We start from the raw sequence: 72,089 nt of genomic DNA on the forward strand, positions 1-72,089 counted from the left end.
ACAGTCGATCAACCGGGAGAGTGCCGCAATACTAGCGAAGTACCCATAAATCAAAACATACTGCCCCTTCTGAAATGTACACTCCCATCAAGCCATACAAAATAGTAATATCATTTACCTAGACATCGAAAACTGTCCATGCTGCCTAAGAATTTATGTCCTTCCCTTCAAAACTGAATTGTGACCTTGTACATGTAAATCCTATTCACGCACAACACCACATCGATTATGCCATCATGTGACAAGCATAAGAATTCTATTATCAACTCTGAGTCACTAGCAAATTACATACCTTATTAGTCAGAAACCTCGTTCTTGCTTCTTTCCAAGAGAAAATCATAACACACATCATGTTCCGTACACGGGTAGAAAATATCCGATTCAAACCATGGTAGAAAATATCATGAACACTTTGAAATGCATTTGCACATAACCAAGCTATCTGAACCGAATTCCTCTAACTTCACCAAGCCACACAGGCTGCCAAATCCGGGAGCATTGCCACGAAACACCTGGAGATACTAGCCACGTCATAAGTACACAAATAACTGATCATACCCATTACTGTGCTACCCCAACCTACTACCAAACGGTCCTATTTCTCCAAGTCCTTTCCAAATTGCCTTCCAATTGCTATTTTATTTCCTTGTTAGAACACTACTATCCTTAACTAAGACTTGTCCCACGAACTCTAGCATAGAATCACACCTCTCTAAGGCTTATAAGCCGCTGAATTCCCTTTTTATGTATCCCAAAGGTTCCACAACCAAAATGCTTACTCCGATGAGACCTTATGTGAACCTAAAACTGTTTCCTTCACCTTTTTTATACTGAAATGCATAATTCACAATGATATAAAATGCCACGAGTCTCGACACCATTCAATGCAACTCCCAGTTTTCTAGCCATATATATAAATCGTGAAAATTCCAAATCGCTACATATAAATCTTGAATCCATTAGAACAATTCTTGAGAGTCATCCACTATACTCAAATCTGGAATTAACCGACCAAACAGACCGAAACGACATGTGCCCCATTAGCACACCAACACCCAAGGGAAATAACGAGTAACCCACATTCCTATGCAACTGAGCAAATTCTCGCTCCATGTACACTACATTATTCGTGAATAAACACTCAATTATTTTATGGTCCTCCTATAACCATAGAGTGTAATACAACTTGTGTCCAGAAATCCCTTTACCCGAGTCATCCTCGATATCGACCTCTGCAAGTCATAACTGATTCACTAGTATACCCCAAACTGAAACTAATACGACACATAACTGTTCAATCAACTCGTCGATAGCAAACTCCCCCCACTTAGCCTCAATCTACAATTATATAAAATTAGAACCCGCAAGGATTTCTCCTTCACAATTACCAAGATATCGCACCGTTAACCCGCCAGACTTTTCAAAATCTTTTGTTAAGCTTCTCATAAACATTCTGAATCGCCAACCACAATCACACACATGACCTCCTACTGGGTATCAAGTAATATTCTTCGCAAAAGCTTCATCAACATCACGCCTCCGCTAGCTGCACACAGGAGATAACCCACATGTGGAATTCTTTACCGACATCTTCCAATGACACCGCACTGAGTGCAACGACCACTAAATCGTATATTCTCCTGAGTTCATGCTCGCCCACCATTTGTATAAGTCTGCACTTTCCCTATTGACATCAAATGTACGTCAACAATACCTTCCAAACTCAAGTCATATTGCACCTGACATGATAATTAGATCTTCACGCCTCTATTCATTTCAAACACACTCCTTTCTACCATATTCAATTTTCCTTTGAACACTAACCATCACTCCAAATAGAGTCTGCAGGCCGATTCACATACTAACATGATTCCAAACCATTCTACTCTTTCTCAAGGCGCATGATTACCCTACTAGTGAATTCATATGCTAATCTGCAACTCTTACTTTGGTTAAATCATCTCCTTTAAGAAACTTCTCAACCTCTGCTTCTCCTACATGACCTGCTAGTACTTCAACCACCGCGAAACACTTCCCTTCATGTATTCCCTCATACTTTGCTACCCAACCACTGCATCAAATGGAAATGTACCTCTGTTGCACCTGAACCAATAAAATGTTACCGATTCTAAGTCTCTTCGAAGATCATCTTTCTCGAGCCATCAACATCAAAATACCCATTCGCAACCACAATTACTACACAATCACTTACTCTTCTTGAGTCCAAACTCATTGACAAGACATGATAATTTAATTTGCCCCAAAATTTAAAAACGTGAAAGATCCTTCAAAACATTCATACTCGAGACTGTACGTTACATCAAAACGACCCCAATTCAAGCCTAATGAACTTTGAAATTTCTAATTTCTACAAATGACTCCGGAACCTATCAAATCACGTCCGATTGACCTCAAATTTTGAACACAAGTCATAAATAATATAACAGAGGTATTTCAATTTTCAGAATCGGATTCCGACCCCCATATCAAAAAGTCAACCCCCTGTCAAACTCCTCAAAAATTAAACTTTCGGCATTTCAAGAGTAATTCCTCTACGGACTTTCAAATAATACTTCGGACACGCTCCTAAACTCAAAATCACCATATAGAGCTACTGGAATCATCAAAATTCCAATCCGAGGTCAAATGCTAAAGAGTCAAATTTTGGTCAACCCTCCCAATTTAAAGTTTTAACAATAAAATTCTTTCTTCCAATTCGATTCCGAAATACCTGCAACCCAAAACCGACGATTCACACAAGTCAAAATACATCATGCAGAGCTATTCATGCCCTCAAACAACCGAGCGAAGTGCAAATGCTCAAAACGACCGGTCGGATCGTTATAACATCCATCCTCCAGTAGTCCACCGACATCATTATTCAGTCGGGCATGGGTTTCCAAAGAAGACATGGAAGCTAAAAGTGGATCAAATGTCACAAGAATTTCAAGCAACTCAGACTTTGATCCAAAAATTATTAAAAAAGAAAAGCAAGAAAGGAGCAATGGAGTACTCTGAGTCTGAGGAGGAGACTGATTCTGAATAGGCTATTTGAATGCTTTAAAGTTGAATATAGAGACATGTTTGATAGTTGGTTGAATTGTTATAAATGTTACTGTTTGTTTTGTAGTAAATATTGGATTTGGGATTGTTATATTAGGCTTTTGGATTGTTATATTAGGTTTTTGGTTAATTATTAGGTGTTTGATTGACTATTTTATTTGGCAGGTGGTGTAATTAAAAATACAGTATGATTCTGCGTAAAAATGTCCAGACTTGCGACTGAATTATTCACAAATTTCACCAGGAATTACCCAGATTTGCGACTGATTTAGTCACAAATTGAAATCTTCTAACAAAATTTAATTATGATTTGCGACTGAATCAATTGCACATGGAGAATTTTTGAAATTTTTTAATTAATTAATAATTCAATATTTACGATTGTTTCAGTCTCAATAATTAATTAAAAATTAATTTTATTTTTAATTTTACGACGGAATCGGTCGCAACTTTATATTTGTATTTATTTTTTTTATATTTCTGATCAGCGACTGAATCAACCGAAAGTGTGGAGCAGAACATAGTATGTTCCTATCGTATGGCTTACGGCGGCGGTGGCATTGCAATTAGTTATTATCTGGCGGCGGAGCTCGTCAAGATTTTGGATGGTTGCATTAATCGCTACCATTACTTGTACGCTTCTGATCAGAGGATTGGTGGTTGTATGGCTGAGATTGGAATTTCTTTCACGAATGAACTTGGTTTCCATGTATACGTGCATATCTTTTATAAATCCAAGATTTTTACTTTTGTACAACTACATCATTGTCATTTTAAAAATTATACTACTAACAGTATCACTAGTTATTTTTCTTTTGGGTAAATAATTTAGTATTCAATATCATCCTTTTTTAACCATGAGGACCAGCATATAGTATTAGATTAATTTTATAAAATACTTATATAAAATATCTAGTTTGATGAAATAACTATTGATTTATGTGCCCATAAATTCTCCCGACTATCACTGTTTAGAGAACCAAAAAGTTTTTCTTTGATTAGAATTTATCATATAATGTTTTCTAAAATTTTAAGTTATACTCCCTCCATCTCATGTTATGTTGGTCGATGTAGTTTGATTGGAGACAAACTGTAAATAAAATAAAAAAATTTATATTTCTGCAACTTTTGTCTAAATTGACACAAACATTTGTAGGACTAAACATTATGTCATTAAAGGTTAAATGAGAATTTTATCGTTATTTTTGGTAAAGAATAAAAAGAAAAATATACCACATAAAATGAAACTGAGTGAGTGATCATACTATTTTTTGATAGTTGTCAAATATGTATATTCATATGGCAGAAATATGTATTTTTTTAATAATAAATTAAGAAATATATGTCTGGAATCACATCCAATGTTGGACCCTTTAACCTTTGATATTCCAAACAACAAAATCCTTTTTAAACACACAATATATTTTGATGGAAACAAAAAATTAAAGTATGAATAAGTTCAGTAGCCTCTTGTTTCGTGTTCTTATTCATTGTAGAATGTAAGGAAAATAGCAATTACTACTATATATCTTATGTAGAAACTGAAAGATCTGTTTAATCTATTTGTTTAAGATGGATATAAATGAAAGCGCACTAGGGCTTTTGGCTGCTCATCCGGTGGCGCCGTTAGTGTCACTGCACCATTTGGACATGCTCCACCCGTTAATTCCATCAATGAGCCGAGTTGAGTCAGTCAAGAAGGTTATTGAAGCTTATAACAAGGATCCAAGTCGGGCAGTGCAACAGAGTTTGTGTTATGACCTAAAGAGAAATTGGTCAGTATCAGTGTCATGGGGTTACATAGTTCAATTATATCCATGGCTAATGAATGTCAAGGAGTTGGAGACTCCAATTCGGACGTTCAAGACTTTTCTAGGGTCAGAAGAGCCATTCACATTCAATACACGGCCAAACTATGTAGAACCGTGTAAGAAGCCTATAGAGTATTACTTGGATCAAGTTACTGACATTGGCAATGGTGAAACCTTGACTAGTTATAGTAACAAAATTGGTGATTCTAACAAGCAATGCGATAACCAACGTTATAAACCAGCTTTAGCAGTTCATATGGTTAATGTCACCGCGTCAATGTTATCTCCCAAAGTATGGAGACAGGTAAATTTCTATTTTCGATGTTTCATTTTATGTGAACCTATTTGTTTAAACTCGCGAAGTTTATGAAAGAAAAATATTTTAGAACTCAAGGTCTTTATAAGAGTACTTCCTTCGTCCAAAAAAAAAAAATGATATTTTTCGGATTTCGAGAGTCAAATGAGTTATGTTCTTTGACCACGCTTTTTTCATATATCTTTTAAATATTTTAGATTATTAATTATTGTGATTTATACTATTTTTTTTAATGTAATTTTCAATTATATAAATTTTACATAAAAAAACTTAAAGATTCTATGTCAGATCCCATAGTCAAAGTTAAGAAGTTTTACTCAAAGAAATTTGAAAAGTATATTTCTTTTTTGGATGGAGGGAGTACTATATATGCATTTTTGTAAGAACTAGAAAGTTTAAAGAGTAAAAATTTTTCCAAATATAGAAATGTGTTGTTCTTTTCGGAACAGATTAAAAAAAAATATAATCTTTATAAAATGAAACAAAGGTTATTTAATTTGATGGAATCTTTCTTATTAATTTTACTAACATAAGATTGATGAGTATATATGTACAAACTTTCCATATTTTATGAAAACAACAGGCACCACGACGGCAATGTTCCGAGGTAATCAATGATATTGGCAGCATCCTACATATCAGAATTAGAGGTTGCAATCAGTGGGAATCAGTAATGCCACCCTTTCACGACAAGTATGGAGAGTTTGCCTGCTTTCAAAGAAAGGTTCATCCAGTGATTAATAGGACAAGAAATTTAGAATTAGTATTTGAGAGATCAGCAAATTCAAACCCCTACCTGTTAACCAATTATACAGAAATGTCTGCTCCTAGATCCCCTCTGTTTTGACCTATGATTATCGTTTGTAAGCTATTTTACTTGGAGTTTTCGAAAATATTGATGGATGTGTGTCCGATCCTCCAAAATAGTAATCCGACACGGGTGCACCAGCTGTTTTGGAAAGTCCACGCAATATAGTTTGCAAATAGGTACGGGACTTGCATGTTGTTGCCTTGTCCATCCCAAGTGGTGTTCCAATTATCTTGTCTTCTACTATAGGAATCCATACTTGGACTACTCCATGTAATACCACATGTAGTCGGACTTTGCTATAACAACATCCTTATATAGCAATTATTCACTATAAAAGTCAATTTTTTCTCGGAACCAATATTTATATCATGTTATAACATATATATCCTCTATATAACAACACTTCACTATAGCGGTAAAAAATATCAGAACAAATGAGGTTGTTATAGAAAGGTTTGACCGTATAAAAGTGTATATGGTCGAAATAGATTTCGGCCTTCCTACGTTCGATCGAGTTCAAGTGGTAAGAAATCGGAGTGGGATTTTGGGAGTGAGATCCGAAGACAGTACTAACGAGCCTCGAGTCTGAAGGCTGCTTGAGGAGTCGGCTCGATAACCTTATCGAGCTCGTGACCAAATCGATCCGCAAGGCATTGCTTCGAGGTCGAAAATGCGCGACGCCCATCCCGAAGGTCGAACTTGAGCCAAGACCGAAGGGCTCGACCCAGTAACGAGTTCGAGCCAGTATCGAGCTCAGTGACAAGAGTCGTTGCAACTGCACCAAAAGAGAGAATCTTGGCGGGAATCGAGGAAGAGACAAATCATCGTGGCTCCTCCACTATATGTTTTTCTTTATTATTTTTTGTTATAAATAAAGTAATGACCCTCTACTATAAAAGGGGGATCCTTGTAAGCTATGGAGATACTGAATACACTAGAATAAAAGATATTTCCTTGTGCTTGTTTTACTTTAGTTTATTCATTCTTTCTGTTCATTATTCTCATTTTTCATAGTCAAGAATATTCGTATTGCTATCTCTCTATACGATTTGTATCAAAGGGTATCACGTATCCTTAGAACCATACATAAATTTAACGTTATCTGATTTTTCGAGTAAACAGTTTGGCGCCCACCGTGGGGCTAAGGATAACAGTGATTGTTTGACATAAATATGTAGTACACACCAATTTACAACTTCAAATTAGCAATGGCTTTACCTATCAACCACGAAGCCGGCCTTCAAGATGAAACCAACAACTTGGCACCCGGGGGCGGAAGGCCACTTGAAGATGGCACTGAGGCTCGAATCGAAGTACCCAAAATTCGAGCCGAAGTACCATTGAAAGTCAATTCATGAATAGCTTTGGAGGCGAATCAGCGTTCCGAACCGGAAAAAAGCATTCAGGGCGGTACTCGATCCGTAGCCCGAGACACCCATAACGCGGGAGAAATTGGAGCTAGCTTATGAATGATCTTCGAGATGCTACAAGCCCAACAAGTAGCGATAGCCCAGTTACAGAGCCAAACTCATATACAAAGCAGGCCGGATCCCAATCCGCTTCGAGAAATCACCCCTAAAACGAAGCCCGCCATAGTGAAATCAAACGAGGAAGAATCGGGGACCACTCCCAAAATTACTAAATTGCTCGAGGAACTCACAAAACGAGTCGAAGCCAATGACAAGAGAGTGAAAATGTATAATGCCAGGGTCGACCAAATCCCGGGGGCCCCACCAATGATAAAAGGGCTTTATTCGAAACAATTCATACAAAAGCCTTTTCCCTCGAGTGCGGCCCCAAAACCAATCCCCAGAAAATTTGGTATACCCGAAATTCCCAAATATAACGGTATGATCGATCCTAACGAACATGTCACCTCTTACACATGTTCCATCAAAGGTAACGATTTGGAAGACGATGAGATCGAATCTGTGTTGTTGAAAACGTTCTTGGAGACCCTCTCGAAGGGAGAAATGATCTGGTATCACAATTTACCGCCAAATTCCATCGATTCTTTTGCCATGTTAGTAGATTCGTTCGTTAAGGCACATGCTGGTGCCATAAAGGTTGCAACAAGGAAATCGGACCTCTTCAAAGTAAAGAAAAGGGGTAATGAAATGCTGAGGTAATTCGTATCCCGATTTCAAATGGAACGCATGGAATTGACACCGGTCACAGACGATTGGGCCGTACAAGATTTCACCCAAGGGTTGAACGAGCTAAGTTCGACAACATCACGTCAGCTGAAGAAACATTTGATAGAGTATCCAGCAATAACTTGGGAAGATATACATAACCGATATCAATCGAAAATTGGGGTCGAAGATGACCGGTTGGGAGCTCCGCATGGACCCGTGCATCAGAATAGGACCGTTACTAAAAACCAAAGGAGATCGACAGAGAACAAAGGTCGAACAGAGACCGATATCAACTGTATGTCGAAGATCGGATGAACAACGGTTCAACACGCAATACAGTTCGGAACAATCGAAGGATTGATTGAGGGCAAAATTCTCGGGGACTTATGAGTAAGAACAGCTTTGATAAATATGCCGATCCTATAGAAGCAACTCGGTTATCAGAGTATAACTTTAGCGTTGGTGCATCCGCCATCGTGTCGGCTATCGGACGCATCAAAGACACCAAGTGGCCTCGACCCATATAGACCGATCCTGCCCAAATGAATCCCAATCAAATGTGCGAATATCATGGCACCCATGGTCACAGAACGAAAGATTGCAGGCAACTAAGAGAGGAAGTAGCCCGCTTATTTAACAAAGGGCACCTTCGGGAATTTCTGAGTGATAGGGCGAAGAACCATTTTAAAAACAGGGATTTAGGCAAGCAAAAAGAGCAAGAAGAACCGCAGCACGTCATTCACATGATCATCGGCGGCGGCGATACCCCTCAGGGACCAATGCTTAAACGCACTAAAACATCGATTGTGAGGGAAAAATGATCTCGGACTCAAGATTATGCTCCCATAGGGACTTTGTCCTTCGATGATGAAGAAACAGAAGGAGTCATCCAACCTTAAAATGATGCACTAGTAGACCGTACTCATGAATAAAACTAAAGTTAAGCGTGTGTTAATCGATCTAGGTAGCTCGACCAACATCATCAGATTGAAGGTCGTAGAACAGTTTGCCCTGCAGGACCATGTCGTACCCGCAACTCTTGTTCTAAACAGATTCAATATGGTATGTGAAACCACCAAAGGCGAGATAATCCTACCAATAAACATGGCCGGAACCATCCAGGAAATGAAGTTTCACGTGATCGAAGGCGACATGAGGTACAACGGCCTTTTCGGAAGGCCATGGATCCACAATATGAGAGTTGTATCTTAGATCCTACACGAGGTCCTCAAATTCCTAACATCGAGATGTGTCAAAACAGTGTACGCAGAACAACCGGCCGCAAAAGAAATGTTCGCCGTTGAGGAAGCGAAATCAATATCCTTGCCTTCGCCGATAAAGGGATCGGGCTCAGAAGGAGAACAGGGCACCAAATAGCAATCATAGATGTCGGCTTCGACCGAGCCAGATAACCAGAAGATCGAAGAAGATGATGGTAAAAGGGTCCCTCCATATTTCATGATTCCCGATGACTCCGACGCCACCAAATCGACAATTTAAGAACTAGAGAAAATCACACTAATTGAGCACTGGCCCGAGGGAAAGGTATACTTAGGAACGAGGTTGAGCCCCGAACTAAGGAAGAAACTTGTTCAATTTCTTATCGATAACATTGATTGTTTTGCCTAGTCCCATTTAGATATAGCAGGGATCCCACCGGACATAACGATGCATTGGCTAAGCTTGGACCCTGGGTTCAGACCGGTGAAGCAAAAAAGAAGACCCCAGTCCAAGGAAAAGCACATATTCATAAAGGACGAGGTAACCAAACTTCTCAAAATAGGGTCCATTCAGGAGGTGAAATATCCCGAATGGTTAGCCAACGTAGTTGTAGTGCCTAAAAAGGGAACAAACATAGAATGTGTGTGGACTATAAGTATTTGAACAAAACATGCTCCAAAGATTCCTTTCCGCTGCCCAACATCGATCGCATGATCGATGCCATGGCCGGCCATGAGATCCTCACTTTTCTCGATGCCTATTTCGGGTATAATCAAATCCAGATGAACCCGGAGGACCAGGAAAAGACTTCATTTGTCACCAAATATGGAACGTATTGTTATAATGTGATTCCCTTCGGGCTAAAAAATGCAGGGGCTACTTACCAACGCCTAGTAAATAAAATGTTCGAAGAACAAATAGGTAAATCAATGGAAATTTATACTGACGACATGCTAGTTAATTCCCTGCGCGCAGAGGACCATTTGACCCATTTGCAGGAAACGTTCGAGATTTTGAGGAAATACAACATGAAGCTCAACTCCCGAAAAATGTGCTTTCGGGGTCAGTTCGGGCAAGTTCCTCGGCTTCATGGTGTCAAACCGGGGAATCGAGATTAACCCCGATAAAATCAAGACCATCGAAGACATCACCATTGTGGACATCGTGAAAGATGTACAAAGACTAACATGACGGATTGCCGCCTTAGGCCGGTTCATTTCGAGATCATCAGATCGAAGTCACAAATTTTTCTCTCTACTCAAAAAGAAGAACGATTTTGCTTGGACCCTATAATGCCAACAAGCATTGGAGGAACTAAAACGATATCTATCGAGCCCACCACTACTTCACACTCCAAAAATGGACGAAAAACTTTGCTTGTACTTGGCACTATCAAAAATTACCGTAAGCGGTGTCCTAATTCGAGAAGACCAAGGTACGTAATTTCCCGTTTGTTATATAAGTCGGACCTTAGGAGAAGCAAAAACTAGATATCCGCACCTAGAAAAATTGGCACATGCACTGATAAGCGCCTCTAGAAAGTTAAGACCGTACTTTCAATGTCACCCCATATGCGTATTAATCACTTACCTGCTTCATAATATTTTGCAGTAGGCCAAACTATCAGGCCGAGTGGCCAAATGGGCCGTCGAACTCAGTGGGTACGATATCGAATATCCACCCCGTACGGCCATCAAGTCTCAAATTTTAGCAGACTTCGTGGCCGATTTCACGCCAACCCTCGTACCCGAAGTCGAAAAAGAACTCCTGTTGAAATCGGGTACATCATCGGGAGTATGGATCCTTTTTACGGACGGGGCTTCGAACATGAAGGGGTCCGAGCTGGGCATAGTTTTGAAACCAGCCACGGGTAACACTATTAGGCAATCTATTAAAACTACCAAGTTAACTAACAACGAGGCCGAGTATGAAGCCATGATTGCAGGTCTCGAGCTAGCTAATAACTTGGGAGCATAAGTCATTGAAGCCAAATGTGATTCTTTGCTGGTGGTGAGTCAAATGAACAAAACCTTCGAAGTTCGATAAGCTAGAATGCAAAGGTATTTAGACAAACTACTTGTCACTTTGCACCATTTCAAACAATAGACTTTACGGCATGTTCCCCGAGAACAAAACAATTAAGCCGATGCACTTGCGAATTTGGGATCGTCAGTCGAGGAAGATGACTTGAGCTCGGGGACTATCGTCCAACTCTCGAGATCGGTAATTGAAGGAGGTCACGTAGAGATAAATTCTACAAGCTTAACCTGGGATTGGAGAAATAAGTATATTGAATACTTAAAGAGTGGAAAGCTCCCATCGGACCCTAAAGACTCTAGGGGCCTATGGACTAAAGTTGCTCGATTCAAGTTGGCTTCAGATGGAACGCTATATCGAAGGATATTTGATGGACCGCTGGCAGTATGCTTGGGTCCGGGAGGTACCGATTACATCCTACGGGAAGTACACTAGGGCACTTGTGGGAATCACTCCGGTGCCGATACATTAGTTCAAAAAATAATCAGAGCAGGGTATTATTGGACCGATATGGGCTAAGATGCGAAGGAATTTGTTCGTAAATGTTACAAATGTCAAAGTTTTGCGCCAATGATCCATCAACCCGAAGAGCAACTTCACTCAGTCCTATCCCCATGGCTATTCATGAAATGGGGAATGGATATCGTCAGCCCTCTGCCATCGACCCCAAGTAAAGCCAAATTCATTTTATTTATGACTGACTATTTTTCTAAATGGGTTGAAGCGCAGACGTTCGAGAAAATAAGAGATAAAGAAGTTATAGACTTTATTTGGGATCATATCATATGCCGATTCGGGATACCCGCCGAAATAGTATGTGACAATAGGAAACAATTCATTGGCAGCAAAGTAACAAAATTCCTCGAAGATCACAAAATAAGAAGGGTACTATCAACACCATACCACCCCAATAGGAATGGACAGGCCGAATCAACGAACAAAACTATCATTCAAAACCTAAAGAAGAGGTTGAACGACGCTAAAGGAAAATGGAGAGAAATCCTGCTCGAAGTCCTTTGGGCGTATCGGACAACGTCAAAATCCAGTACGGGGGCGACCCCATTCTCCTTAGTATATGGGTCTGAAACATTGATACCAGTCAAAGTCGGTGAACCTAGTACCAAATTTCTATTCACGATGGAAGAATCAAATAACGAGGTTATGAATACCAACCTCGAATTATCGGACGAAAGACGAGAAGCTGCTCTCGTCCGATTGGCCGCCCAAAAGCAGCGAATCGAAAGATATTATAATCGAAGGACCAAGCTCCACTATTTCAAGCCCGGGGACTTATTGTTTAGAAAAGTCACCATCAATACCCGAAATCCGAACGAAGGAAAACTAGGACCAAATTAGGAAGGACCATATCAGGTTCTCAAGAACGTCGGAAAGGGATCGTACATGCTCGGCATTATAAACGGCAAACAGCTATCAAGCAGTTGGAATGTGTCACATCTAAAACGATACTACTGCTAAGGTACAACCCTTCCATATTCATTTACATTTCAGAACTGACCCCTGCAGAAGTCCGAACAAGAGCTAAGATGGACCCTTCGCTTGAATGCACTGCAGTTTTTTTCCCTTAGACCGGTTTTATCCCAAATGAGTTTTTCGGCAAGATTTTTAATGAGGCAACCAATAATCGTGCTGCACTTACAACAAGTATCCAAGCCTCTGTACAATCGACCTCAAATACTGGGGGGCATTATCCCTCAAATATATCAAGTTCTGATACAAGAAAATTATTTCGCAAACAACGGGGTTCCAGTAGGAAACGTTGTAAGAGCCAAAATGGTCAAAACAAACCATACTCATGTAGTTGGCCCGAACCCAGACGCGAAACATGAACACATGTATAATGACTTGCAAAAAAAAAAGTCCTCCTCTTTACCGATATCTTATATCCAAGAAAACTTCCTCTATTTGGAGATTTATTATGCAATCAGAATTAGGATAAACACGACCATTATGCCCACGGGCTACATTACTTCGAGTTCGAATCATTCACTCGACGACTAAAGCCTACGGGCTACTTTTATTTCGAGTTCGAGCAAGCACTCACTCGACAATTATGCCCACGGGCTACATTACTTCGAGTTCGAATCATTCACTCGACGACTAAAGCCTATGGGCTACTTTTATTTTGAGCTCGAGCAAAAACTCACTCGACCATTACGCCCACGGGCTACATTACTTCGAGTTCGAATCATTCTCTTGACAACTAAGCCTACGGGCTACTTCTATTTTGAGTTCGAGCAAGCACTAACTCGACCATTACGCCCACGGGCTACATTACTTCGAGTTCGAATCATTCACTCGACGACTAAAGCCTATGAGCTAATTTTATTTCAAGTTCGAGCAAGCACTCATTCGACCATTACATCAACGGGCTACATTACTTTGAGTTCGAATCATTCACTCGACGACTAAAGCCTGTGAGCTATTTTTATTTCGAGCTCGAGCAAGCACTCACTCGACTATTACGCCCACGGGCTACATTACTTCGAGTTCGAATCATTCACTCGAGGACTAAGCCTATGTGCTACTTCTATTTTGAGTTCGAGCAAGCACTCACTAGACCATTACGCCCACATGCTACATTACTTCGAGTTTGAATCATTCACTCGACGACTAAAGCCTACGGGCTACTTTTATTTCGAGTTCAAGCAAGCACTTACTCAACCATTACACCCACGGGCTACATTAATTCGAGTTCGAATCATTCACTCGACGACTAAAGCCTACGGGTTACTTTTATTTTGAGTTCGAGCAAGCACTCACTCGACCATTATGCCCACGAGCTACATTACTTCGAGTTCGAATCATTCACTCATCGACTAAAGCCTACGGGCTACTTTTATTTCGAGTTCAAGCGAGCACTCACTCGATTATTACGCCTACAGGTTATATTTCTTCGAGTTCGAATCACTAAATCAACTAGTAAGACTAAGGGCTACATCACTTCGAGTCTGAAAAAACAATCAATCATAGAGATTACGAAGTCCAAATTTGATTAAATTGTTAAGATCCTTGTGAAAACATTTGTAAGACATGTATAAAGCCTTCACAAGTCGGCCACATTGTCTATATACAAACATTTCTACACGATTGATTACAAACGTAAAACATTAAGGACTAAGCTTCCTGATCATCCTCAGGGGCGTTTTCTTCTCTGTCAGGCTCTTCCCCCTCCTCGGATCCGCTCTTGCTACAGTCATCATCATCATCACCGCCATCAGAAGCCAAGGCTTCAGCTTCAGCTTCGAGCTCTTTAGCCTTTTTTATTTCTTCAGTAAAGTCGATACCTCGAGCGCGTATCTCCTCGAGGGTCTCCCTCCGAGACCTACATTTAGCAAGTTTGGCAACCCAATGTGCTCGAGTGTCGGCAGTATCCGCCGCCTCTCGTGCCTCCATATGATCAGCCTCGGCATCAGACTGATACACGACAATGGACTTATCCGCCAAGATTTTTGACGACTCAACTTTTGCCTTGGCCTCAGCAAGCCGAGCTTCAAGCTCCCCGATCCTCTTAGCTTGAGCCGAACCCTTTTGCTTGACGTTTCGAAGCTGAACATCGGCCGATAATAAGTTGGTCAAAATGGTCTCTTTTTCCGCAGCCAGGCGGTCGATAATCTCCTTTCACCGATTACATTCAGCTTTAATTTGATCAAATTCTTCCCGAAGTGACCCGATCTTTACAACCTTTTGTTGCAACTGAGACAGTGAAGGGTTAACTTCCACAGTTGAGTCAAACCTATACTTTAACAAAATGAGGCTCACCTGCTTATCAAGTTCGGCCTCTTCTTCATGAGCCTTAGCCAAATATGCTTGGAGGTCCTTTATAGCCTCGTCCTTTTGGCTGCAAAGAAGCCGCATGGCGTCTCTCTCCCCCGAGACCTTCTGAAGCTCGACCTCACACTGGCTAAGGTCGACTCGAAACCTACTAATGACCTGCACAGTAGGGAAAGAACACAAGTAAAGTTTGGAAAAGAACAAAGAAACCAAGTATAGTAAAATCATTACCCGAGTAATGAAACTTTGGGACTCTTATAGTAGAAGAGAAGCGTCACCAATATCGGAAGCATCATCTGCTCCAATAAAGCAATCCTAAAAGAGATCCCCTACACTAGAGCCTCCGCCCATATCGGGGGTCTTCAATTCTCGAGCTACCTTTAATGCCTCCTCAGAAAAGGTTGGAAGGGAAGGCGAATGAACCACTGTCATAGCCCCAAGCGAATCCCTCAGGGCGCTCCGATCAAGACTCGGGATCCCGGGGCCATCCCCGACTGGACAACCGCCATCGGCTCAGGAGCTTTGGTGACCTCGATAGTTCTCACAGATAGGATCACCAAAGACGAGGCACCGCCTTTTTCTTCTTATTATTTTTCTTCTTCTTCTTCTTCTTCTTCTTCTTCTTCTTCTTCTTCTTCTTCTTCTTCTTCTTCTTCTTCTTCTTCTTCTTCTTCTTCTTCTTCTTCTTTTTCTATCTTCTTCTCTCAGTCGCTGGACCGAGTCAATCGGAAGAGCAATTGCCTTCCTCCTCACCCTTCGAGTTTTGGGCTTGGGGTCCTCAGACCGAGAGGCACCTTTTCGCTTCTTATCTTTCCTCGATTTTGGGACCGGGTACTTGGTTTCTTATTCACCGCTTGAAGGCCTCAAAGCGGCATCCTTGGTTACACCTGCATGAAAGGAAATTGGTAACAAATGGAGCACAAAGAACACTTCGAAGGAAACGAGAAGTAAAACCTTACCATGATTCTTGGCCTCCCATCTATCTTTTGCCAAATCACGCCAAGCGCGTTCGGCATAAGAGGAAGTCAAGGCTAACTTCCGAACCCAATTCTCGAGGCCGGGCACCGCTTGTGGCATCCAAGGGGCAACTGTATATTGGAGAAAGACATCAGACAAAATCAGGAAAAGATACGAAAAGCAACGTCTTATGGGAACCACTTACAGTCGAAATTCCATTCCTCGGGGAACGACATCTTCTCTTCCGGAATAAGGTCACGGGTCCTCACCCGAATATAACGGCCCATCCAACCCCGATCCTTATCTTCGTCGATGCTCGACATCAAAGCCTTCGATGCCCGACAATGAAGTCTGATTAGTCCTCAAAAGATTTGAGGCCGATACAATCGTATGAGGTGATTCAGGAAAAAATCCACCCCCCCGGCTTTGATGGAGAAGAAGCAAAGTAGGATTACTATACGCCACAGAGAGGGATGAATTTGACCGAGGGTGACCTGATATCTTTTGCAAAAATCAATGATCACCGGGTCGACAGAACCTAATGTGAAAGGATAACTGTAAACACTTTTAAACCCCTCCACATGGGTGATGACTCTCTCTTCGGGGGATGGAATTTGCAACACAACCTCGGAACCCCAGTTGCAGTCTTTCCTAACGGCCTCGAGATGACCCTCCCTTATAGAGCACATGTACATCGACACGTGCTCGCATCGACCCGGAACAGATGAAGGATTATCAACCTTAAAATCGATTTCATAGTACACGGGCCGGGAACATAGTCATTGGTGGACGGCTCCACTGGCACCTTGTCCCCGGACGACCGTGAAGAAGAAAGTTTCTCCTTCCGAGGTACAGTTTTTGAAGTTTTGGCCATTGATATGAGAGGAAGAAAGGCAAAGGAAAGTGAAAAATTAACGACACCAAAACTCGGGTGTAGATGGCTCTGCAAGCGACGAGATAGAGAGAAAAGATAAGAAATTTTGGAAAAGTGAATGCGTAAAAGTGGTAAATGTTATATGGAAGGGTTATTTATATGCTCGCATCATGACGGTTCAATATCAAAGGTGGTCGACCGCCATCTGACAAGCATTAAATACCTTGAAAGACTAATTCAATGGGACAGCTATCACATACGTCATAATCGATCCCTGTTAAAACGTCAGCTTATAATCCGATCGAACTGACGAAAATCATATCGATTCTCACCACATCCTTCGTGAGAAACGAGGGGACTATCTATATATGGTCAAAATAGATTTCGGCCTTTCTACGTTCGATCGAGTTCAAGTGGTAAGAAAACGGAGTGGGATTTTGGGAGTGAGCTCCGAAGGCAGTACTAACGAGCCTCGAGTCCGAAGGGTACTCGAGGAGTCGGCTCGATAACCTTATCGAGCCCGTGACCAAATTGATTCGCAAGGCATTGCTTCGAGGTCGGAAATGCGCGACGCCCATCCCGAAGGTCGAACTTGAGCCAAGACCGAATGGCTCGACCCAGTAACGAGTTCGAGCCAGTATCGAGCTCACAGACAAGAGCCGTTGCAACTGCAACAAAAGAGAGAATCTTGGCGGGAATCGAGGAAGAGACAAATCATCGTGGCTCCTCCACTATATGTTTTTCTTTATTATTTTTTATTATAAATAAAGTAATGACCCTCTGCTATAAAAGGGGGATCCTTGTAAGCTATGGAGATACTGAATACACTGGAACAAAAGATATCTCCTTGTGCTTGTTTTACTTCAGTTTATTCATTATTTCTGTTCATTATTCTCATTTTTCATAGTCAAGAATATTCGTATTGCTATTTCTCTATACGATTTGTATCAAAGGGTATCACGTATCCTTAGAACCATGCATAAATTTAATGTTATCCGATTTTTCGGGTAAACAATAGTATCGATAGAATTGAAGAAAAAATATAGGGGTAAATATATCCATCATGATAGTATGTTGCAGTTGAACAATTTTAAATCACCTTTCAAAGGACGAAAAAATGTATCATAAATAACTCGTACTACTTTTGAAGTTTTCATTGAAATTAGAACTTTGGATCCGCAATATGTACAAAGATTAACGCTAATTTTATACATTTGAAGCATTAATCTATTATAAAAAGTTCAACATTTGCAAGATTCACAAGGATGGGTTCAGAATAGATCTTAAATAGCGAATCTTTTTTATTTTCTATCATTTATAATTTTTGAGTCTCAAATTTGACCTTCTGATTTGTATTGTATTTTCAAAGTAATTCACATATGATTCGATTGTAACTTTTAAATATGTGACAAAAATAACTTTGAAACTTCAGTATTATTGTAATAGGTAAAATATGGTGTCATGAGTCGAACTAATCCAAAATAAAGTGATGAGCAGCACACGTGCAAGTATATATACAGAAAAATAAAGGAAAAAACAAAATTTACTTTGAAAGGTGAGATATGCAAACAAGGAGTACCCAGCCGAACAAATTAAAATTTAAGGTTTAATTTTTCTTGAAAAACAATTGTTTTTAACATAAATATTTAGTTTAATTTTATAAAGTTTTACAGCAGCAAAGGGAGAATTTGATTTTAATGTTAAAGCCTTTGGAAATTTAAAATAATAAACCAAACAAAGAAAGGAAGAAAAAAAAGTGTTTAGCTACTAAAACTCAAGAAGAGACTCGAGACATGGGATGGGTAGACCTAATTCTAGAAAAAAGGGATAAAAAGAAAAAAACAAATGTGAGAATGGGAATTGAAACCCCTCAATTACAAAGGTAGTGTACATCTAATAAATATTGCATCATACTCATATATATATATATATATATATATATATATATATATATATAAGATAACAATGGATACAATTGGCCTAGTAAGGATTTCAATTTCCTCTCCCAGATAGCCACTGTAAAGTTTCACTTTTCACTCATCGAACCATTCTCTGAAAATAAGAAAAGTCTCCATATTTGTCGTAAAAGGGCAGTCTTACTGATTCCCACTTATTGCAACCTCTAATTCTTATATGTAAATTGCTCTCAATACCATCTTCTTCACTGATTACTTCACAACATTGTCGTCGTGGTGCCTGTTGTTTAATACAAATGTGCTCACCAATTAAATTCTTCACAAAGCAAAAAAATGGTCTATTAATTTAAGGTAGAGATTTTTACGAGTATACTCATCAATCATATGTTACTAAAAAATAAGAAAGATTTCATCAAAATAAATTAATTAATCACTTTGTTTCATTTTTTGTGGTATTATTTATGTTTTGGCTTGCTTCAAAAGATAAATAGACCTAATTTAACCTTAACATATATAAGACTAGAAGTTTTAAAATTATTTATTTCTTCTAACATCATGTTCCTACTTAAATATGATTCACATAAAATGAGACGAATTAATGGATTAGAAGTTTACCTGTCTCCAAATTTGGGTAGGGAGAATAGTAGTTGTGACATTAACCATATGAACTGCTAATGCAGGTCTATAATGTTGGTTCTCGCATTGTTCATTTGTTTCACCGATTATGGTACTATAACTGGTCAAGATTTCACCATTGCGGAGGTCAACAGCTTTATCCAAGTAGTACTCTATAGGCCTTTTGCACGGTTCTATATTGTTTGGCTGTGTACTGAATGTGAATGGTTCTTCAGACCCTTTCCATGTCCTAAATGTTTGCATTGGCATCTCTAATCCTCTTGCATTCATCAGCCATGAATATAATTGAACTGAGAATCCCCACGATACTGACAATGACCAGTTTCTATTTAGGTCATAGAACAAACTATGTTGCAACGTCCGACTTGGGTCCTTGTTGTAAGCCTCAATCACTTTCTTCACTGACTCAAATCGGCTCATTGATGGAGTCAGAGGAAGTAACAAGTACACGACTAGATGATGCAACAAAACTAGTGGCGCCACTGAATGTGCTGCCAAAAGCTCTCGTGGGCTTCCTTGTATATCCATCTTAAAATAAACACGCGTAAAACAGTAAAACACCAAGTTTAAAAGTAGTATATCATTTTAAATTATTAAGATGTGTCAAAAAAGTGAAGCGTGACACGTGAAAGAGGGCAAAGGGACTATTTATCTGATAGCTAGACATAAAAATACTTTAAATAGAATTATTTTTTGAATTAATAATTTCTAATAATGTTTAATAAAATCATAATCAAAGAAATCTCATATTAACTTTCCAAATATTGTAGTATCATAGTATAGTGTAATTGCTAAAATTGCTGTCACGATCCCAAATTTCCTCCATAGGATATCGTGATGACACCTAGTCTCTAAGACTAGGTAAGCCTATCAATGCGGAATAACATAATATAAACTGAAATTTAATCCTTAACAGTTGAATAAATAAGAACTGCAAATTTAACAATTATAACTCTCAAAATTCGGTAGGAATAAGTCACAACCTTCTAAGAATTTATTCTAAGTGTTTCTATACATCAGAGTCTAAAGAGAATAAGAAAAATAACACAATAAGGATACAAGGGGACTCCGGAGTCTACGAACGCTGGCAGATATACCTTGAAGTCTCCGTACACAGGTAACTCACTGATATCTAGACTGGTAAGATGTACCTGGATCTGCACAAAAAGATGTGCAAAAGCATAGTATGAGTACACCACAGCGGTACCCAGTAAGTGCCAAGCCTAACCTTGGTAGAGTAGTGACGAGGTCAGGTCAGGCCCTACTGAAAATAATAAAAGACAAGGTGAAATATTTAACAATATAATAACAATAAAATGATAATAAAAATAAATCAAGTAAGTAATATGTCACCATTTGATTACACAGAATAAGGACAAATAATATCTCGTGGAAGAAAACAGAAATTTACAACTTTAAGAAAATCACAACAATAATCAAAGGCAAATGTAGCCATAGAGAAATATCAGCAATGGCACTCCCGAGATACCGCCTCGTAATCCCAAATCATAAATAAATTCACAATACCTCATTTTCTTATATCACCGCGGGAGCCTTCACGTTTAATTTTAAAGAAAATATTTTTCCCGAAATAGCATCCCGCGTTTTAACCACCCCTATCACACCGCATGACTTCTAGTAGTTCCCCTACTAGCCACGCGTATGAAGCCACCATTATCTCACCGCATGCGTTTCAACACCCAAACCTTATACCACCGCATGCGTATCAATATCACAATATATCACAATCTGCACCTCAAGTGCTCAAATATTTCAATTTGCCAAAAATAAATTAACAACAACAATATTTTTCACAATAAGGAGCTCACGGCTCAATCACAATGAGTACAAAATCTCACAAAATATTCAGGAATAAATAACTCAGCAAAATAATATTTCACAAATTTAACACCTTGCATTAATATCCAAATTTTAAATGTAAAAATACTTCATTTTAATAATATTTAAATTAGGACATCTATCCTTCAAATAATGCACAGAAAAAAAAGAAACAGAGTTTCAACTAAACAGGTAAAACACTTAGTAGGAACAGGTCAGGCAAATTTAAAATACGAAAATATATTAATGATGATGAATATAACAAATAAAATAATTTAATTAATATGCAACAGTGATCTACACAATTTAAAGACATAATCATCCACATTTAGCCCGTGTACACACTCGTCGCCTCGTGTACACGATGTTCAACACATCACAATTTTTATATCAATACCAATCCTAAGGGGATTTTCCCCCACACAAGGTTAGACAAGTCACTTACCTCAAAACATGCTCAATTAGTCAAGTAGTATATCTGTTCCTCGATTTTCTGACTCCGATCGGCTCGAATCTAGTCATAATTAATTCGATTCAATCAATACAAATCATAGGAATAAATTCCATATGAAAATACAATTTTTTTAACAAAATCTGAAATTTAACCCAAAATTCGCCCGTGGGGACCCACATGTCGGAACCCTACAAAAGTTATAAGATATGAACGTCCATTCCACCACGAGCCCAACTATATAATTTTTACTAAAATCCCACATCAACTCGACCCTCAAATTTTTAAATGAAACAAAGCGAGTTTTCTAAATCTTCCAACTTAAATCCTCAATTAAATGTTAAAAACATCTATGGATTCGAGTAATTTGACCAATATTAATTTAAGAACACTTACTCTATTGTTTTTCTTTAAAATCTACCGACCATCGCCTCTTCCCGAGCTCCAATTTGTCAAAAATGGAAAATGGGATGAAGTCCCATTTTCAGAACTTAAAATTTATCTCCAGGGATTTCTTCTTCGCGAACGCGACCATTGCCTCGCGTTTGCGAAGCACAAAATTGCGCTGCCCAAAATTACTCTTCGTGAAAGCGAGGATCCTCTCACGAACGCGATGACCAGGGGTCCCATGCCTTCGCGAACACCACGCCTCCCTCGCGAACGTGTAGGCTAACGTGTGAAGTCCACCCTAGCCCTCACTCTTCTTCGTGAACACGTCGCCTCTCTCGTGTTCGCGATGCACACTGGACCTCACCCTTCGCAAATGCGTCCCTTGCTTCGCGAATGCGAAGAACAAACTCTCGCCTGCCCCAGTTCCCCTTCGTGAATGCGAGACCTCTCTCGCAAACGCGAAGAAGGAAACCAGAGTTGGACACCAGAAATTCTTCAGTTGTTCTCCAAGTCCAAAATTGATCCGTTAACCTTTTGAAACTCACCCGAGGCCCCCGGGACCTCAACCAAATTCACAAACAAGTACTAAAATATCATATGAACTTATTAGAAACCTCAAATCATATCAAACAACGCTAAAACCACAAATCATACTCCAATTTAAGCTTAATGAAACTTAGAAATGCCAACTTCTACATTCGATGCCGAAACCTATCAAATCAAGTCCGATTGATCTCAAATTTTGCACACAAGTCATAAATGACATAACAGACCTATTCAAATTTCCAGAATCAAAAATCGACCTCGATATCAAAAAGTCAACTCCCTGGTCAAACTTCCAAGCTTAAATTTCTATTTTAACCATTCAAGCCCAATATAACTACGGACTTCCAAATAAATTATTTACGGACACGCTCCTAAGTCCAAAATCACCATATAGAGCTATTGGAATCATCAAAATTCTATTCCGGGATTGTTTACACATAAGTCAATATCCAGTCAACCTTGAGACTAAGTGTCTCAATTCGTTCTGAAATCTCTCTGGGCCCGAATCGACTACCCCGACAAGTCACATAACACCGATAAATTACAAAATGAGAAGTAAATGGGGGAATGAGGCTACAACTCTCAAAACGACCTCTCGGGTCGTTACATCTTCCCCCTTCTTTAAAACAACATTCGTCCTAGAATGGGTTTAGAATTATTCATGGAGTGGTGAAAAGATGAGGATACAGGCTGCGCATATCATGCCCGGTCTCCCAATTCGCCTCCTCGACTAGATTACCCCTCCACTGTACTTTTACTGATGCAATGCTCTTCGATCTCAACTTTATAACCTGTCTGTCCAAAATGGCCACTGGATCCTCAACATAAGTTAGATCCTTGTCCAACTAGACTGAGCTAAAGTCTAACACATGAGATGGATCGCTGTGATACTTTCGGATCATGGAAATATGGAACACTGGATGAACTGCAGTGAGATTAGGTGGTAATGCAAGTATGTAAGCCACCTCCCCAACTCTCTCAAGGATCTCAAAAGGCCCGATATACCTAGGGCTCAACTTACCATTCTTTCCAAATCTCATAACACCCTTCCTAGGTTAAACCTGTAGCAAGAGCCGTTCACCAACCATGAATACAATATCATGAACCTTCCGATCTGCATAACTCTTTTGTCTAGATTGGGCTGTACGAAGTCGATCCTGAATTAATTTAACCTTTTCCAAAGCATCTTGAACGAATTCCGTACCTAATAGCCTAGCTTTGCCCGGCTCGAACCAACCCATTGGAGACCTAAAACGCCTACCATATAAGTCCTCATACAACACCATCTGAATGCTTGACCGATAACTATTGTTGTAAGAAAAACTCCGCAAGTGGCAAGAACTGATCCCAAGCACCCCCAAAATCTATCACTCACGCAGGAAGCATGTCCTCCAGTATCTGAATAGTGCGTTCGGACTGTCCATCCGTCTGAGGGTGAAATGTTGTTTCAACTATACCTGAGTACCCAACTCTCGCTATACGGCCCTCCAGAACCGTGATGTAATTTGTGTACCCCGATCAGAGATGATAGATACCGTTACGCCATGAAGCCTGATAATCTCGCCAATATAAACCTGAGCTAGTTGCTCCAAAAAGTATGTCGTAAACACAGGAATGAAATGAGCTGACTTGGTCAACCTATCCAAAATCACCCAAACTGCATCGAACTTCCTCTGAGTCCGTAGGAGTCCAACAACAAAATCCATAGTGATTCACTCCCATTTACATTCTGGAATCTCTAACTTATGAAGCAATCCACCCGGTTGTTGATGTTCATACTTCACCTGATGGCAATTTAGGCATCGAGCTACATATTCCACTATGTCTTTCTTCATCCGCCTCCACCAATAGTACTGTCTCAAGTCTTGATACATCTTTGCAGCACCCGTATGAATGGAGTTCCACAAAGTGTGAGCCTCCTGGAGAATCAACTCATGCAAACAATCTACATTGGGAACACATAGCTTACCCTGCATCCGTAATACACCGTCATCTCCAATACTGACTTCCTTGGTATCACCGTGCTGACATGTGTCCTTAAGGACAAACAGATAGGGGTCATCATATTGATGCTCTCTGATACGATCATAAAGAGAAGACTAGGAAACCACGCAAGCCAAAAATTGGCTCGGCTCGAAAATATCCAGTCGGACAAACTAGTTGGCCAAGGCCTGAACATCAAAGGCTAATGGCCTCTCTGCCACCGGTAAGTATGCTAAGATGCCCAAGCTCTCCTCCTTACGACTCAAAGCATCGGCCACCACATTGGCCTTCCCGGGATGATAGAGAATGGTGACATCATAATCCTTAAGCAACTCCAACCACCTCCGCTGCCGCAAATTAAGATCATTTTGGTTAAATAGATGTTGTAGACTCCGGTGATCGGTATAAACCTCACAATGGACACCGTACAAATAATATCACCAAATCATTAAGGCATGAACAATAGTTGCTAGGTCGTGGACAGGATAATTCTTCTCATGTACCTTTAACTGTCTGGATGCATAGACAATCACCATACCGTCTTGCGTCAATACTGCGCCTAAACCAATACGTGATGCATCACAATACACAGTATAAGACCCCAAACCTGTAGGCAACACTAATACTGGGGCTGTAGTCAAAGTTGTCTTGAACTTTTGAAAGCTCTCCTCATATTCCTCAGTCCACCTAAACGGAGCACCCTTATGGGTCAATTTGGTCATAAGTGCAGCAATAGAAGAGAAACCCTATACAAATTGGCGATAATACCCTGCCAAACCAAGGAAACTCCGGATCTTCGTAGTTGAGGATGGTCTAGATCAACGCTGCACTGCTTCAATCTTTTTCGGATCTACCTTGATCCTTTCGCACGAAACTATATGACCCAAAAATCCTATTGAGTCAAGCCAGAATTCACACTTTGAAAATTTTGCATATAACTTCTTTTCTCTCAAAGTATGAAGCACAGTCCTCAGGTGCTGCTCATAATCCTCCCAGCTACGGGAATACACCATAATGTCATCAATAAATACAATGACGAAGGAGTTAAGATAGGGCTAAAATACATTATTCATCAAATGCATAAATGTTGCTGGAGCGTTGGTCAGCCCAAATAACATTACAAGAAACTCATAATGACCATACTGAGTCCTCAAAGCAGTCTTAAGGATATCTGGCTTTCGAATTTTCACGTGATGATAGCCTGAACGCAAATCAATCTTAGAGAACATCCTAGCACCCTGGAGCTGATCAAATAGGTCATCAATACGTGGCAATGGATACCTATTCTTCACTGTGACCTTGTTCAATTGGCAGTAATCAATACACATCCGCATAGAACCATCTTTCTTCTTCACAAATAAGACAGGAGCACCCCAAGGTGATACACTGGGCTGAATGGAGCCTTTATCAAGTAACTCCTGTAACTACTCTTTTAATTCTTTCAACTCTGCTGGGGCCATAAGATATGGTGGAATAGAAATGGGCTGAGTGCTCGGTAACAAATCAATTCCAAAGTCAATATCCCTATCGAGTGGCATACCTGGAAGATCCACTGGAAATACATCAGGAAATTCCCTTACTACAGGAACGGACTCCACGATAGGAGTATCAAAACTAACATCTCTCACATGGGATAGATACGTATCACACCCCTTCTCAACCATTCGTTGAGCCTTAAGAAATGAAACAACCCTGCTAGGAACGTCATCCAAGGTACCTCTCCACTCTAGCTGTGGTAGACTTGACATAGCCAACGTCACCGTCTTGGCGTAACAATCAAGGATAGCGTGATAGGGAGACAACCAGTCCATGCCCAAAATAATATCGAAATCCACCATACTGAGCAATAATAAATCATCTCTGGTCTCAAAACCACTGATAATAATCAAACATGACTGATACACACGGTCAACAATAATAGAATCACCCACGGGTGTAGATACATAAACAGAAGTACTCAAAGAATCACAGGATATGCCCAAATACGGGGTAAAATAAGATGACACATAAGAATAAGTAGAGCCTGGATCAAATAAGTCTGATGCATCTCTATAATAGATAGGAACAATACATATGATAATAGAATTGGATGAAACTACCTTCGTCCGAGCAGGAAGTGAATAATACCTAGCCTGGCCTCCCCCTCTAGGGCGACCTCTACATGTCCGACCTCCACCTCTAGCTGGTTGTGCAGGTGGAATGTAAACTGGTGCATTAATCATGGCCTGAGAAGCCTGAGGGCCCTGTGGAATGGGTGATGCCTTAGAAATCTATAGAGGTGCACCCTTCCTAAATCTGGGGCAATCTTTCATTTTATGACGAGTGTCACCACACTCAAAACAATCCCTCGGAGGATGTGGCTGCTGGGACTGGCTCGGGCCTGATCGACTAAACTGCCTGCTGAAAGCACCCCGTACAGGAGGTACAGTAGACAGAAGCTGGAAGTGCTGAATGAATAGGATGACTCACATAGCCTCTACCATGACGGGCTACAACTGGGGCACGAGAACTGTTATATGTGCCAGAATCTCGGGGTCTCTTAGCTTCCCTCTCTTTTTTCTCCCGGATCCGCATACCCTCTAATCTCCTAGCAATTGACACCACCTATTGGTATGCGATGTCCATCTTCAACTCTCCGGCCATACTGAATTTGATACTAGGGTAGAGTTCCTCAATAAATCGGCGAACCCGATCTCAAACAGTAGCAACTAAGGCTGGTGCATGCCTAGCCAAATCACTGAATCAGACCGCATACTCTGACACAGTCATAGAACCCTGGTGCAACTACTCAAACTCTGTGCGCCATGCATCACTAAGACTTTGAGGAACATACTCCCTCAAGAACATATCTAAAAATTGAGTCCAAGTGAGTGAATCTGCCTCAGCCGGACTATCCAACTCATATGCCCTCCACCACTGGTAGGCCGCTCCTCTAAGCTGGAATGCCGTGAAAGAAACCCCACTAGAACCCACAATACCCATAGTAGGGAGGATACGGTGACATTCCTCAAGAAAACCCTGAGCATCTTCTGAAGCTAAACCACTGAAAATGGGAGGGTTATACTTCTTGTACCTTTCGAGCCTGAGCTGCTCCCCCTCTGAAACTGCTGCCCTAACCTCGAGCCGAACTGGGACAACTGGATGCATTGGTATAACCTCTAGGGCATGGTCAACCTAGGCCCGTAGCTCTAAGGTACGAGCTTATGGAGTCTGTGCTCCTCCCCCAGCCTGAGATGTGGCAGGAGCAAGTGGAATGAACCCTGCCTGAGCTAGAGTGCCAAACATGATCAAGAACTGGGCAAGAGTCTCCTGAAGTGCAAGGGTAGTAACAGGCGTCCCAAGTGCCTGTTCTCTAACTGGAGCTAGTGGTGGCTCTGTTGCAGCAGCTTGTTTAGGTGCTCTGGCTGCACCACGTGGTCTTCCTCGGCCTCTAGCTCGACCTCTGCCCCGCCCCCGGCCTCTTGCGGCTCCAACAGGGGGCGTGGGTGTCTGATCATCAGATCTAGTTATGCGTGTCCTAACCATATGTGAGAGAATAGGAAAAAAATGGTTTAAAATTTCGAAATGAACAAATACGCACGATAAGGAATCAAAGAAGTGAATATTTTTCCTAATAGTTCCACAGCCTCCCGAAGATAAGTACAAACGTCTCCGTACCGATCTGTGAGACTCTACTAAACCTGCTTGTTACTCATAACACCTACGAACCTAGAGCTCTGATACCAACTTGTCACGATCCCAAATTCCCTCCATAGAATGTCATGATGGCACCTAGTCTCTAAGACTAGGTAAGCCTATCAATGCGAAATAACTTAATATAAACTGAAATTTAATCTTTACAGTTGAATAAATAAGAACTACAAATTCAAAAATTACAACTCCCAAAACCTGGTAGGAATAAGTCACAAGCTTCTAAGAATTTATTCTAAGTGTCTCTATACATGAGAGTCTAAAGTGAATAAGGAAAACAACATAATAAGGATAGAAGGGGGATCCAGAGTCTCCGGACACTGGCAGATATGCCTCAAAGTCTTCGTACATAGGTAGCTCACTGATATCTGCGCTGATAGGGAGTACGTGGATCTACACAAAAAGATGTGCAGAAGCATAGTATGAGTACACCACAGAGGTACACTGTAAGTGCCAATCCTAACCTTGGTAGAGTAGTGACGAGGTCAGGTCAGGCCTTACGGGAAATAATAAAAGACATGGTAAAATATTTAACAATAAAATAACAATGTAAATGAATCAAATAAGTAGTATGTAACCATTTGATTACACAGAATAAGGAAAATAATATCTCGTGGAAGAAACAGAAATTTACAACTTTAAGAAAATCACAACAATAATCAAAGGAAAATGTAGCCATAGAGAAATATCAACAATGGCACTCCCGAGGTACCACCTCGTAGTCCAAAATCATAAATAAATTCACAATACCTCATTTTCTTTTATCACCGCGGGAGCCTTCACATTTAATTTTAAAGAAAACATTTTTTTCGAAATAGCATCTCGCGTTTGAGCCACCCTTATCCCATCGCATGACTTCTAGTAGTTCCCCTACTAGCCACGCGTATCAAGCCACCCTTATCTCACCGCATGCGTTTCAACACCCAATTCTTATACCACCGCTTGCGTATCAATATCACAATATATTACAATCTGCACCTCAAGTGCTCAAATATTTTAATTTTCCAAAAATAAATCAACAACAATAATAATTTCCACAATAAGGAGCTCACAACTCAACCACATTGAGTACAAAATCTCACAAAATATTCAGGAATGAATAACTCGGCAAAATAATATTTCACAAATTTAACACCTTGCCTTAATATCAAAATTTTAAATGTAAAATAATTCATTTTAATAATATTTAAATTAAGAAATTCAACTTTCAAATAATGCACAGAACAAAAGAAATAGAGTTTCAACTAACCAGGTAAAACACTTAGCAGGAATAGGTCAGGCAAATTTAAAATATGTAAATATATTAATGATGATGAATATAACAAATAAAATAATTTAATTAATATACAGCAGTGATCTACACAATTTAAAGACATAATCATCCATATTTAGCCCGTGTACACACTCGTCGCCTCGTGTACACGACGTTCAACACATCACAATTTTCATATCAATACCAATCCTAAGGAGATTTTTTCCCACACAAGGTTAGACAAGTCACTTACCTCAAACCATGCTCAATTAGTCAAGTAGTATATCTTTTCCTCGATTTTCTGACTCCGATCGGCTCGAATCTAGTCATAATTAATTAGATTCAATCAATACAAATTATAGGAATAAATGCCTTATGAAAATACAAATTTTCTAACAAAATCCGAAATTTAACCCGAAAATTACTTGTGGGGCCCACGTCTTACAAATACGAACGCCCATTCAATCACGAGTCCAACCATATAATTTTTACTAATATCCGACATCAACTCGATCCTCAAATCTTCAAATTAAACTAAGAGAGTTTTCTAAATCTTCCCACTTAAATCCTCAATTAAATATTAAAAACAATCATGTATTCGGGTAATTTGACCAATATTAAGTGAAGAACACTTACCCCGTTGTTTTCCTTGAAAATCTCCCGACAATAGCCTCTTCCCGAGCTCCAATTTGTCAAAAATGGAAAATGGGACCCCATTTTCAGAACATAAAGTTTCTGTCGAGGGATTTCTTCTTCGCGAACGCGACCATTGCCTCGACCATTACTCTTTTTGAACGCGAGGATCATCTCGCGAACGCGATGACCAGGGGTCCCATGCCTTCACGAACGCGACGCCTTACTCGCGAATGCGTAGGCTAATGCGAGAAGTCCACCGTAGCCCTCACTCTTCTTCGCGAACGCATTCGTGATGCACACTGGCCCTCACCCTTCGCGAACGTGTCCCTTGCCTCACGAATGCGAAGAAAAAACTCTCTCCTGCTCCAGTTCCCCTTCGTGAACGCGAGACCTCTCTCGTGAACGCGAAGAAGGAAACTAGAGTTGGACACCAGAAATTGTTCAAATGTTCTCCAAGTCCAAAATTTATCCGTTAACCTTCCGAAACTCACCCGAGGCCCCCAATACCTCAACCAACTTCACCAACAAGTCCTAAAACTTCATACGAACTTATTCAAAATCTCAAATTACATCAAACAACGCTAAAACCATGAATCATACTCCAATTCAAGCTGAATGAAACTTAGAAATTTCAACTTCTACATTCGATGCTGAAACCTATCAAATCAAGTCTGATTGATCTCAAATTTTGAACACAAGTCATAAATGACATAACGTACCTATTTAAATTTTCAGAATTGGATTTCTACCTCGATATCAAAAAGTCAACTCCCCGATCAAACTTCCAAACTTAAATTTCTATTTTAGCCATTTCAAGCCTAATTTAACTACAGACTTCCAAATAATTTTTTTCCAGACACGCTCCTAAGTCCAAAATCACCATACGGAGCTATTGGAATCATTAAAATTCTATTCTGGTAACGTTTACACATAAGTCAACATCCGGTCAACCTTTTCAACTTAAGTTTTCAACCTTGAGACTAAGTGTCTCAAATAGTTTCGAAATCTTTCCGGGCCCGAACCGACTACCCTGGTAAGTCACATATCAACTATAAAATACAAAATGAGCAATAAATGGGGTAATAGAGCTACAACTCTCAAAACGACCGCCCGGATCGTTACAATTGTATATAATTAATGTTACTTAAAGGGATTCTTTGTTTAAAGAATGTAAATTTATACCCGGTGGAAGCCGGGATCTTTCGTGAAAGGAACGCCAATCTCAGCTACACAACTACCAATCTTCTTATCAGAACCAAAAAGTTAATGGTAGCGAATAATGCAACTATCCAAAATATTCACGAGCTCCGCCGCAAGAGGGTAGCTAATAGCAATGTCGTCGCCTCCACCGCCTCTAGAATTCCCACCAATGTAATACATTTGGTTGTGATCATATTTAGCCAAAACCGTCGCCAAATTCTCAGGAAAAATATTGTATCATCATCTCCAATTACGAGCCACCTCACATTCTTTAAACCTAATATTTTTTTTATATAAATCTTTCCCAACATGCTTCTGGGCTGTGATATATTGTTGCATGACAAAATGAGGGGGCTATGCCTTACATCAAAGTACAACAAGATAGACTGCTATTTCAACAAGATCGAATGGACAAAAAATAAGCAGATTACATCTCCCTTCTCTTTCTATACAACGTAATTAAAAAGAGAATTAGCTTTGTCATACCTAATCCTAATAGTAGTCATCTTCCACTTATCTAGCATAAAAGGGACTTTTGCAACATTAGGCAATTGATGATAGGATAGGTAGACAATATCATCATTGTGTGAAGTGGCCATTTTTGCCAAGGAGTCAGCTACCTGGTTAGCTTCCCTTAAACAATGCATAGCATATACATTGATTAATTCAAGGCTGTGTACAATCTCTTCAATCACCATCGTCAATTTATTGTTCTTGGTGGACCTCTTTCTTACCATGTCAACAATCAACAATGAATCCATCACCAAGTCAAAATTTCTGTAACCATTTTGGATACACCACTCTACTCTGAACTTAGCAGCTATGGCTTCAGCAAGGTTGTTACTGTTACACCTTATCGGAATCGAGAAGGCCATAATAAAATTACCATTTACGTCCCTCGCAATTCCTCCAATACAATATAGCTCCCATATGTGTTTATCTTAATTCTACCAGTTTCGGGTGTGCACCACTGTACTTGTTTTCAAATCGGAATTAGTCTCAACCTTTCCACAATGTCACAAATTTGATGCAAATGTGGTGGTAGTTGTAGGTTTGGGAAGGTTTTATCACAACCTTAATGTTTCACATTACCTGGTATTCTATATTCCTATGATAGAACTCTTTTTTGTTACCATACTTGCAAGCAATACTCATTTTACAACTCCCAACAAATAGTTATAGGACTAATTTGTAATATCAATTTATGCACGAAATTACTTGGTTTTCTTTACCACCATTGCTTGAGAACCCCATTGATAGAATCAGTTTGCAATTGCACTCCAAGTGGTGTACCAAAGTACTTCCATATATGATTTGCAGCTTCCCCTTCAAAGAAACCATGTTATAATGTTTCACATTTGGGTGACGTGCAACATACACACTTAGAAACCATCTGGTTTCCAAATCTGCTAATGATATCATCAAATGGTAGCCTTCTCTTAATTAACCTCCAGATCAAAAAGGTAAACTTGAATGGGACGTTCTTATGCCAATCTTTGTTGATAAAGGAATCCTTTGGTTTATGTAATCAATTGCCAGGATGAGCCCTGATGCAATATTTGGCTTTGGTGAAATCTGTCCATAGAGATGGTTTGCTCCTAAACCTCCACCATCAATTCATGCTGCACACTTCATTGATTTCTTCCATACTTCTGAAACCAATTCCCCCATCGTCCTTCGGTACACACAAGTTTTTACAGGAACACCAGTGATAATTGTTCTTGTTTCTTGTTGTTCCCCATAAGAATCTAGAGAAATGTTTTTCGATGAGTGTTAGAGTTCCTTTTGGTGGGGACATGACAAATAAGGTATAAATTGGTAACGGTTGTAGAACATTCTTGATCAGAGTAATCCTACGCCCATATGACAACTTCTTACCTTGCCATCCAGCCAACTTCCTCACTACCTTTGCTACTATATCATCAAAGTAACAATGTTTCTTCCTTCCTACATAGATAGGACATTCCAAATATACAAAGGGGAATTACTTATCCATAAAACCAGTTTTCTTCCTCATTCTGTTAATTCTCCCAGCTCTGGTTTTCGGAGGAGTGATGAAAAAACTTTTGTCGGCATTCACCTTTTGGCCTGAGGCCCTCTCATATGTCTTGATCTTCTTCATCACTAGCCTTGATGGACTTAGTATTTCCCCCGGTGAAAATAATCACATCATCTTCATAAGCTAGGTGGTTAATTTGAGGTCCATTTTCATTCATGGAGAAGGAAGTAAAGTTTTCATTGTGGGTAAGGATGTTAAGAAGTCTTCTTGACAACACCTCAGATCCAATGATGAACACGGAAGGTTACAATAGATCCCCCTGCTTGAGGCCTTGAGATGAAGTAAAAAAGCCTTTCCTACTTCCCTTTACAATTATCGAATACCATACATTTGATATGAGTCTACTGATGATGTCTATCCAGATTTCAGAAAAACCAAATTTTCTAAGAACTGCATATATGAACTTCCAAGACATTTTGTCATAAGCCTTCTCCATGTCTAGTTTAATCACCATTTTACCCCCTCTATTATATTGCGTAACTCCTTGCACAATTTCCTGAGCAAGCAATACATTCTGAGTTATCAATCTACCTTTTACGAATACACTTTGATTTTCCGATATCATCTTAGTGAGAATTGGATTTAGTCGTTCAGAGAGGATCTTGGAGATAATCATGCTGCTAAAATTACTAAGGCTGATAGGTCTAAACTCTAAAAAGGATGCTGGTGATTCTTTCTTTGGTAAGAGAACTAAGCATGTGTGCGAGTAAAACTTAGTTAGCTCTTTACCATTGAAAAAGGCTTGGACAAATCTCGTGATGTCATCTTTGATAATTTTCCAGTAAGCTGCGCTAGAGGCACTCATATTGAACACTACTTCTCTGATCTCTTCTTCTTGGGGGGTGTATGTAAGAACTTCATTCTCATCCTCGGACACTGTCACGACCCAAAATCCCACCACAGGCGTCGTGATGGAACCTAGTCTCTAAGACTAGGTAAGCCGATTTCTATTACATTTTGAAGCCATTTTTGTTTTGAATTAAAATCTAACAGCGAAAATAATTACAATACACAACCTCCCAAGACTGGTAATATTGAGTCACGAATTCTGACTGAATACATAGAATGATCACGAGGACCGAATATACAATACTGTTATCTTCAATATACAACCTGCCCTTACGATCCCGCTTTAACTCCTCTCAAGTCTGTTATCTTCAATACCTGACTCTGCACAAAAATGTGCAGAAGTGTAGTATGAGTACGCCACGGTCGGTACCCAGTAAGTATCAAGACTAACCTCAATGAAGTAGAGACGAGGTACAGTCCAGACACTCACTAGCCTAATAATCTGTACAATATAATATACAAAATAATAGGAAATAAATAATAATAATAATAATAATAACAATAATAATAATAATAATAATAATAATAATAATAAGGGCAGGATAAAGCAACCAGTTATATGCACGACAGACAACAAGAATATAATTAATATCACTCAACAATTAATAAAGAAAATTATACCCAATTAAATAAAGTCTTTCAAATAAATGTCTTTCATATATAATTCTTTCAGATAACTCTCTTTTAAATATAATTTTCTCAAATAATTATTTTTTAAATATAATTCTTTCAATAAATCTTTTTAAATATAATTTCCTCAAATAAATATTTTTCAAATACAATTCTTTCATATAATACTTTCTAAGTAAAACTCCTTCCAAATAAATATTTTTAATATAATTCTTTCAATCATAAACACGGGTCTCAGCCCATTTTCATATTTTTCATAAATACGGGTCTCAGCCCATTTTCATATTTCCACGGCACCTCGTGCCCATAATTAAATCATCATATTTCCCCGGTACCTTGTGCCCTCATTTCATCTCACAGCTGCACGGACAATTCACGTGTCAATTATCATTATCATTTTATCACAGCACCTTGTGCCCACATTTCATATCACAACTGCACGGATAATTCACGTGCCAAATATCCTCAGTATTTACTCACGACACCTCGTGCACACATTTCATTTTATAAATCGCCTGGCAATAGCCACATGCTCTCAATTTCAACATAAATAAGATTGTTATCAATTTACCAACAATAAGACAAATTGCACAAGGTATAAAAGTAAACACAAGATAATCACAACATCACATGAAAATTATCAACACCATAACCCCACATCATCACATATCATCCCTGACAATAGCCACCTTTATCGCTCTTATTTCCACCTTTATCACTCCTATAGCCACCTTTATCACTCCGCCCAGATAATATCAATAGCTACCCTTATCGCTCCTATTGCCGCCCTTATCGCTCCTATAGCCACCCTTATCGCTCCGCCCAGACAATATTCCAACAAACACAACAGTGAAATACCACCCTTATAACCACATAATACCAACGGTGAAATGCCACCCTTATCTCCCCAAAATAATAACTCATATAACACAACAATTTACACAGGAAATTATCACAGCAACATAACAAAATCAATTCATATCACAATTTGCCCAATGGCCACAACCAAATTCCAAAGCTACAACCAAGTCAATTAATTTCACAACAAATAGCCAAAAGCTCCACACAATGTGTACAACACCCAAAAATAATCAATAGAGATAGAAATTACTCAACATAAAGCAAAGTCTCCATAAAAATACCTCTTCTTAAGCTCATTTAATTAATTGTTTGCAGAGGGGAAAATCCAAAATAAAATTAAATCCCCATAATATCAAGCCAAAAAATTCACGAAATTTCATAAATAATCAAATAACAATCACATCACATTGTCATATAACAACAGAGTCAACAACAAGAATTTAGGCATGACAAGTAGATGATTAAATATATGCCAATAATTATCTAATTTACTACACAATATGCTCAAGACATTAACTCAATAAAATTTGCACATATAAACAAAGCACGTACTCGTCACCTCGCGTACATGGTTTTCAATTACACAAATTGCACATAAGACTCAATGCCTAAGGGAAAATTCCCCTACTCAAGGTTAAGCAAGACACTTACTTTTTTAAAGTTAGGCCGATATTCCAAAATAGCCTTCTTGCTTGAATTGACCTTCGGACAACTCAAATCTATCCAATTTAGTTGTATAACTTCATTAAAATTCTTCGAAAATAATTCCGGATAATAATACGTCGACTTAAAAATTTATTTCAAAAAGTCAACAAAAGTCAACGCGGGACTCGCCTCTCAGAACCGACATAAGTTTTATGAAATTCCAACACCCATTCCAATACGAGTTCAACAATACCAATTTTATCGAATTCCAAATCTTAAATTTTCATTTTTGGAAGATTTTACAAAAATCTTGATTTTCCTCCATTAAATCCAAATTAAATGATGGATTCAAAGACATAATCATAGAAATTAATCAAAACTGGATAAGAATCACTTACCCCAAATACCCACGCAAGAATCTCTCCAAAAATCGCCTTCTACCGAGCTCCAAATTTGATTTTGAGTTATGAACTCAAACCCCCATTTTTTGGACTTATAATTTTGCCGAGATAGGCCTTCTTTGCGTTCGCGACCTCGGTCTCGCGTTCGTGAAAGCCAAAATCTCGCTGCCTCAAATTATTCTTCGCGTTCACGTTACCACCGTCGCGTTCGCGAAGGCCTGCCATGCATATCAGCGCGTTTGCGTTCAAGCTCTCGCGTTCGCGATGCACTTACGTCTTACTACTTCGTGTTCATGATTGAAGCTTCGCGTTCGCGAAGGCTGATGGCTCTAGACCCAGTCCCTTCCTTCCTTCTACGCGTTCGCGACTGGCCCCTCACGTTCTTATAGGTTCTTCAGGCATACCTTCGCGTTCGCGAAGGCCAAATCCCAGCAGCCTCAAAACTCCTCTTCGCGTTCATGTGACTCTCTTTGCGTTCGCGAAGAAGGAAGTCAGATACCAGATACATCAGTTCAGAAACAGCCCGAAATGATCTGAAACCTCCCCGAAACACATCTGAGGCCCTCGGGACCACAACCCAATACACCAACAAGTCCTAAAACATCATACGAACTTAGTCGAATTCTCAAATCACCTCAAACAACATCAAAACGATGAATCGTACCCCAAATCAAAATCTATGAATTTTGAACTTTTAAATTCTATAACTTGTGCCAAAACACATCAAATCAATCCGGAATGACTTTAAATTTTGCACACAAGTCATAATTGACATTATGGACCTACTCCAACTTTCGGAATTGGATTTCGACCCAGATATCAAAAAGTCCACTTCTAGTCCAATTCTCCAAAAATTCGACCTTCGCCATTTCAAGCCTAAATTGGCTACAGACCTCAGATTCACAGTCCGGACACGCTCCTAAGTCCAAAATCACTCAACGGAGCTAACAGAACCAATGGAACTCCATTCCGGAGTCGTCTTCATACAGTTCCGACTATGGTCAAAATCCTAAGACTTAAGCTTCCGTCTTAGGGACTAAGTGTCCCAAATCACTCCGAATCATCCGTAAATCAAACTCGATCACACACACGGGTCATAATACATATTGCGAGACTGCTCAAGACCTTAAGTCATTGAACGGGGTGTAAATTCTTAAAATGACCAGTCGGGTTGTTACAGACACACAGCTGGATATGGAATATAAGCAATCCAAATTCAACTCAGTCTGTGGTAGGTTGAAGAGCTTTTCAAAATGTCTAACTCCAGCTTTGTTAATTTTTTCATTACTTTTCACCCATTTATTCTGGTAATTTTTGATTCTATGTATTTGGAGTCTCCTCCTCTTTTCTCTTATGACACTATGAAAGTACTTACTATTACAGTCTCCCACTTCAACCATTTGATTTGGGACTTCTGTTTTAGTAAGGAATCCTGCACACCTAGCCATCTAACATATTCAGCATGGAATTTATTCATCTCTTGTCAGATTTGCTCAATGTTTTGCACTTGATCCATCTCTTTTACCTGTTGCATTTCAGCCTCCCATTTTGATACTTGTCCATATATATTCCCGACAACTTCTCTTGACCACCGAGTTAGACTTTTGCTTAACATCTTCAACTTTTGCTGGAGTCTCCACATTCAATTTCCTTCAATATTGGTATCCCAGACATCTTTCAATATTTCTTTGAATCCCCGTTGATGTATCCAAAAATCATGAAACTTGAAATAGCTCACATTGTTGCTCATATTATTATAAGATTTCATAAAAAATGGCTTATGATCAGAATCAGTTCTTGCTAGGTGCCTAACAGTATTGGTTTGAAATTGTTGTGCCCAAGCATCATTGATGAAAATCCTATCAAGTCTCTTCCAAATCCTCTTTCTCGGTCTTCAATTATTGCACCAAGTAAATTTGGATCCCAAGTAGCCAAGATCAGTTACTTCATAATTCTCCATACAACTTGTGAATTCAAAACATCTTTGGATTCTATGGGGTTTTCCTCCTAATTTCTCATCAGGTTCCATAATACTATTTGTCGCGCCCCATTATCTCGCAAAAGTGGGTTTCGACATATGACATCTCTTTTAAATGAGGGTGTTAAAAGAGAAGAGTTGTCACCTAATAATTTTTAAGGTGCGTTAGGGCACCTATTTGCAAATAATTCTGTTTGACTAATCAACGCCACCAAAGATCGGGTAAGAGCTAAAATTACCTTAGAGAGGAGGTGTTAGGCACTCCTCGAGGTCCACAACTGTGGTTCCCGACCGAATTTTATACTATGTGGATTATATGATTAAACCAGGCGAGCATATAAGCAAAGAAAAATATGAAAGTTGAAAGTCCTATTATAATGTAAACTAGTGTAGGGAAAAATTATTATTAAAGTATATGAATAATTGATACAAGTTTTAATGATCACAAGGATTACCACTGTGTCGATCTATGTTTGATGACTAAATCCTTTTAGCAAGCATATTAGGGAAAGGCGGGTCCTAAGTTTTTCAGCCTAAAGGATCACCCCGTGCAACATAAATAATACTTTGCAACTTTCTTTAGGTAGACGTTGCTCATATTAGTCAGTGGGCATAGACTATCATCTCCTGCTACCCGATTACTATGTTGAATTTGTTTAATTAAAATCGTTCTAATTCAATTCTAAGTCATGCTCTATGCGTGCGCTACCCGTCCCATACCTGTGGTCCAGGAGGTTTTAGACCCCTATTTGGATGGTTCTAGACTTCACTTAGGGTGCTTAAAATGTTAAAACTAGAACGCATTCAAAAACATATAGGACTATACATAAGTACCATCAAAGGCTCAAGTTAGCCTCCACACATAAACAACCAATGCACGCGGGGAATTAGGCAGTAGACAATTGCAGAATCACTAAGTCCTACCAGCAGGGTTTCTATGTGATCCTGATTACAGTATTGTTCATACATCATCAATGTTCTAAATGGCTTAGGCGAGGAGACATTGTACTGCTTGCAGATTCAGGATTATTAGCACTGATAAGTGGCTTAAGTGAGTAATGCAGTCCTATAGGCATGATTTCTATACGATTCTGATTTCAAATCTCGTACAGGCATATTGCTATTCTAAATTAACTAATTTAAATTTCAGGTGTGATAAAACCTATAGCAGTATAATAAGTGACAGAAAGTAACTAATTAATTAATTAAAACCTTATAGTCATGATATCTAGATGAACATTATCAAAGGCGTATATTATTACATCCTATAGGCATGCTATCTAATAATTAAGCAAGGTGTTTAATAAGCATGATGTCTAAAGCGTTCAATAATATATATGGAAATAAATGTAGCAATTACTTAATCTAACATGCTTTGAATAAGGTACCAGTATTAGACAAGTTAAGTGAAGTGTCTAATTTTCAATATGCATGCTTTCTATGACTGTGTAGAAATATAGCATGTCAAACAAAATATCAAACGAGGCAATAAAAACCTATAGGCATGTTTTCTACCCGTCCATGCGAGAAATTGAATACCCTAGCCCATTTTCTTCATTAATTCCCCATTATTCAGTTTTACAAGTTATTACATGCCCAAATACGAGCAATGTAATTCCCCATCGATTGAATTATAAGCCCAAATACGAATAGAGAATAACCCAGTATCACTTCTGGGCCTTCAAATAAGCTTTGAACTTCATGTGGACTGCAGGCCCAAACTCTAGGTGCAGATAGTGCGCTTCAGACCCAAAATACCAAAGGCAGGCCCAACACACCAAGCCCAAACCATTCCAGTAATTAAGCTAATGGATACTAGATTAGCCACACATATAACATATCTACACATGGAGTAATATAGACACTTAGTTTTCACAACTGAAAGTACTGCAGTTTCAGTCAATAGATAGGGCCAGGCATCAAAGACACATACATGCAATCAACAATATTAACAGGGACAATATAAGGTGTCAAAAACCACTACAAACATTGTTTCAAAATAGGACCAACTCAAAGAAATGCCTATGACAACCAAGAAGAATCATGCACAAGAAGGGGGGGGGTGCAATATTCATATGAAGATTTTAACTGAAGACATTGCCTGACAATCATGCTGGCAACATAATTTGGCAAAACTTACCTAGTTGATCATGAGGCTTAACAAGATGGACACGAACTATAACACAAGGACTCTAAGAACTCATAGTAGGCAAAGAATATGTCAACTTTAGGCTAACAAGACAAGCAGACATTAAGATTCATGGTAGACAGAAGTATCAACCCTACGTGAACATGATAGGTAATTATCAAGCCTAGTGTTAATTAATAATATACAAGAAATGCTAAACATTGAAGTTTATATTAGACAAACCCTTGGCAATACTTAGAAACATAGAGTCGAGCAGATCACACAATGGAATTACAGAAAAATATGGCATGCTACTTTAAAGATTCGGGCAGTGATGACATAAAAAATTACATGATCATAAAAGAAGATAACAAGATGCATATGAACTATTCCATAGAGATTAGAACATATTCCAGTCATTTAATCACAAGAGTTCAGAATAAGGCAGGGAAGTGAACTCACGCCAGTCAGCAGATATAAGCCTTCAGGTACAAACACACTAGGCTAAACGAGCTTAAGAGAGCCAAAAACAAATCATTCATATTAAACACATAGACATATTTCAGAGTTGGGAATTTTAGGCAAGTTTAAATGCTAGAAAGGTTCAGAGTCGTAAAACAATTTCAGGGCCAATAAGGTTGCAAACAGATATGGCATAGAAACCTATTGATTCACAAATATTTCAGGGGCATGAGTATACAGAATATGAACACAAACGAAAAAGAATAAAAATGTGAAGGCCAAGGAGCTCATCAGTTATCAATTGATAAATAAAAAAACAAGAAGAACAATCTCAACAGTACTCCAAAATGTCAACAAAGAGTAGTAGAACCCAAACTCCTAGTGCGTCACAGTTTCCAAGGGTTTCAAATGAACCCCGGAAAAGTGCTCGTACCAAGAAAGGTCAATTAATCGAATTTCGGTGGCCTTGACTTTCAGCCGGCCAAGTGCCAACGTTCAGAACAATATAGAGTGAAGGAGTAAGAGAGTAATAGTTCTTAAGGTGATTTCCCATATCCCTTAAAAGGGGTTTAGGTGAGGAGTTTATATAGTAGTTAAATCAGACAAGTAAATAAGGAAAGAAATCAAGCAAACATAAAAAAGGAAAATAAAAATATACATCCAATTAATAAAGTAATCGGTAAAGGAAAGAAATCAAAATATCAAACCCTAATTCGACGACAATCAAAGATTGGCCGAAGATCTTGATAAATCGAACCCATATAACATGGTAGTGAATGTATCCACTCAAGAACATAGCAATAATACAAAATCAGATTCGAATGGATGCATGTTGATGAGCTTCCATAAATAACTCAGTACCAAACGAGTAATGTCAAGAAAACGGAAAAGAAAGGATGTGAGTACATAAAAAGGAAAGGAAATATGGAAGATCTCCATATTCTCTTCGGTACATGCTAGGATTTGGGGTGAGGTGACTAGGGTTTTTCCACGACCCAAAATCCTAACCTGTCATGATGGCGCCTATCTCAGTACTAGGCAAGCCGACAATATCAATAACCCACAATTTCCTTTAAATTTAGAAAAAAACGTAACGTTTAATACAATACCAAAAATCTAGCAATTTCCGATACAAGTCTGTAAAATACGGTCTATAATAGTCTCAGACCAAATACAGTAAACAAGGAGATAGAGAAGGAGAGACAAGGTCTGCGGAACACGACATCTACCTCAAAATCTCCTGAAAATCAACTGCGCGAAATGATCAACACCCACTATGTTCAGGAACACCTGGATCTACACACGAAGTGCAGGGTGTAGTATGAGTACAACCAACTCAGCAAGTAACAATAATAACTAAGGAACTGAAGATAATGACGAGCTACGCAGTCATAGTTCACTTTCAGTAGTTCCAGCAAAGAATATACATGTTTTTTTAAATTTGGCAGTTTAAGTCAAATTAATTTTATACAGTTCAATTTCAAGTAATCCGGATATAAATTCTTTTAGAGATTTTACAACAATGATAGATAGCAACTAAGTGCAACAACAAATGCAAAGAAAGTACAGCCTCTCACGCAATAGTCACTCAACTTATCACAATAGCTCAACCACTCGGCTCTCATCCCTCATCACTCACACTCAATGGGTACCCGCGCTCACTGGGAGTATGTACAGACTCCGGAGGGGCTCCTACAGCCCAAGTACCATAATATGCATGGACAACTCACGTGTTGCACGAACAACTCACGTGCTATAATATCCTGCACGGACAACTCACTTTCCATAATATCCTTACCTCTTAAGTCCTCAACCTCTTAAGTCTCTCGGGCTCTCAGAAATCACAAAGCTCAGCCCAAACAAAGATAACATAGTATATCAACAAATATCCAAAAAGACTGAGGTATAATACGCAAGAAAAATCATGACTGAGTACAAGATAGCAATTAGCAAATAATTCAACAAGTACGCGACCTCTACCGGTCTCAACAATATTATAACATAGCCTAAGCATGATTTATAACATGATTTATAGTTAAATTTCTTCAACACATAGAGATCATATAGCTAACAATAAATTATTCAACTTTACAGTTTTCCGGGACAAACCAAGTCACAATCACCTCGGTGCACGCCCACATGCCCGTCACCTAGCATGTGCGCCACCTCCAAAATAATCACATAATACCAAAATCCGGGGTTTCATACCCGCGGGACAAGATTTATAATTGTTACTTACCTCAACCCATGTACTTATTTATTCCTCTATGACCTTGCAACGAGAATTGGTCTCCAAAAGCCTCGTATCTAGCCACAATTAATTTGATTCAGTGAATACAAATTATTGTAATTAATTCCATAAGGAAATACTAATTTTTTTTAATAAAATCCGAAATTAACTCAAAACTCGTCCGTAGGGCCCATGTCTCGGAACCCGACAAAAGTTACAGAATATGAATGCCCATCCAACCACGAGTCCAACCATATAAATTTCACCAAAATCCGACATCAACTCGACCCTCAAATCTTAAATTAAAGTCTATGAAGATTTCTACCATTTTCAACCCAATCCTTACCCATTTGAACTTAACAATCCTTCCACAACCTTATTGGTATGTATACATAATACTCTTACACCCAAAAAATCATACTATTAATCACCCATTTTTACTCCAAACCCGAAATTGAAGGATTAAGGAAAGCAATTCTTACCTCTTTGAAACTCTAGCAAGATCCTTGTGAAATCTTCAAACCTTGAACAAGAATTGATGGATAAATGACTAAGTCTTCACTTTCTCTCTGTAAATTTCTCTCACCTCTCTCTAAAATATCAGATTTTGGCTCAAAATGAGCTTCAAGGGCTATAAATCGAAGTTGGGTCGGGTAAAAAATTAGAAAGAATGGAAGCTCCGACGCAAGTATACGATCGCATAACAGGTATGCGGTCCGCATATCTGCCGCATAATTTGGCCTCCAAAGCTGGGCGTTACTGACCCGGTCTGTGGTCATTATGCGGCCCGTATACTTGTTCTGCGGTCGCATAATGCACCGTAGATTTTGCTCAAATCTTGCCACTCTCCTGATCCACTTTGCGACCATTATGCGGTTCAAAGAGTGATTCTGCGATCGCATAGTGGTCGCAGAAATGACTTTTTTCCGACAAAATTTCTATAATCTTTGTACTAATCGATCTACCTCGGCACCACCAAACCTTAATTTCCTTAGAAAAATTTCTCTGGGTCACTACACATACATCAACATCCGGTCAACCTTTTCAACTAAATTTCGAAACCTTTGAACTAGGTGTTCCAAATCATTCAAAAACCTCACCAGGCCCGAATCAATTACCCCTGGCAAGTCACATAACAAATGTAGAGCATAAATTGAGCAAAAATTGGAGAAACGAGGTTATAATACTCAAAATGACCGGTCGAGTCATTACAGGTTTAGTGTGAGAGGAGAGGAGAGAGTTCAGGGGCGGCTGGGCAGAGTGAAAATGTCAGGATTAGGTTTGGGGCGGGTAATTAAAAATGGGAGATTAGTTGTGATCTGGTCCAGAGGCAATTGGGCCAAAGGGTTTTAGGGTATCTGGGCTGCCTACTATTGGTCCGAAATTCACTTTAAAGTTGGGCCATAATTTAAATACACACAATTTATAGAATAATAATTTATAAAAAGTAATTAACTTATAATAAAATATTATTTATGCATTAAAGTATTTGAAAATAGTAGCTTAACATTATAAAAATATAAAAAATGCTATTTGGCACAAATAATGAGAAAAAAATATAATTATGCATATCATATAGACTATTATTGCATAATTGTGTAAATAGTCTAAAAAATACAAATATAACTATATAAAATAAGGTACAAATATTATGAAACCTATATGTGGATATAAATAATAGATTTGGATGATTGAGTCATCACAAAATAATTTAAAGGGGTAATTAAAAAATATTTGAACAATTTAAATGCCAGAAAGTCAATTTTAAAGCTTTTAAAAATTATGAAAACATTATAGAAAATACTTGTGTAACTATGGTAAATTAATTAATAATGCAAAATAATATTTTGAAAGTATATATACTATAAAAACAAATATTAGGGCAAAATTGGATATCAACAACTGTCCCTCTTTATCCAGGAATGATGAAAGAGTTGTCGGGTAAAGAAAATGATGAGCAATTTTGTCTGAAGTGAGTGAGGAATGATGTACTTTGAATAAATGGGGGCCGAACCCTGGTTCTTGAGTTGCCTACATATTTCCGGTGTTACGAGAATCAGGTCATGTGTAGTTCTGGACCCAACGATGAACTGAGCCGATGAAGTTGTTATTAAAAAGGTCATACGTTTCGAAGAAAGATCTTTTCTGGGTATGGTAGTGTCACATGTAGCGAATAATTTCAGGTGGAGCTATGAATGCGAATTGAACATTATGGCTGTACAAGACAAATGTTTGAGAGGTTACGGGAATAATTAGTCTCATGAAAAGAATGGAGAGAGTGTTTAGTCTCATGCATGGAAAGGCAGTGTCTAGCCTTATGCAATAATGGAGGCAATGCTTAGCCTCATGCAATGTAATGGAGACAATGTTTAGTCTCATGCATAGAAAGGCAACGTTTAGCCTTATACAATGATGGGGGCAATGCTTAGACCTATGTAATGTAATGGAGACAATGTTAGTCTCATGTAAAGAAAGGCATCGTTTAGCCTTATGCAATGATGAGGGTAATGCTTAGCCCTTATGCAATGATGAGGGCAGCGCTTAGCCCTATGTTAGAAAAATCAATGACAAAGTGCGAGAGGATAAAGCATTTACTAGCTTGATGTGTTTGTGTTTGGCGCCCTTTGTCGATGTGAAGATAGTGATCTTGCTATGTGTATGTATTTACGGACGTTCCCGTTATGTTCATTGTGCCTGCATTCAAAGAAAAGTCGTGAGTTTTGCGGGGGAAAGGTTGGTTCGTGCTCTCGATTCCTTGCTTCGCCTTTGCTTTTGTCTGAAGGCCTTGCTTGAATCACCCCGGGTAACGTCTGGCTGCTATAGAAACAAAATTTTTGAAAAACATGCATTTGATAAATTATTTATGAAAATATAGTTATTTGAAATATGTGATAATGCACGAGATCAAATAATTTTGATGAACTGGTGACTGACGCATTTTGAGACGTTGCAACCTCCTTCCTTCAGAAATTTTAGGATCCTCCACAAATTTGTGCCCCAGTTTAAATGCATACTTCTGGCAACGCATTCCTTGGCAGTTCCAAACATCATGAGATTGGGCAAACTCGAGACCTTGCCCCAATTTCTGACCATAGGGAAAATGAAGATTTTATTATGATGTGACCAAACCCAGAGGGCTACCTACGTATTTGTCACAACCCAAAATCAAACTAGCCGTGATGGAACCTAACCCAACCCGTTAGGTAAGCCAATTTACAAGTATCTAATTCAATTAATATTTAACTGACTCTAGTACACTCCCCAAGGACTGGTAGTACAAATCATGAGCTTCTAAGATAAGAATTTACAAAGATGGAGTGAAATAAGAATACATCATCTATTTGAAATATACATTAACAAATTAAATTCCAAAGCTACCGTGAATAAGAAGCAGCAATGACTGGAATACAGGTACATCATCAGATCCAGCTCCCGGCATGTATAGCATCATTAACATCCAAACTCTGCACGCAAGGTGCAGAAGTGTAGTATGAGTACAACCGACCCCATGTACTCAATAAGTAACAAACCTAACCTTAGGTTGAAAGTAGTGACGAGCTTGTACCAAGGTCAGATTCCAACTCCAATAGCCAACAACAGTTCATAACAACATAAAGCAAGTAATAAAATAAGTAACTCAAAGATAAAATGCTCAGCTTAATCATGATTTCTGAAAATAGTTCTGCCTTTCAAGTGTATCACTGAAAACCTAAGTCGTTTACCGAAGTTGCCAAAAATATGAGTAAGTTTGAAAACAGTAATTTTCCCAAAATTCCTTTCAACAATAAATAAGATGTTTCATTTTCTTCCCAGATAGCCTGTGTAAAATGCATCACTATGCCCATGTGTCAATATGTATTAGAAGTCATGAATGACGTGATACCATACAGAATGAGGGGAATACATCTCTATGCTTGTATGCCATGTGTGCATGTCAATGCTATGTATCTCAGAGATGAACTCATGTACTCACACTCTCAGAGTATTCAATCACTCAGTACTGTATATGGCCAATCCATACGAGGGAAGATCCATACCAATATATATATACATAATAACTGACATCCATTCACTCAGTACTATACAAGGCCAATCCGACCCAAGGGAAGATCCATCCCCAAATATCAATGATTCGGACAAGATCCATATCCACGGAAGATCCATCCCTCAATATAAATACTTCGGACAAGATCCATATCCAGGGAAGATCCATCCCTCAATATAAATGCTTCGGACAAGATCCATGTCTAGGAAAGATCTATCCCTCAATATAAATCAACCGCGCTCACTGGGGTGTGTGCAGACTCCGGAGGGGATCCTTCAGCCCAAGTGCTATAAACCGCATGGGCAACTCATGTGCTATAGTATCAATATCCTAATAATCAGGCCCTCGGCCTCACTCAGTCATCAATCTCTCCAGTCTCTCCCTCTCACAATGTCAGGAAACTAGCCCAAAAATGATGATATGATATGTCAATATGTAGCAACAGAGACTGAGATATGATATGAAATGAATGAACATGACTTGAGTATGAAATTGCAATGTAAGCAAATAACTCAACATTAGTAAATACCTCAATGGGTCCATACAGAATAAGCATGTAGCCTAGACATGGTTTCTAACATGAATCACAACTCGATAACTCTAGTACGTAGAGATGTCATGATTACAGATAAGTTCAGGCAACTACACAGTACCACAAGAATAACGAAGTCACAGTTCACACGGTGTACGCCCACACATCCGTCACCTAGCATGTGTGTCACCTCAACACCAAACACATAACACGTATAATCAGGGTTCATACCCTTAGCTCCAAGATTAGAAGAGTTAGTTACCTCGAACAAGCTGAATCCAATGCCGAGCAAGCTAAACAATGCTCCAGAAATTCCATTCTATGTGTATCAACTTCTGAACGGCTCGAATCAAGTCACAATTAATTCGATTAAGTCAACAAAAATTATAGGAATTAATTCCATATCAAAATACTAAGTTTTCCCACAAAATCTGAAATTACACTAAAACATCGCCCCATGGGGCCCACATCTCGGAACCCGACAAAAGTTACAAAATCCGAAAGCCCATTCAACCACGAGTCTAACCATACCATATTTACCAAATTCCGCCATCAACTCGACCCTCAAATATTGAAATGAAACCAAGAGGGTTTTCTAAATCTTCCAACTTAATTCACCAGTTGTTTTCCTTGAAAATCTCCCAAAACTCGCCTCTTCCTAAGCTCCAAATCGGTAAAAATGGAAAATGGGACTAAGTCCCATTTCCAGAACTTAAACTCTCTGCCCAATCAGTTCTTCTATGTGATCACGGAGCAAGACCCACAATCACGAATCACACATTTACAGTGCCAAAAATTGACCCTATGCGATCGCAAATTATTTCACGCGATCGCGAAGCACAAAAGAGACTGCCCCCAAAGTTGGCCTTCGCGAACGCGGTTGACTCCACGCGAACGTGGATCACTGATGCACAAACATATGCGATCACAGACTGATCCACGCGATCGCGAAGAGCAACTCTGCGTGACCCCCCTATTGCCTCACTTCCTCTTCGCGAACGCGGCTTTGCCTACGCGTACGTGCTGCATTCACTCTTCCCAGCTACGCGATCACGATTCTCCCCACGCGATCTCATAGAACAAAAACTAAGCATCCCCAATTAACCCCACGCGATCGTGTAGAAGGAAACCAGACAGTGCACCACAAAAACTTCAGCAAAACTCCAAGTCCAAAATTCGATCCGTTAACCATCCGAAACTCACCCGAGGCCCCCGGGACCTCAACCAAATATACCAAAAAGTCCTAAAATATCATAAAAACTTAGTCAAAATCTCAAATCACATCAAACAACGCTAAAACACGAATCATACCCCAATTAAAGCCTAAGGAAAACTAAAATTTCCAACTTCTACATTCAATGCCGAAACCTATCAAATCAAGTCTGATTGTCCCCAATTTGTTTTTCACACAAGTCATAAATGAAATAACGGACCTATTCAAATTTCCAGAATAATATTCTGACCTTGATATCAAAAAGTCAACTCCCCGGTCAAATTTCCAAACTTAAATTTCTATTTTAGCCATTTCAAGCCTAATTTAACTACATACTTCCAAATAATTTTTCGGACACGCTCCTAAGTCCAAAGTCACCATACAGAGTTATTGGAATAATCAAAATTCTATTCCGGGTTCATTTACACATAAATAAACATCCAAACTAAGTGTCTCAATTCATTCCAATACCTCACCGGACCCGAACCAGTTACCCCGGCAAGTCACATAACAACTGTGAAGCATTAATTGAGCAGTAAATGGGGGAACGAGGCTGAAATACTCAAAAAAACCGGTCTGGTCATTACAGTATCCCCTCTTAAACGAGAATAAGGTCAAGCGTAGTTTATTTACGTCAAATAGAAAGTGCAAACATAATCTTAAACATAGTATCTCTTGACTGCATCCAAATTGATAGGTTTGCCAAATCTCTCCATCCATTTCTGCAAGTATGGGTGCTCCTCCTGTTAACCCCTGGTGAACCATGTAAGGTCCCTGCCAGTTGGGTGAGCATTTCCCCTTTTCTTCATCCTGATGTGGAAAGATTCGCTTTAGTACCAACTGCCCTGATTTGAATTGCCTCGACTTGACCTTTATGTTTAAAGATCTTGGCATTCTGTTCTGATAGAGTTTACTTTGACATACCATGTTCATTAGTTTTTTCATCAATGAGAGTTAGTTATTCATACTAGCTTCGTACCCATTCCGCATCGCTAAGCTCATCTTCTTGTATGATTCTTAAGGAAGGGATTTCCACTTCGGCGGGAATAAAAGCTTTAGTACCATAAAGTAGTAGATAGGGAGTTTCCCCAGTTGATATACGAACTGTGGTATGATACCCGAGTAAAGAAAATGGCAGCTTCTCGTGCCACTCTTTGTAATTGTCTACCATTTTCCTCAATATCTTCTTGATGTTCTTGTTGGCGGCTTATACGGCTCCATTCATTTGCGGCCTATATGTTGTAGAGTTCCGATCCTTGATCTTGAATGTTTCACACATGGCTTTCAACAAATCACTGTTGAGATTGGCGGCATTGTCAGTAATGATTGACTCTGGTACTCTAAATCGACAAATGACGCGGTCCCGAACAAAATCTGCTACAACCTTCTTAGTTACATCTATATAAGATGTGGCTTCAACCCATTTATTGAAGTAGTCTATGGCCACCAGAATAAACCTATGTCCGTTTTAAGCAACATGTTCAATTGGTCCGATGACATACATAGCCCAGGCGAAGAAGGGCCAGGGCGAACTTGTTGCATTAAGTTCATTGGGTAGTACCCATATCATGTCAACATGTATTTGGCATTGGATACACTTTTGAACACACTTGATGCAGCCCATTTCCATAGTCTTCCAGAAATACCCTGCTGTTAATATCTTCTTGGCCAAAATGAAACCATTCATGTTTAGCATCGACACACCACAGTAATCCCAGGTCAGGAGTCCTTCTATACAGAATTCCTCCACTTTGAAAGAAATCGTTGGCTAATCTACGAAGAGTGCACTTTTGAGTATGGGTAGCACTCTCTAGGTATTCTCCTTGTTCCAAATACTCCATGATGTCGTGGAACCACAGATTTTTGTCAATTTCTTATTCAACATGAGCACAATGAAGTTCTTTTATGGGTGTTGTATCATGGAAGACAAAGTGGCTAATGCATCTACAAACTCATTCTGAATCCTTGGAACATGTTCCCCTATAACTTGGTGCACCAGGATACAGGCCTCATATTCCGCCATATTCTTGGTGCATGGAAACCTGAGTTTTGCAGATACCTGATAGTGTTGACCGGTTTCTAATACTAAGAGAACTTCGATACCTACACCTTTGAAGTTTGCTGCTCCATTGAAGAACATCCTTCAACCATCGTATGCCTCGGTGATATCTTATCCTACGAACGACACCTCCTCGTCCGGAAAATACATTTTTAATGGTTCGTATTCTCCGTCTACGAGATGTTCTGCCAAGTGATCCGCTAATGCTTGCCCTTTGACTGCCTTCTGAGTTACATAGACGATGTTGAACTCACGTAGGAATATCTGCCACTTTTCTAACTTACCCGTAGGCATGAGTTTCTAAAAGATGTATTTTAGCGGATCCATCCTTGATATGAGATATGTAATGTACACACAGAAATAATGTCTTAGCTTCTAGGCTATCCATGTCAGAGCGCAGCAAGTGCGTTCCAACAAAGAGTACTGGGCTTCATAATACGTGAACTTATTGCTCAGATAATATATCACATGCTCCTTCCTTCCAGTTTAATCATGTTGTCCTAGAACACAACCAAAAGCCCCATCTAACACGGACAGAGAAAGCAACAGAGGTCTTCCTGGTTCTGGTGGGACTAACACGGGTGGTTTGGATAAATATTTTTTGATTTTGTCAAAGGATTTCTGGCATTCTTCAGTCCATCTTGTTGCAGCATCTTTCCTCAGCATTCTAAAGATTGGCTCACATATGACCGTTGATTGTGCTATAAAACGACTGATATAATTGAGGCGCCCTAGAAAACTCATCACATCTTTCTTATTCTTTAGAGGCGGCAAGTCCTGGATGGCTTTGATCTTTGACAGGTCTAACTCAATGCCCCTGCGATTGACGATGAAACCTAACAACTTTCCAGCAGGGACCCCAAAGGCACATTTTGCAAGATTTAACTTCAAATTGTATTTTCGTAGTCGGTCGAAAAAATTCTACAAGTCTGCTATGTGATCCAAACTCCTTTTAGATTTGATGATAACATCATCCGCGTACATCTCTATTTCCGTGTGTATCATGTCGTGGAAGATAGTCGTCATGGCCCTCATGTAAGTGGCCCCAGCATTCTTCTAACCAAACGACATCATTTTGTAGCAGTATATTCCCCATGGTGTGATAAAGGCTATCTTTTTGGAATCCTCTTCATCCATCTAGATATGATGGTATCCTGCAAAGTAATCAACAAAGGAAATCATGCTTGTATGTGTATGTTGGGTAGCAGGAAATCATCCTTAGGACTTGCCCTGTTCAGGTCTCGGTAATCGACACATACTCTAACTTTCCCATCTTTCTTCGGAATTGGCACAATGTTGGCCAACCAAGTCGGGTATTCGACCATTTGGAGAACTTGAATTTGATTTGCTTGGTGACCTCCTCTTTTATTTTCAAACTCATATCCGGCTTGAACTTTCTGAGCTTCTGCTTTACTAGTGGACACATATGATTGGTAGGTTGTTTGTGAGCTACTATGGATGTGCTTAAACAGTCATATCATCGTAGGACCAAGCAAAAATGTCTTCATACTCCTTTATAAATATAATATACTCTTATTTCTCCGACGGTGATATATGAATACTTATACACGTTTCCTTGACCATTTCAAATTCCCCTTAATGGCCTCAGTTTCCTCTAATTTAGACTTTGATTTGTTTTTAAAATCCTCTGCCTCTTTGATAATTTTCTTCAGGTATTATATCATCTTCCAGATCCTCTGAATCACTGTCCTTATGTTGCGTTGTCTCATTACATGTCACAGTTGTAGGTTCATCGGGATAGGTAATAATAATGCTGAAAAGAAAATATAAAAAAAAGAAAATAAATATAAAAAGCAGTAATGCATTAATAAAACTTTTAAAAATGTCAACAAGTACGACCCGATGGCTCGAGTAATTATTTCAAAATAATATACTGAAAATTTCTCAAATGTTCAAAACTATTTGAAAATAATTCATGCTAATTTGTCAGGCTACTCGGGAACTCGACGGGCCCGGGATAGAGTAGCGGTCCAGTTCTTGAGAGAAACTCTTTCTTCCATGGTTTGAATTGTAAGGTCTTCCTCCTCCTCCTCTTCAACAATTGCACTGCAGTCCATATCTTCTTCATCTAGGAACAACTTCCTCATGCCAACCAAAATCTTATCTTCCTCAGATCCCCACATCATGTCAGCCTAATGGAATGTCTGGTGCAAAGGTGGTACGGATTGTTTCAGTGCATAGTAAGGAGCACGCCATGGTGGCATCCAATCCTGGTATTCTTTCCATGTGTATTCATATCCGAGTCCAAAAGTCATGTCATGGTACGTTATTTGACGGGGTTGGTGATCCCCTGAAGCTTTTTGCCGAGACCCTTGCCGGGTTCATACACCGTCCACAGAAGTATATATTCTATCTTGTTGCTCTACCATCGATCTTTTTCAATTGCATTAACCCGTTCAATGCGGTGGTATGTTTCTCCACCTAGCTTCATTTTGCTTTAGATGACCGGATCGGTCTGGTTGGTGTAGATAGGGTTGCTTCCATCTCCATGGATGATCACTTTTGGATGATTCCACTCTAATTTCACACCCTGATACAGGGTTGTAAGTAGCAGACTGAGGTTGATTTATGCTACTTACAACTATGCATCAGGCTGTGAAATTTGAGTCTACAGAAGGGTCCGACTTGGTTTGATGTTGACTTGGTCGGACCCTTCTGTAGACTGAGGTTGATTTCTCCAATAGTGGCTCTCTGATATTCATCAAATACCTTCACATTCATGCTTCCCATTTGTATCTCGTGCAGTCCTTTACCTAGTCTCTTTAGAGTGGTCAATGGACATATGTTAAGACTCAAACCTCCATCTATCAAGACCCTGGCGATTAACTTATCATCAAATTGTATCGTGATGTGCAACACCCTATTGTGACTCAGTCATTCTAGTGGTAATTCATCTTAGTGGAAAGTGATTTTGTGGCTTTCCAATACCTATCCGACCATGTTAGCCATATCTCCACTAGTGATGCCAGTGGGCATATAAGCTTCACTTAACACCTTCATCAAAGCATTCCTGTGCGCGTTTGAGTTTTGCAACAGTGATAACATGGATATCTGAGCAGGAGTTTTGTTCAGGTGGTCAACAACAGAGTACTCCCCTGCTTGTATCGTCCTCCAAAGATCGTCAGTGCCAGTCTCGACAATAGGCGGCTTAGGTGCAACTTCCTTGCTTGTTCCTCTTAGATTATCAGGTGTATAAACTCTGCCAGTTCTAGTCATACCTTGTGCGGCACCTGTTTCCTCCATTTTTGATTTTTTCCTTTCTTCTTGCTTATGCAACGTAATCCCACGGGACGGCATCAGACTTGTAAGTTGGTGTGGGAACTACCATCACAGTGAAGGGTGTAGTTACCTCAACTTCAAATGGCGCCTGGGTTTGTACCACAACTGGCGTGAGAGTGACCAGAGATGTTTTAGGAGTGTCTCCCTCTCGAATGAGTCCAATGGACCCTTCTTGATCCTATTCTTTGTCAGTTTCTATCACATTCACTCCCTTACCTTAGTGATCTGGTAGAGGGTTGTTATGAACCATTGGTGCAGCTTACTTTACCTGTATGACCTTAGTGTCGATCAGTGTCTAAATCTTGTCTTTCAACGTGCGACACTCCTCAATGGTATAACCCTTCATGCCTGAATGATAAGCACATATTTTGTTGGGGTTGATCCATTGGAGGGACTTTCCACAACAACATCAGGCATAAGAGTAATATAACCAGCATCTTTCAGTCTCTCATACAGTTGGTGTATGGGTTCAGCAATTGAGTTGTATTGTCTAGGAGGTCTGCCGTCAAAATTTGGACGTGGCTTCGGGTAGTTTTGGCGGGCGGGTGGAGGTGAATGGTAATATACAGGTTGAGTATTGTAGGTATGGTAGGTGGATGAAGGGTGTTGGTATCTTGGGGATGAGGGTTGATATGTGGGTGGAGGTGCTTGGTATGCGAGGGGATACTTAGGGCCCTGGGCTACCATCACGGCACCCATATCTTTCTTCTTTGAAATGCCTCCTGATTGCAAAGCTTTATTCGTGGCCTGTAGTTCCTCAAAATTGGTCACCGTCCTATTCTTAATTCCTTCTTCCATTCTTTCTCCTAGCTTAATGATGTCGGAGAACTTGTGATTTTCAATAACTATTAACCTTTTGTAATACTATGGATCTTGAGATCTAACAAATAACTTTCTGTCGGCTTCTTCTTGAGGTTCGGAATGTAGAAAATGTCTGGCGCGTTTTCCGTGTTGAACCTGAATCTATCCATGAAATCTGATTCCATACTCACCCAACTAACCCACTTCTTTGGGTTTTGACTAATATACCAAGACAAGGCATCTCCTGTAAGGCTTTGCATGGACAGTTTCATACGGATATGTTCATTCTTGCCCACTACTACAAGCTTGTGGTAGTATGTTTTTAGATGCACCATAGAATCACCAGCACAAGTCCTCGTAGTTCCACATCCTTGGGAGGATCACCAGCACAAGTCCTCGTAATATATTTTCAGATGCACCTTAGGATTAACATTTAGACCTTGGGAGGTTTGTAACCCTCCGACAATTCCACATCCGACTGAATACATAAGTCCTCATAGTTTAAAACTTCAACGCCTTTACCACCTTCAATACTCTGGACTCTACCAATGAGCTTCTTGAGTTCCTATGCTATGTTTTTAATGAGCAGGTCCTTCTCAGTCGATTTGGGTATTTATAGGGTTTGTTTCAGGGAATGGGGTAAGGTTTCCACATATACCGGATTGCTTTGATGGGTTCCTGGAACTTGGGTATATGGGTGGTCATTGGTCGAGTTTTAGGAATTGGGAGTAGGTTCTGGTTCATTTTAGGGAGTGTGATAAGTAGTGGTTTGCGGATATTGAGTTGGATGATGGTGGTGTTGTTGAGGGGTTGGTACTGGTGGCAGATTAAGGTTCTGGAGAGGTACAGAATACTGGTATGGTGCGGGAGGATTTGGTGGTGGGTTTTGGTTTTGTGTGTTTTACGGTGGTGTTTGGTTTTGGGTAGTCGGGTTTTGCTGGTTGATGTCGGGAACATTGAGAGTAAGGGAGAGGTTTGCCAAATTTTGGACATGCTCAAGCTCGCACTGTAGTTCCAGGATTTTCTGCTCCAAACATAAGACCAACTCATTCTGTCCCGGAGTACTTCGTCCATCTGAAGTTTCAACGTTTTCCGCCATAGTAGCATTGTCTTTTCTAATACCACTTAAATCATCCATTTTCCCTTTTCCTTTGCCTTTTCCTTTGGGGTCGCTCGGTGGAGTAGGAGGTGGAGGACCCGTGGATCTAGTATGGTATGCTAATGATGCCAGTATGCACGAACCAACCTTTGGGAATGAGAATAATCAAAAAGAAAAGAAAAAGCAAAAGGTAACCAAGTTGGGTGAAATAAAAGAGTGTTTGCAATATTCAAACATTTTCACAAAAGTCATGCAATAATTCGCGTCCTGATTTTGGGGACCTCATTATGCCTGAGGTAGGCCTAAGTGACACCTAGACTTAGAGAAAATTGATGCCAATATTTGCTTCATTTCATTAATGAGAAAATGAGTCAAAACAAACTTTACTAAATCAATTATATGATAAAGTTAGTAATGGCATTTAGCCTTATTGCATCGAAATCTAAATCTAAGCTAGAAAGTAGTAAAGAACATCATATCCTAGTCTACTTGGTCCCTAAAGGACCTTCTCAATGATTCACTCTTTTGACCCCATTAATCACCCGGGTCGCGCATATCCAACAGTAAGTGAGCTTTTTCCAGATTTCCTCCTTCACCGTCATCCATGCCTTCGTAATCCGAGAGTCTTTTTCTCATCTTCCCCTCTAGTTCCATCAATCCTTGTTCCAAGTATTCCAATCTTTCTGTTGACTTAGTGGCAATCTCCTACCATTCCCTTATCACCTCCATGTTCACTTTGTGCTATTCCAGATGTTTAGCTTCAGACTCGAACACCCTTTTGCGTAGCCTCTTATACGTAACATGTGCCTCAGCCACTTCATCTATGATCATGTCCTTCATATTGACACTTGGCTTGACGTCCCCCGCTATGTTGTCTTCCAGCCATGATAGATAGTAGTGCATATGACCAGCGTGATACCTGTCTGGCCCAATGGTTTCTCCTTCCACAATGATCTTTTGGTTCCACACGTGATGTGTCTCGAACTTAAACAAAATAACATCTCCTTTGAAATTTACCTTGTACTGGACCATGTTGGAAACCCGAGGTATGACTTGTTTCCTACCAGCTTGTCACATTACCCTTATAGGAGCACAAGGATAGATGTCTCGCAACCCGATCAGTACCAAATGATTATTCCCCCTTGACATGATAATGAACTCACTACTAGGAAACTATTCAAACATCCAATGCACCTGCTCGTCTGTCAGATTGATGAAGAAACGCACCCAATGTAACGACTCGGCTGGTCGTTTTGAGTATTACAACCCCATTTCCCCATTCACTGCTCAAATTGTACTTTACAATTGTTGTGTGAATTGCCGGGGTAATTGGTTCGAGTCCAGTGAGGTTTTGGAATGAATTAGAATACTTAGTTCCAAGTTTTAAAGCTTAAGTTAAAATAGTGACCGAATGTGGACTTATGTGTAAACGACCTCGGATTCGAATTTTGATGATTCTAATATCTCCGTATGGTGATTTTGGACTTAGGAGCGTGTCCGGAAAATTATTTGGAGGTCCGTAGTGAAATTTGATTTGAATTGCCGAAAGTTGAATTTTTTATAACGGGGTCAGAATCCGATTCCGGAAATTTGAATAGGTCTGTAGTGTGAAATGCGACTTGTGTGCAAAATTTGAGGTCAATCGGACGTGATTTGATAGGTTTCGACATCGTTTGTAGAATTTGGAAATTTGGAAATTTATTAGGCTTGAATCCGTGTGTAGTTCGTATTTTTGAGGTTATTAGGTATGATTTGAGGCCTCGAGTAGGTCCGTGTTTTGTTATGGAACTTGTTGGTATGTTCGGACGGGGACCCGAGGGCCTCGGGTGAGTTTCAGATGTTTAACAGATTGATTTTTCAATTTGGAAGACTGCTGGAACAGTAGCCTTCTGGTGTTATCGCACCTGCGGAAAGGTAGTCGCAGGTGTGAGCAGGGGGTGCGCTGAAGAGGAGGCGCAGGTGCGCAAATCTTTTCCGCAGATGCGGAAATCGCTGGGCCAGAACCTTAAATTCGAGGGTTCGACATTTTCACCCATTTTCGGATATTGGAGCTCGGGTTGGGCGATTTTGGAGAGGAAAGTTTCCACACAACTTGGGGTAAGTGTTCTTAACTCCCTTGTGATTATATTCCATGAATTAATCTTCATTTTTGGTGTAAGATTATTGAATCCTCAAGAGAAATAGAAGGAAATTTCTATAATGTCACAAAATGAATTTTTCAAGTTTGAATACCGATTTTGAGTCGGATTTGAGTGAAATTAGTATGGTTGAACTTGTAATTGGATGGGTTATCGTATTTTGTGAGTTTTGTCGGATTTTGAGACATGAGCCCCATGGGTGATTTTTGGGGCGTAATTTCGGATTTGTTTGGAAAATATTAGTATTTTGATATGGAATTAATTCCTATAATTTTTGTGGGCTGAATCAAATTAATTGTGGTAGATTCGAGCCGTTCAGGAGTTGATACGCGCATAATGGAATTTCTGGAGCATTGCTTAGCTTGCTCGACTTTGGATTCGGCTTGTTCGAGGTAAGTAACTCTTCTAATCTTGGAGTTGCGGGTATGAGCCCTGAATATATGTATTTCGTGAATTGTTGGGAGGTGACGCACATGCTAGGTGACGGGCGTGTGGGCGTGCGCTATAGAAATTGTGACATAATTATTTTTGTAGAATTTTATATTTAAATAATATTTGCATTTTCCATGCGGTTTTATGTGTTAAAGAAATTGAGCTGAAAGGCATATTAAAAATCATGTTGAGGCTATGTGCCAGTATTATTGGGACCCACAAAGGTCATATTATTGTGAATCATTCTGTTAAATTGAAAATTCATACTCAGTCATATTCATTTCATTGCATATCATATCTCAGTCTCTGTTGTTATTTATTGATACATCATATCATCATTTTTGGGCTATTTTTCATGACATTGTGAGCCCGGGAGATTGGAGAGATTGATGATTGAGAAAGGCCGAGGGCCTGATTTGAGAGGATATTTATGGGATCGGGCTTCACGCCACAACATTTGCATATTTATGGGATCGGGCTTCACGCCGCAGCATTTGCATACCTGATTGTGAGGATGAGTATGGATTGGGGCTGCCCACCTGCAGCATAATTTATTATTATAGCACGTGAGTTGTCCGTACAGATTATAGTGCTTGGGCTGAAGGAGCCCCTCCGGAGTGTGTACACACCTCTAATGAGCGCATGTACCTACTGAGTGCGAGTGCCGAGTGCTGAGTGACTGGGAGGCATAAGTGATTGTGAGGTATGCCCGAGTGGCAAGAGTGATTGTGAGGTATGCCCGAGTGGTATGAGTGACTGTGAGGTTTGCCCAAGGGGCTTTTTATGATTTTATCACAGCGTTGCATTGCATTGGCATGCACATGACATATAGGCATAGAGATGTATTTTTTCTCATATTGTACAACATCACATCATTCATGATTTCTCACACATTTTGACAGATGGGCATAGTGATGATTTGTTTTACACGTATTATCCAGAAGGAAAATGAAACATGTTATTTATTATTAAAAAGATTTTTGGAGAAATTTATTGTTTTCAAACTATTCATATTATTGGCAACTTCGGCAAACGGTTTGGGTTTTCACTAATGTATTTGAAAGGAAGAACTATTATTTTTCAAATCATGATTCGGCTAAGCACTTTTATCTCTGAGTTACTTCTGGTATTATTTGCTTTATGTTGTTATGGATTGTTGTGGACTATTGGTTTTGTACTCGACCTTGGTGGAAGGTCATCACTACTTTCAACCTACGGCTAGGTTTGTTACTTACTCAGTACATGGGGTCGGTTGTACTGATACTACACTTCTACACATTGCGTGCAGATGTTGGCTGTTGTTGTTGCTGTGCTCGATGGTTGCGGGACTTGAAGATGTACCTGCGTTCCTGTTGTAGCTTCCTCTTGTTCAGGGTAGCCTTAGATTTATAAAAGCTCTGTTTATGTATTATTCAAACAGACTATGCATTTATTTTATTTTCGATATGTATACTCTAATCTTAGAAGCTCATGGTTTGTATTACCAGTTCTTGGCGGATGTATAAGATTAAAATGTTTATTCACTTAAATTACTTTAATAATTGTTATTGAAATTGGATAATTGAAAGTTGTCTTACCTAGCAGGTTGGGTTAGGTGTCATCATGAGTAGTTAGATTTTGGGTCGTGACACCCAACTTACAGCATTTCCAGGCTGTGCAAACCTGTCCGGAATAAACGTCATTTTCTTTGTGTGCTCTCCTCTCTGAAAGTGTTCCAACAGCCAGACTTGTAGCAATAGATTACAACCCTCAAAGTGTCCAAATTCTTGCTTGCACCGATCTAGAGCACGGTATATCTCACCTAAGATCATAGGGATGATGGTATAAGTTTTTCCCTCGATGCCATCCATCAAGGTCCTAGCGACCATGGCTAAGCAAGTATGAATCCTTCCCAAGAAGCAAACGACGAACACATAAACTCGGCAGTGCACCCATCCTAATGAATTAATGGCTAGTTCATCATGGTGAAGAAGATACGACTTTCTATGCCCATAACGCCCATAAAGAAAATCAAAAGGGATGTATGATTTCTTTAGACAGAGCAGCTTATCATTCTTCTTAAAACCTAACATTTTCATAAAATCGTGGGGAATGCGATTCTCTGGTACTAGTAATCCCGAACTATCCCATAGAAACTTGGCGAAGCCTCCTATTTCTTCTATGAGAGGAGTCATTTCTATATTTCCAAATCAGAAAACAACTCTTTTCTCATCCCAGATTATGGTAGCGGCCTCAATCAATTCCCTATTTGGTTGAATATTTAGCAAGGATGGCAAGTCATCAAGTACTCTTCTCATATGATTTTTGTCGCAAGGTGCAAGGTCTTTTCACCATTTAAGTAGCAAAGGTGGGATGTTTTGGACCATACCAAACCTCGGGATTTCATGCTTCATTTTCTGCAAACAAACAAAGGTTAGCCCCTTTCCCCTCCAGATTTGACTATTTACGCAATAATGATTAACATGTTGGCACATTTTCTCCAAGTAATACACATAATATGATAGTGTCCATTGGGATTGTAGAAATCTCGTCGGACTTTGGATAAGGTTCATCTTAGCAGTTTGTTACGTTAATAACGCTCCAACCCATACTAGGTTTAGCATGATGCATGTACATTTCAAGTTGGAGTATGGTTTCTAGAATATTCTAGACTGGTAATCCCAAGTGGACAACTTGATAGGGAAACACACGGGACCATCGATTGCATCGCTGATTAACTAGTCTACCGCAAATAAGCCTTTCTGATTTAAAAAAAATGTGATTTTTAGAAAAGCGTGGACACTCATCAAGTGTCGTTATGTTGATAACCGACACGAGTTGAGTATGATGTGGAGCATGATTTATGCGGGAATAATAACACATGGCCAGGTATTTTCATGTAAGAAGCAGTAAATAAAATAGCAAAGTGAACATGAAAAGAAGAGAAAAGAAAAGAAAGACAAAAGAAAGAAGTCAATTTGGCTCATGAAAATGTGTGAGGATGTAATGAAGCAAGTAAGGAAATAGGGATAATATAGCGGTCAAGATGAAAAGAGATGGAGAGGGATCACACATGTCATAGCAAACAAAGGAGAATAAGGAAAGGGATGTGCATGGCATAGCAAGTTTAAACAAATAAAGGTGAATAGGGGAAGGGATGTGCATGTCATAGCAAATTTAATCAAATAAAGGTGAATAAGGGAAGGAATGTGCATGTAACAAAGAAAGTAATCCACATAAGTCAAGTTCGTTATGGTAAGAGCCTAAGTATCCCCAGCAGAGTCGCCATGCTGTCGCGCCCCATTTTCTCGCAAAAATGGGTTTCGACGTGTGACAACCCTTTTAAATAAGGGTGCTAAAGAGAAGAATCGCCACCTAATGATTTTTAAGGTGCTTTAGGGCACCTATTTGCAAATAACTTTGTTTGACCAATAAATACCATCAAAGATCAGGTAAGAGCTCAAATTACCTCAGAGAGAAGGTGTTAGGCACTCTTCGAGGTCCACAACTGTCGTTCCCGGCCGAATTTTACACTATTCAGATTATATGATTAAACTAGGCGAACATATAAGTAAAGAAAAATATGAAAGTTGAAACTCCTATTATAACGTAAACCAGTATAGGGAAAAAATATTATTAAACTATATGAATAATTGATACAAGTTTTAAAGATCACAAGGACTACAACTGCGATGGTCTATGTTTAATGACTAAATCCTTTTAGCAAGCATATAAGGGAAAGGGGGTCCTAATTTTTTCAGCCTAAAGGATCACCCCATGGAACATAAATAATACTTCACAACTTCCTTTAGATAGGAGTTGCTCATATTATTCAGCGTGCACGGACTATCATCTCCTACTACCCGATTACTTTATTTAAGATGTTTACTTAAAATCGTTCTAATTCAAATCTAAGCCGTGCCCTATGCGTGTGCTACCCGTCCCATACATGTGGTCCAGGAGGCTTTGGACCCCTATTTGGATGGTTCTAGACTTCACTTACGGTGCTTAAAATGATAAAACTAGCACGCATTCAAAAACATATAGGACTACACATAAGTACCATCAAAGGCTCAAGCTAACCTCCACATATAAACAACCAATGCATGCGGACAATTATGCAATAGACAATTGCAGGCGGATGAAGTCCTATAAGCATGGTTTCTATGTGATCCTGGTTCTAGTATTGTACATGCATCATCAATGTTCTAAATGTCTTAGGCGAGGAGACATTGTACTGCTTGTAGATTTAGGATTATTAGCACTGATAGGTGTCTTAGGTGAGTAATGCAGTTCTATAGGCATGATTTCTATACAATTTTGATTTCAAATCTCATACAGGTAGTGTTGCTGTTCTAAATTAACTAATTTAAATTCTAGGTGTGATAAAACCTATAAGCATGATTTCTAATGGTTAGTATTGGAACTGATTTAGTCATACTTATCTTATAGGCATGCTATCTAGGTGGCAGTATGATAAGTGAGAGAAAGCAACTGCTTAATTAATTAAAACCCTATAGTAATGGTATCTAGATGAGCATTATCAAAGGCGTATATTATTGCATCCTATAGGCATGTTGTCTAATAAATAACCAAGGTGTTTGATAAACATGCTGTCTAAAGCATTCAGTAATAGATATGGAAACAAATGTAGCAATTACTTAAGCTAACATGATTTGAATAAGGTACCAGTATTAGACAAGTTAAGTGAAGTGTGTGATTTCCTATAGGCATGCTTTCTATGAATGTGTAGAAATATAGCATGCCAAATAAAATATCAAACGAGGCAATTAAACCCTATAGGCATGTTTTCTACTCGTTCATCCGAGCATTAGAATACCCCAGCCCCTTTTCTTCATTAATTACTCATTATTCAGTTTTACAAGTTATTACATACCACATCGAATGAATTACAGGCCCAAATACGAATAGAGGATAACCAAGTATCACATTTGTTCCTTCAAATAAGCTTAGAACTTCATGTGGACTGCAGGCCCAAACTCCAGGTGCAGACAGTGCGCTTCAGACCCCAAATACCAAAGGCATGCCCAACATACCAGGCCCAAACAATTCCAGTAATTAAGCTAATTGATACCAGATTAGCCACACAGATCTATGCGTGGAGTAATTTAGACACTTAGTTTTCACAACTGAAAGAATTGCAGTTTCAATCAATAGATAGGGCTAGGCATCAAAGACACATACGGGCAAGCAACAAGATTACCAGAGACAATATAAGGTGTTATAAACCACCAAACCACTGCAAACATTCTTTCAAAATAGGACCAACTCAAAGAACTGCCTATGACAGCCAAGAAAAAGCATGCACAAGAAGGGGAGGGGGGGGTGCAATATTCATATGAAGATTTTAACTGAAAGACTATCACGACACAATTTTTCTTTCGTTGGGTGTCGTGATGGCACTTAGTCTTAGGGACTAGGTAAGGCTAACATGTATTTAATAACAACAATAATTTAAACATCGAACAATCTTTGAAATGGAAATCTCCAGAAAATTTACAATTCCCAAAACCGATAGTACAATTCATAAGGTTTACTGAATTACTAGAAAGCCTACAAATACAATTGTTTTGAAATAGAGACAAAACAGTGCAAGTACAATATCAGAAGGTGACTCCATAGCCTGCAAACGCATCAACAGGTTTACCTTTAGTCTACACAGCACCATCTGTGCTGCTAGCGAGCAGTCAACTGACTCCACATTACCTGGCTCTGCACAACAATATGCAGCAGTGTAGTATGAGTACACCACAGTCTGTACCCAGTAAGTATCAAGACTAACCTTAGTGGAGTAGTGACGAGGTACAGTCAAGACACTCACTAGTCAACTAACCTGTACAATATAGCAGTATACAATAGTACTGGAAAATAACTAACAATGATAACAACAAAATCAACTAGTGATATAACATCAATGGCAACAATAACATCATAATTATTGCTCAGACGAATAAGGAACACAAATACAATCAATTAATCAAGTCCTTCAAATATAAATTCTTCAATATTATTCTTTAAGACAAATATCTTTCGAATATACTTCTTTTGAATAAATATCTTTCGAATATACTTCATTCAAATAAATATATTTTCAAGTAAAAGTCACTATATGACCCCTCATTTCACAATCATAAAAATTACAGGTCTCGGCCCACTTTCATATTTTCCAAGGCACCTCGTGCCCATATTTCTATCACAACTACACGGACAACTCACGTGTCAATAATAAAATCATCATATTTTCCCCGACACCTCATGCTCATATTTCTTTCATAACCACACCAACAACTCATGTACAAAAATATCAATGTATATAAGATCTGCAGGATCAATTTATTTTCAATAAAGTAAGTTTACAATTTTTAAATCAAGTAAGAAATCATCAAAGAAATGAGTTTATTATTTTAACTCGTTTGGGTGAAGAAAATAATATTTCAATTAAAATGAAGCATCTGATAGCTACTAATTTGGATGTAAAAATTATTAATTAAACACATAATAGCAAATTTCTTTTATTCGAAACAACTCAAATCTCGAAAACCAGTAAAACACAAATCCTTAGAGTCTTGTACAAAGAGCCAGACCTAACATAGTACAACAAGGAATACAAGCACATAATAAAATCAAATACTACATCACGGAAGAACAGATGAATTTACATATCACAGAAAACTAAAATAACCAAAGGCAAGTGCAAACATAGTCCCAAAGTAAATGCTCAATAGGGGATCTTCCGAGGTACCGCCTCGTAGTCCCAAAATAAATATGCAACAACAGCAATGCCCCCAGGCCATCACAAATCAATCCCCGACATAGCCCACCTCTTCTCGCCACGTGTGCAATAGTAAAGTAAATGCCCGCCTTGTCTCGCCACACATGCATAATAATGTTCCCATCTTGTCTAGACACATGCGCAAACACACACATATATATATATATATATATATATATATATATATATATATATATATATATATATATATATATATATATATATATATATATATATATATATATATATATATATATATATATATATATATATATATATATATATATATATATATATAAATCAAACAACCGAACAAACTTCCAACAATATAACGTGCCAATATCACATCTCATAAATTGTACCTCAAGTGCTCAAATATTACAACATAACACAGATTGCACATCAAGTGCTCAAATATTATAACTTGCCACAAAAATCAATAATACATTATTTTCTACAATAAGGAGCCCAAGGCTCGACCATAATGTGCACATAATCTTAACAAAAATATCCGGGAGTGAACAACTCAACAAAATAATATTTCACTTAAAATCAAGGTGGCAATCACACCAAATTATCGTATAATACAATTTCAACAAACAAGGATCTTGGCATGACAAATAGAGGATTTAATAAGTGCCAATAATTTCTAATTTAATACCTAAGGGAGTCTAAGGATTTTAATCAATGAAATTTGCATATATAAACCAAGTACGTACTCGTCACCTCGCGTACATGGTTTTAAATAACACAGTTTTCACATAATACTCAATGCCTAAGGGGTATTTCCTCCACTCGAGGTTAGGCAAGATACTTACCTTTTTGAAGTTATGTCAATATTCCATTATCTCCTTCTTGCTTGAATTGACCTCCAAACGCCTTGAATCTAGCCACAAATAATTCGATATAGTTAATGACATTTATTGGAATTAATTCCATAATAAAATGCTAATTTTCCATAAAATTCCGAAATTTAGCTCAAAATTCGCCCGGGGGGGCCACGCCTCGGAACCCGACAAAACTTACAAAATTCGAAAGCCCATTCAACCACAAATCTAACCATACCAATTTTACTCCAATCCGATAACAAAATCCCATTCAAAACCCCAAAAATCAAACTCAAGAACACTTCATCTTCTTCCCCAATTTTTCACCCCAAATCACAAATTAGATGATAAAATCAAAGATAGAATCATTGGATTTAACGAAAACCAAGTAAGAAACACTTACCCCAATCAACTCTGCGAAAATCCTTTCTAGAATCGCCCAAATCTGTGATCTCTAGCTCAAAATATGAAAAATTGGCTCTAACCCTTGATTTAGAAATCTTATATTTTGCCAAGGCTTTTATGTATCGCGAACGCGGAGAAAGGGTCGAGTTCGCAAAGAAGAAAATTAAGGCTTCCCAGAAAGCCCTTCGCGAATGCGAAGGAAGTGACGTGAACACGAAGAAAAGGAAACAATGACGTTTGTGAATGCGAGAAAAGGGTCGCGAACATGAAGAATACGAACAGGAACCTTTGCGAACGTACAAGGGGACAAGCGAACGGGAAGGGTAAATGGTCACAAGTGCCCAGTGCCTGGTTTCTACTACGCGAACGCGAAGAGGTGGATGCGAATGCAAAGGAGGAAAAGGACAGACCTTCGCGAACATGAGAGCTTGAACGCGAACGCGAAGAAGGAATATTAGGCGATTCAGCAGAACACTACGAGAACGCGAAAGGCACTTCGCGATCGCGAAGAAGAACATCAGATGACTTGTGGCCCATCTGAAACACACCTGAGGCCCCCGGACCCCGTCGAAATAGACCAACAAGTTCCATAACCTAACACGGACTCGCTCGGGGTCTCAAATCACATCAAATAACGTCGAAATTATGAATCAAACCAAGAATCGAACTTATGAACTTCCAAAACTTCCAACACCGAAAACTCATGCAGAAACCTATCAAACCAAACCGGAATGACATCAAATTTGAAAGGCAAGTCCCAAATAATATAACATAGTTGTTCTAACTCTCGAAATCGCATTCCGACCCCGATATCAAAAAGTCCACTTTCGGTCCAAATCTCCAAAAATTCGACTTTCGCTATAGACCTCAGATTCACAGTCTGGACACACTCCTAAGTCCAAAATCACCCAACGGAGCTAACGGAACCGACAAAACTCCATTCCGGAGTCATCTTCACATAGTTATGACTACAGTCAAAATCTTAAGACTTAAGCTTCCGTTTTAGGGACCAAGTGTCCCAAATCACTCTGAATCATTCGGTAACTGAATTCAACCACGCACGCAAGTCAATACACATAATAGAAAGCTGCTTAGGGTCTTATGCCGCCGAACAAGACTTAAATTTTTAAAACAACAAGTCGGATCGTTACATTCTCCCTCTCTTAAACATAAGTTCGTCCTCGAACGTGCCAAGAATTATTCTGATGACATTAAATTACTGAGTGCATTATTTCACACATACTCACGGGTGATTCTACGTCACCAAAAATTTAATAGGGGTCTGACAACATCATCTCAGTGGAGATTATTTATTTTATTCACTGGTAAGATTTAAAACCAATTTCTTACACTCCAAACATTTTCAACAGGCTTGATTTTCACATCAACGCACGGTATTAGTCTCAACTGACTATAGCAACTCGTGCCTACGCACTCATCAACTTTCTTGATAGTGTTGAAGTACTTCGAAATTTTTCCGGAGTATTACATTCTCCCCCGCTTAGGATCATTCATCCTCGAATGAGAAGTAGAGTCCTCCGTCAAACAAATAACATAACTTATCTCTTTTTTCGCACGTCTCAATCCCTCAAATTTTACTAACTCCCAAATTTTTCAAAAATTTCAGTAGAGTCTCTCCTGTAAATGGGCCTATCCACCTGCCAGAGTAACACTAAAACAACTCCTAACAACACATCCACAACCCAACAAATTACCACAATGTATATATCAATAACACTAATCTCAGCATTACAAGTACTGCATTATCATAATGATATCAGGACATGAAGCACATCATACGTATGCCCATCACCACATCTCTGGTCTTAAAAACTATTCATAATTAATTCCAGCATCAATGAGGGTTCATTATGCGTTGTGAAAACTGTTTAGAAATATATTGAAAAGAAGAAATAAAGGAAATTAAAAATTTTAGTTGGTACAATGTGCAAAATACTTGTGATTCGGAGCTGAGGACGAGATCCTCGCATTTATATATATGGTGTGAAATATTTAAATCGGGCTACAAGCCGCAGTGGAAGTTATATAAGGACGAGGTCCTTGTGGTGAAATATTTATGAGTATAAATTCTCCCTTTGTGAAGTTTAATTTGTACTATAGTACTAATAGGGAGTTATGCCTGATAGGCTTATGTGATAATTCTTTTATGTGCCATAATTGTGATGTAATTATTGAGTTTTAGCCTACGAGGTGAGTGCCCAGGTGGCGTTAAATGTGTCTCGTTAAGTCGAGTAAATAGTTATGAGGTCTTCATGCCTTACATGCCTTAAAAATTCGAAATGAGGTGTTGGTTAATATGAGATTAATGAAAGTCTCCGCCAATGCACCAAGGTCCATTAATGGCATTATATGTGTCCTCCAAACTATCCCATAGCTCTTTCCTCTCCGTAGACGTGCATTTAGCATATACTACTGACATAAAAAGCTCTTTATCCACCTTATCAATCTTTAGTTTTAAAGTCCTTTGTTGTTCTTCATTAGTGATTATAGTAGCTTGGCAATTTTGTCTCCAAAAAGACTAAATTTCATATTAGTATTAGCAAGCAAGTATTGAAATCCCAGAAATTTCATATACCCCTCAATCTTCGCACTGCTTATGAATGGTTCAAAGATAGATACAAAGTTTATTTTGTTGATGTCAATCAACTTCTTCAGTATATGAATGGCCTTCTTGGATCTCACTCCCTTTATATTCCATATGATTGTATTAATCATTGAATACCTAGATATTGATTAACTTTGACTCCTTCTTTTTAAGGAAGGATGCAATTTATCTTTGCTCGTTTTACCAGTTTTCCTACACCTGCTTCTGCCTCTTCTAATAAGTGAAATCCCTTGTTGGTTAGGTAACTCCTTAATATGAGTATCAACAGGATCATCAGGTTGCTTATCAAATAAAACATCACATTTTGTAGAAGAGCTTGCAGATACATCTTCAAGCCCCTCTTTCCCTATTTTTGTAACATTTTGCTTTTGGATTGCTTTTGTGGTTCATATTAGTATTAGCAAGCAAGTATTGAAATCCCAGAAATTTCATATACCCCTCAATCTTCGCACTGCTTATGAATGGTTCAAAGATAGATACAAAGTTTATTTTGTTGATGTCAATCAACTTCTTCAGTATATGAATGGCCTTCTTGGATCTCACTCCCTTTATATTCCATATGATTGTATTAATCATTGAATACCTAGATATTGATTAACTTTGACTCCTTCTTTTTAAGGAAGGATGCAATTTATCTTTGCTCGTTTTACCAGTTTTCCTACACCTGCTTCTGCCTCTTCTAATAAGTGAAATCCCTTGTTGGTTAGGTAACTCCTTAATATGAGTATCAACAGGATCATCAGGTTGCTTATCAAATAAAACATCACATTTTGTAGAAGAGCTTGCAGATACATCTTCAAGCCCCTCTTTCCCTATTTTTGTAACATTTTGCTTTTGGATTTCTTCCATCTTGCTGCATTCTAACTGAACCACTAATTGTATCCCGGGTGATATTTAATTGCAGATGGTAGACTTCTTGACTCCGAGGTATGACTAGACACGTCCAGGTTGGTGTCGCCTAGTTGCCCCCCCCCCCCCGCTTTGACACTCTCAGAGTCATGAATTCTCTCCCTTGTGAGTAATGACCCAATCGATCATTTTGACTTTTTGAATCCCGTTCTCCTAAATAAAACTCCATGTATGTGCTTTCATTAATTTATGACTTGCGGGGATGGTTGGTTAGGGATTTGGACATATTCGGGTTGAAATCAAAACACTTGGTTCCTTAAGTTGGCCTTAAAATGCTAAGTTTGACTTCGGTCAACATTTTTTAGAAAATAATCCTGGAATAGAATTTTGATGATTCCAACAGTTTCGTATGGTGATTTTGGACTTAGGAGCGTGTTCGAAATTTTGTTTGGAAGTCCGTAGTTAAATTAGGCTTGAAATGGCTAATATAAGAAATTAAGTTTGAAAGTTTGACCGGGGAGTTGACTTTTTGATATCGGAGTCGGAACCCAGTTCCGAAAATATTTATAACTCTGTTATGTCATTTATGACTTGTGTGCAAAATTTGAGGTCAATTAGACTTGATTTGATAGGTTTCGGCATCGAATGTAGAAGTTGGAAATTTTGAGTTTCATTAAGCTTGAATTGGAGTATGATTCGTAGTTTTAGCATTGTTTGATGTGATTTGAGGTTTCGACTAAGTTCGTATGATATTTTAGGACCTATTTGTGTATTTGATTGAGGTCTCGAGGGACTCAGGTGAGTTTCGGACGGCTAACGGATCAATATTTGGATTTGGAGTTTGCTGAAATCTGGTGTCTGGTTTCCTTCTACGCGATCACGTGAGAAGGTTCACGATCGTATAGACTTAATTGGGCAGCTGAAAATTTTGTTTTATGTGATTGCGAGGGCAAGTACGCCATCGCATAGGTTGGGCGAGCTGTGCTATGCGAACGCGTGGCTAAGGCCGCGTTCGCGAAGAGGAACATAGGGAGGAGTTGGGCCATGCGCTTGATGCTTCACGATCGCATGAGAAGGTTCGCGATCGTGTAGATTTGCGGACTCAGTGCTTCGCGATCGCGTGGAATATTCCGTGATCACGTAGAGTTATTTTTGGGCAATAAAATTTTGTGCTACGTGATCGCGTGAG

General features: G+C 39.1%; 1 protein-coding gene and 1 pseudogene across 1 annotated transcript; one reads left to right on the forward strand and one right to left on the reverse strand.

Annotated features, from left to right (window-relative positions):
• The first annotated feature begins 3,601 nt into the window (after positions 1–3,601).
• Positions 3,602–6,037, forward strand: LOC107825376 (uncharacterized). Its single transcript, XM_016652226.1, has 3 exons — positions 3,602–3,772; positions 4,636–5,178; positions 5,774–6,037. Exons 1-3 carry the CDS (start codon positions 3,602–3,604, stop codon positions 6,035–6,037), a joined length of 978 nt encoding a protein of 325 aa, XP_016507712.1.
• Positions 6,038–14,355: 8,318 nt separating this feature from the next.
• Positions 14,356–32,434, reverse strand: LOC142166106 (uncharacterized; annotated as a pseudogene).
• Positions 32,435–72,089: the final 39,655 nt, after the last annotated feature.

The sequence above is a fragment of the Nicotiana tabacum genome, chromosome 2, assembly GCF_000715075.1.
Source record: "Nicotiana tabacum cultivar K326 chromosome 2, ASM71507v2, whole genome shotgun sequence".
Lineage (NCBI taxonomy): Eukaryota > Viridiplantae > Streptophyta > Magnoliopsida > Solanales > Solanaceae > Nicotiana > Nicotiana tabacum.

What these genes read in the sequence shown, in the direction of transcription:
- LOC107825376 (XM_016652226.1), top strand. Translation starts at nt 3,602, where the DNA reads ATGGCTTACGGCGGCGGTGGCATTGCAATTAGTTATTATCTGGCGGCG. An exon ending in CGAATGAACTTGGTTTCCAT is followed by an intron (nt 3,773 to 4,635) that starts GTATACGTGCAT and finishes TATTTGTTTAAG; the next exon opens with ATGGATATAAATGAAAGCGC. An exon ending in CTCCCAAAGTATGGAGACAG is followed by an intron (nt 5,179 to 5,773) that starts GTAAATTTCTAT and finishes TGAAAACAACAG; the next exon opens with GCACCACGACGGCAATGTTC.